This window comes from Staurois parvus, unplaced genomic scaffold (assembly GCF_062004578.1).
Source record: "Staurois parvus isolate SC_StPar_1 unplaced genomic scaffold, SC_StPar_1.0 ptg001514l, whole genome shotgun sequence".
NCBI lineage: Eukaryota > Metazoa > Chordata > Amphibia > Anura > Ranidae > Staurois > Staurois parvus.
This window is the reverse complement of record NW_028319310.1, coordinates 22,568-94,656: the sequence shown is the minus strand read 5'-3', so window position 1 is coordinate 94,656 and position 72,089 is coordinate 22,568.

Here is a 72,089-nt window from a genome sequence, read left to right as displayed (position 1 = left end):
TTCAACAGGACAATGATCCCAAGCATACCTCCAAGTCCACTAGAGCATGGTTGCAGAGGAAAGGCTGGAACATTTTGGAGTGGCCATCGCAGTCACCAGACTTAAATCCGATTGAGAACCTCTGGTGGGACTTAAAGAAAGCAGTTGCAGTGCGCAAGCCTAAGAATGTGACTGAACTGGAGGCCTTTGCCCATGAAGAATGGGCGAAGATACCCGTAGATCGCTGCAAGACACTTGTGTCAAGCTATGCTTCACGTTTAAAAGCTGTTATAACTGTAAAAGGATGCTGTACTAAGTACTAAGATTGAATGTCACTTGGGGGTTGAATAAAACTGATAATGCTGTGAGCACAGAAAAGACATTTGTGGTTATTTCATTATAACTGTTATGTTATATTTGTCTGACCTACAAGTGCCTCTTTAATGTAAATGTAAGCAAGATGACTGAATGATCAAAAGCAATGTCAAACTGGCCAAAACACTCAATTTCAGTGGGGGTTGAATAATTTTGGCCACAACTGTAGTAGGTTAGTAATGCGAGAGGAGACTGAAGGGGTGAGGTGAGGGGTAGAAAGATAGATTTGTGTGTCATCAGCATAGAGATGGTACTTAAAGCAGTGGGAGTTTATCAAGTGACCAAGGGAGGAGGTGTAGATGGAGAAGAGAAGGGGTCCAAGGACAGAACTTTGAGGGACCTCTACAGTAAGAGGGAGTGAAGAGGAGGAGGCAGCAGCGTTATAGGTAACGCTGAAGGAGCACTGCGATATGTAGGAGAAGAACCAGGAGAGAGCAGAGTCTCTGAGGCCAAGAGAGTGGAGTTTTCTGAGGAGGAGGGGATGGTCAACAGTATCAAAAGCCACAGAGAGGTCAAGTAGTAAGAGTATGGAGTAGTGGCCATTGGCTGGGATGAGTACGGAGTAGTGGCCATTGGTTGGGATGAGTATGGAGTAGTGGCCATTGGTTGGGATGAGTACGAAGTAGTGGCCATTGGTTGGGATGAGTACGGAGTATTGGCCATTGCTTTTACCTGTTAGTAGATCATTAGTGAGTCTTAGTAGGGCAGTTTCAGTGGAGTGTAGTGAGCGAAAGCCAGACTGTAAAGGGTCAAGAAGGTTGTTGTCGGTGAGGTGGGAGCTCAGGCGATTGTAGACTAAGTGTTCTAGGAGTTTAGAGGTAAATGGCAGCAGGGAGATGGGTCTTAAGTTGTTCAGGTTGGTGGGGTCCAGTGAGGGCTTTTTGAGTATGGGAGTGATGTGTACATATAATCAATATATGAATCATACAGAAAACACAATGAATAATTAAGCTGCAGATGGCAGTAAGTTCACACTCACCAATGATGCTGCCTTTAGGGGTTGCAAAGGGATGCAAGTTTTAGTCCACAACATGTGCTCCAATGGCTGGTTTCTTCTCTCAGTTTCTAAGATGGAGTCTGAGCTCCCAAGATGCATATCTTTTCCTTTTTTGTAAAATGATGGGAATTTTTTTTTAACTCTATCTAAACAGTTCCTAGCTTCTGTAAAACAGTACATTTATTACTAGTGCCATCTAGTGGCCAATTGTAATAATGTTGGCAGGCCAACTTAATTAATTTTCCTGCTGGAGGCAGAACATATCCTCTGTGGCTAGTAGAACACCCACAGCCCACCTTCCAGGTGGTCCCACCCAGATCACACCCACTTTCAGCATTTTCCTGCTCAGATCTTGCCCACTTTCTGGGTGGTTCTGCTCACATCATGCCCACTTTCTGGGTGGTCTTGTCTAGATCACACCCACCTTCTGTGTGGCCTCATCCCTAATTATGTGGGGACCTCCCATTTGTCCTCCGTTAATAACATTGTTTGAGTTACTGGACATGCTCAGTAGCTCAAATAAGGGAAATGCTGTGATCCCAGGACACATATTCATTAGGACAGAGCACTAGGGGACCGACGAAACTGTGAACTGAGGACACAATCCAAAACACAGATCCATCAGGACAAAGCACCTAGATGGGGGACCGGTGAAGCTGTGATCTCGGGACACAACCCGGGACACAGCCTCATCAGAAAAGAGCACCTAGATGTGGGATTGTTGAAGCTGTGATCTCAAGACACAACTCAGGACCCAGCTTCATCAGGACAGAGCACCTAGATGTGGGACCAATGAAGCTGTGATCGTCGGACACAACTTGGGACACAGCTTCATCAGGACAGAGCACCTAGATGTGGGACCATTGAAGATGTGATCCCAGGACACAGTGTCTTCAGGACAGAACACCTAGATCTGGGGCAAATGAAGCTGTGATCCCAGGACACAACCTGGGACACAGCTTCATCAGGAAGAGCACCTACATGTGGGGCCAATGAACTTGTGATCTCCGGACACAGCTTGGGACACAGCTTCATCAGGACAGATCATCTAGATGTGGGACCAGTGAAGCTGTGATCTCAGGACCCAACCCAGGACAAAGCTTCATCGGGACAGAACACCTATATGTGGGACCATTGAAACTGTGATCCTAGGACACAACCCAGGACACAGCTTCTTCAGGACAGAACACCTAGGTCTGGGGCAAATGACGCTGTGATCCCAGGACACAACCTGGGACACAGCTTCATCAGGAGAGAGCACCTAGGTGTAGGACCAATGAAGCTGTGATATCAGGACACAACCCAGGACACAGCTTCATCAGGACAGAACACCTAGATGTGGGACCATTGAAACTGTGATCCTAGGACACAACCCAGGACACAGTGTCTTCAGGACAGAACACCTAGATCTGGGGAAATGAAGCTGTGACCCCAGGACACAACCTAGACAAAGCTTCATCAGGACAGAGCACCCTTCATGTGGGACCAATGAAGTTATGATCTCCGGACACAGCTTGGGACACAGCTTCAACAGGACAGATCACCTAGATGTGGGACCAGTGAAGCTGTGATCTCAGGACACAACCCAGGACTTAGCTTCATCAGGACAGAACACCTAGATCTGGGACAAATGAAGCTGTGATCCCATGACACAACTTGGGACACAGCTTCATCAGGAGAGAGCACCTAGATGTGGGACCAATGAAGCTGCGATATTAGGACACAACCCAGGACATGGCTTTATCAGGACAGAACACCTATATGTGGGACCATTGAGTCTGTGATCCCAGGACACAACCTGGTACACAGCTTCATCAGGAGAGAGCACCTAGATGTGGGACCATTGAAGCGGTGACCCCAGGACTCAACCTAGACAAAGCTTCATCAGGACAGAGCACCTACATGTGGGTCCAATGAAGTTATGATCTCCGGACACAGCGTCATTAGGACAGAGCACCTAGATGTGCGACCAATGAAGTTGTGATCTCAGGACACAACCCGGGACACACCTTCATCAGGACAGAGCACCTAGATGTGGGACCATTGAAGCTGTTATCCCAGGACACAACCCAGGACATAGCTTCATCAGGAAAGAGCACCTAGATGTGGGACCAATGAAGCTGTGATCTATATGGGCAGCACAAATAGTTAGCACTTCCACCTGGCAGTACTCGGGTCGTTAGTTTGAATCCCAACCATGGCAGCACCTGCCTGGAGTTTGCATGTTCTCACTGTGCCTGCATGGGTTGCTTCCGGGTACTCCGGTTTCCTCCCACACTCCAAAAGACATGCTGGTAGGTTATTTAGCTCCTCTCTAAATTGTCCCTAGTATGTGTATGTATGAATGTGAGTTAGGGACCTTAGATTGTACACCTCTGGAGGGTTAGGGACCTTAGATTGTACACCCCTTGAGGGTTAGGGACCTTAGATTGTACGCCCCTTGAGGGTTAGGGCCCTTAGATTTTACGCCCCTTGAGGGTTAGGGACCTTAGATTGTAAGCCCCTTGAGGGTTAGGGACCTTAGATTGTACGCCCCTTGAGGGTTAGGGACCTTAGATTGTACGCCCCTTGAGGGTTAGGGCCCTTAGATTGTACGCCCCTTGAGGGTTAGGGACCTTAGATTGTAAGCCCCTTGAGGGTTAGGGCCCTTAGATTGTACGCCCCTTGAGGGTTAGGGACCTTAGATTGTACGCCCCTTGAGGGTTAGGGACCTTAGATTGTACACCCCTTGAGGGTTAGGGACTGATGTGAATGTACAATATATACTGTATATAAAGTGTTGCGTAAATTGACTGCGCTATATAAGCACCTGTAATAAATAAAATAATTATATATCGATGCAATGCACATGTGCGACAGTTGGGCATTAAAGACTACTTTTCTTGCCACTGCATGAGTTACTGGTTGGCAAGAGGTTGAGACAGGAGGACTGGAAAAAAAACACCCTTTATGTGCTGCATGAAAAACACACCTATGTTATACCCATGCGTCCTCCGGAGGTGAAAATCAATATTTAATTAACCGATATTTAATATTTGATGAATGATCGAATACACAAACAGTTCATGAATGGTGCACCCTCTAATGGTGAAAACACACATTGCATATTCTGTGAATGAATGAGCAACTATTAAAGATGTGTAGTGGAAATTCCCTGAATGTGTGACTTGTACCCTCTAGTGGTGAAAACATATAATGCATAGTCTCTGCAGTAGACCGGAGTTTCTCAACTTTTTTTCAGTTGTGGCACCCTTTAAAAGTAAGCAGAATCTCAAGGTACCCTGGTCTAAAATTTCAACACAGAGTCAGAGACCCCCCCCATCATCTCAGAGTCCCCCTTATACATGATAGCACCCCCATCGGATTACTTCCATAACAGAGTACCCCCATTGCACCAGTGTCTCCCCATCACATCAGATTTCCCCATCTCCTCCCTGGATCACAGAGTCCTCTCATTTATCTCTGACCCAGGGCAAACTGGGTCTTGTGGTCGCAGCACCCCAAGGGAACCCAAAGGATACCCTGGTTGAGAAACACTGCCGTAGACCCTATAAACATATCCGTTATAAAATCTGAAGCCATTAAAAATTCAAGTTTTTGCAAACCTCTGACATGAAATATGAACAAAGCATACCCCTCTACAGTGTGCGCTTGTCTCAATTCAGAGCACTAAGTGTAATTTCTGTCTGCTGCCTTGTTCCTCTGCTGTCAGCATGATAACCTCTGAACATATGAACAAAGCATACCCCTCTACAGTGTGCGCTTGTCTCAGTTCAGAGCACTAAATGTAATTTCTGTCTGCTGCCTTGTTCCTCTGCTGTCAGCATGATAACCTCTGAACATATGAACAAAGCATACCCCTCTACAGTGTGCGCTTGTCTCAGTTCAGAGCACTAAATGTAATTTCTGTCTGCTGCCTTGTTCCTCTGCTGTCAGCATGATAACCTCTGAACATATGAACAAAGCATACCCCTCTACAGTGTGCGCTTGTCTCAATTCAGAGCACTAAGTGTAATTTCTGTCTGCTGCCTTGTTCCTCTGCTGTCAGCATGAATTACTTCTGATACGTTTTCCTGACACCCAGAGAAAAATGGTGACAGGGGAGGGAGCTCCAGCAGATTGACAGCCTCAACTCTGTTGCTGTGAGCTGTGTGGAGGGGGGCGTGTTTCTTCCCTCCAATCAGCTCTCAGAGCTCTTCTCATTGACTGCATCTTCAGCTCCCTGTCCCCCTACTTTCTGAAACCTCAGACAAGCTGTAATAATTCTGAACCTTGCTGTCAAAACTAGGCTGGCTATGAAAGAAAGTAGTCAAACCTGGTAGGCCACGATAGCTAACGGCACTGAATGTGTTTGTATTAAAAAAAGGTATAATTATTATAAAACATGCGAATAAAGCACGCATAAGTCATACCGTGCAACCATGAAATATCAAGTGGTCCTAACTAAATCCAAATGGGACAGCCCTGCAACCTCCAATCTGAAAATGGTTCTGAAAACCGTACGCAATGCACAATTCTTGGAGCGAAGCAGCCATATGAGATTCCAACGTGTTTCGGTTGTTTAGGCCTTCATCGTGGCTCTGTGTAGTCCCCTACACTATACAGATCAAACTACTAAAACTGCTTGTTGTCCTTTGCAGCTGAGCCGTCAGAAGTAGGGAGCGCCAAGTACAGGTAATGACTGCGTTTTAGGCATTCTGCCATTTTATTTACTGATCTAAATGCAGCTTGATGTTTTTAATGGACGCATAAACTAGTGCTGCATATAGATCAGTAAAAAAAAGGCAAAAAAACCCCCACAAAAATCTGCATTGATGGTCAACATGCATATATGTGTATACGCACAAATACGCATGTACACCACAATCCTTGAGATACTTTTTAGGCGCGTGTACACGTACGCTCATGTACTGTACAGTACATCCTTGCGTTTTTATGTAGGAACTTTCTGCCAGGAAGACCTGATGTTCATACATCAGTCCTGTGTGCAAGAACCCTAAAAGCACAAGCAAAAACAATGGTGCAATAGGGAGAGCCAATAGTGTAGTATAGCCATTCCTAACCAGCGCTCTTCAGAAGCCTAGGGATCCTCCAGAGGTCACTAGGGGTTCCCTGTGCTGTGGTTAATTGATGTCCTGACTGGTGGTGCCTTCATAGTTCCAGGGTCAATGCCACTTGGCAGAGCCAGGGGTATGATTGCAAGGATGGGTTTCTGTCCACTACTTTTAAAGGGAGATTCTTACCACCAGATTAAAGGATATTTTCCTAATGAACCCCATGGACTAATCTTATTAGGGGTTCCCTGAGATTGGAAAATTATATCAAGAGTTCCTCTTTGGTAAAAGAGTTGAGAAATGCTAGTTCCATGGAACCCTAAGGTTTCTCCAGAGGTTGCTAGGAGTTCCTTGAGCTGTGGCTAACTGACTTCCCATCTGATGGTGCCTTTACAGTTCCAGGGCCAACGCCACTTAGAAGAGCCAGGGGTATGATTGCAAGGATGTCCTTCCTGCCACCACTGTTCAGGGGAGATTCTTACCACCACCAAAGTAAGGGGTATTTTCCCAATGAACCCCATGGACTAATCTTACTAGGGGTTCCCTGAGATTGGAAAATTATATCAAGGGTTCCTCTTGGGGTAAAAATGTAGAGAAATGCTGGTGTAGTAGGCTAAAATTAATTAATTGTAGTAAATTTCCATAAAATGCACTCACAACTTGTAGCAAAAAAAAAGTTGGGAAATGCTGGTTCCATGGAGCCCTAGGGATCCTCCAGAGCTTGCTAGGAGTTCCTTGAACTTTGGCTAACCGACCTCCCATCTGATGGTGCCTTCAAAGTTCCAGGGCCAACTCCACTTGGCAGAGCCAGAGGTATGATTGCAAGGATGGCATTCTGGCCACCACTTTTAAGGGGAGATTCTTACCACCACCAGGGTAAGGGTGTCAGGAAAGGACTCACAGCTGGTGGTGCTGGGGCTCATCCGCCGTGTGGGCTGCAGTACTTGTCAACGGGTGCTTTCAGCAGCCAGGATCTCACCCCTGCAATCAAGCCATCAACTGAGGCTGATTGTAGGAGGTGTATTTAAGCAGTACCAGGCCTGCAATCAGTGCCTTGGGGTTTTCCCATGAGCCCCTGTATCTGCATCCTGTTGTCTACCTGCCTGATTCCCCTGCTTGACTCTGACTCTGATAGAATTCCGCCTGCACAGACCTCGGCTATTCCTGCCCATTCTCCTGCCTGCTCCTTTTGTACATTATCCGCCCAATTGATCCTGACCCGGCCTGCCTGACCATTCTACTTCTCCAGCTCTGTCTACGCCTGTGTTCCTGAGCATCTAGTTATTAGTTTAAGCTTTGGTTTTTGGTTGCACGGTGCGTTTCTGTGTATTGGTGTAAGCTCTTAATAAATTATTTTACTACATCATTCCTGCAGTCTGCTATTCCCTGTGTCAGTCCACACATCTCTGGTCATATCCGGATCCTTGACAAACGGAGTATTTTACCAATGAACCCCATGGACTAATCCTACTAGGGGTTCCCTGAGATTGGAAAATTATATCAAGGGTTCATCTTGGGTAAAAAGGTTGAGAAATTCTAGTTCCATGGAACCCTAAAGTTCCTCCAGAGGTTGCTAGGAATTCCTTGAGCTGTGGTTAACTGACATCCTGACTGATGGTGCCTTCATAGTTCCAGGTCCAATACCACTTGGCAGAGTAAGGGGTATGATTGCAAGGATGGCATTCTGGCCACCACTTTTAAGGGGACATTCTTACCACCATCAGAGTAAGGGGTATTTTCCCAATGAACCCCATTAATCATACTAGGGGGTTCCCTGAAACCGGAAAATTATTCCAAGGGTTCCTCTTAGGTAAAAAGGTTGAGAAATATTGGTTCTGTGGAACCCTAGGGTTCCTCCAGAGGTAGCAAGGTATTCCTTGAGCTGTGGTTAACTGACCTCCCATCCGATGGTGCCTTCGTAGTTTCAGGGCCAATGCCACTTGGCAATGCCAGTGGTATGTTTGCAAGGATGTCATTCTGGCCATCACTGTAAGAGGGACATTCTTCCCTCTTACTACCACCAGAGTAAAGAGTATTTTCCCAATTAACCCCATTGAATAATCTTACTAAGGGTTCCCTGAGACCTGAAACGTATTTCAAGGGTTCCTCTGGGGTATTAAGGTGGACAAATGCTGGTATAGTAGGTTAAAATTAATTAATTGTAGTAAATCTCCATAAAATGCACTCACAACTTGTAGCATAAAAAAAAGTTGAGGAATGCTGGTTCCATGGAACCCTAGGGTTCCTGCAGAGGTTGCTAGGAGTTCCTTGAGCTGTGACTAACTGATTTCCCATCTGATGGTGCCTTCATAGTTCTATGGTCAACGCCACTTGGCAGAGCCAGCGGTATGATTGCAAGGATGTCCTTCTGGCCACCACTGTTCAGGGGAGATTCTTACCACCACCAGAGTAAGGGGTATTTTCCTAATGAACCCCATGGACTAATCTTACTAGGGGTTCCCTGAGAAAATTATTTCAAGGGTTCCTGTTGGATAAAAAGGTTGAGAAATGCCAGTTCTGTGGAACCCTAGGGTTCCTTCAGAGATTGTTAGGGCTTCCTTGAGCTGTGGCTAAAATACCTCCCTTCCGATGGTGCCTTAATAGTTCCAGGTCCAATGCTACTCGTATGTTTGCAAGGGTGTCATTTTGGCCATCACTGTAAGGGGGCATTCTCCCCACTTACCACCACCAATGTAGGCTATATTTTCACAATGAACCCCAATGGACTAATCTTACTGGGGGGGTCCCTGGGACCCAAAAATTATTCCAAGGGTTGCTCTTGGGTAAAAAGGTTGAGAAATGCTGGTGTAGTAGGTTAAAATGAATGAGGTTTAGTAAATCCCCATAAAATGTACTCACAACTCGCAGCAATGTGTGGAGCAGAAGAGTGGTGTGCAGCGTGACCGGTCCCGTACAGAAGTCTCCCAGTCCTATCCCAGGGAATGATGATTCTCTTCAAGCATAGAAAGGAAACACCCTGCCTTGAGGATGTCAGCTCCGGTTCCGTTCCAGCAGAGTCCCGCTCTCAGGGATGACATCAATCGCAGTATGCAAGTAGGAACGCATTTCAGAGAAATCCTCTCCTTCCTTCGTCAGCCTGCCTAAGGGACTACCTATGATGCTTAAACACCGATCCGCCATAACATTCTGACCACTGATGACGGGTTACGTGAATAACATTGATTATCGTGTGACAATGGCATCTGAGAGTGGGTGGGATATATGAGGCAGCAATTGAACATGTTGTCCCTGAAGTTGTGGTGTTGAAAGCAGAAAAAGCAGGCAAGCTTAAGGATTTGAGGGACGTTGAGAAAGGTCATATTGTATTGTCCAGAGGACTGGGCCAGAGCAACTTCAAAATTGCAGCTCTTGTGAGATGTTCCTAGTCTTCAGTGGTCAGGGCTGACCAAAAGTGGTCCAAGGAAGGAGAACTGGTGAACCGACAACAGGGTCATGGGTGGTCAAGGCTCATTGATGCACCTGGGGAATGAAGGCTGTCCTGTGTAGTCTGATCCAATAGAAGCTACTGTAGGTCAAATTGCTGACAAAGTGGATGCTAATTCTGATAAAAAGGTGTCGGAACACACAGGGCATTGCAGTTTGTTGTCTATGTAGCCACAGACTGGTCAGGGTGTCCTTGCTGACCCATGTCCACAGCCAAAAGCACCTAAATGAGCATCGGAACTGGAACACAGAGCAATGGAAGAAGGTGGCCTGGTCTGATGAATTCAGGAATGGTTTGAGGAACTCAAGGAGTTTGAAGTGTTGACTTGACCTCCAAATTCTCCAGATCTCAATCCAAACAGGCATCTGTGGGATGTGCTAGAAAAACATGGAGGCCTCACCTTGCAACTTACAGGACTTAAAGGATCTGCTACTGACTGTTTGGTGTCAGATACCACAGAGGTAAAAGACTTTACAAAATGTAGCGCTTAATATCTGATATCAACATATAGATAAAAGAGAATCCTCAAAAGAAAAAAAATCCTTAAAGCGATGGTAAGGTTCTCCAGATATCACATTTCGAGAAAAGGTGATAGATGTCACAAAAAGAAAAGGTCCTCCACCGACACCATGCACAGCCTCTTACCAGAAGGCAAGACCACACAGCATTTGAAATCAATCACATGGAACAGCAGGGCCAGAAAGCTTTGCCACCTGGAGGCACCTCCACAGCTTGCACCACAAAGGTTGTACTTCAAAGTAGTAGTCTTGCAAACACGAAAAAGAGAGTATGGAACCATGGGCTGCCTCACCAAAAGAAAACTCTTATCAAGTACACCCAGTAGGCCAACCTGTGGAATCCTGGGAGCTTGCAAACTGAGATGAGTTGCCAACATATCAAACAATTCAGCCCGAAAAAAGAGTAATCCCACGCTGGTCTGGTGGCTCAGGCAGAGGCTTCAATCTTGCAGCCACCATGTAATTGCCAGCTGCAGTGCTTCAAGTTTCCCGCACAGGGCATTGCAGTTCGTTGTCTATGGGTCTACGTAGTCACAGACTGATCAGGGTGTACTTTCTGACCCATGTCCACGGCCAAAAACACCTACAATGGGCACATGAGCATCGGAACTGGAACATGGAGCAATGGAGGAAGGTGGCCTGGTCTGATGAATTCAGTAACAGTTTGAGGAACTCAAGGAGTTTGAGGTGTTGACTTGACCTCCAAATTCTCCAGATCTCAATCCAAACGAGCATCTGTGGGATGTGCTAGAAAAACAAGTCCGATCTATGAAGTCCTCACCTTGCAACTTACAGGACTTAAAGGATCTGCTACTGATTGGTGCCACAAGGTACCATCAGAGGTCTAGTGGAGTCCATTGTACCGTGTCTTGGGCACTTGGAACAGCAGCTCAATAAACAACCAGTCCCAGGATCTATGAAGATGTGCCACCAGAGGACAGCTTCTGTTCTTGGACGTAGCGTTGCTTACGCCATACTGTAGGACGGTTCCAGCCACCTGCATTGGATCTATGCTTCCATGTCACGTTGAGGAAGCCTTCCCTGCACTTTCCCTTCTCATCTGGAACTTCTCCCTATGCTCATTGCTGTCCCTCACAAGTGGGTTCCCGTCTCTGTCCAATAATTGCCAAAAGATGTGCCAAAGTGATGTGGGTTCCCCTATTTAAACTTTTCCCTCATTCAAAATGGCGGTCAAATCTCTCGAGAGTTCTGCGTCCAATCAGACAACTTTTCTTCTCAAGGCTCTGTACGGGATCTCTAAGGGACCAATTCCCTCGTGGTCTACGCAAGGCACAAGTCCACCCGCAGGTGAAAAGATTAATTGCACCGGCTTACAGGGACAACTTGCCTAAAAGGGCAAAGGGTGGTCTCAGTACCACATCAGTAACGCACCTCCTGTATTAGAGCGCCCCCACTCTGGATGAAGCCAGTAACACACCTCCTGTATTAGAGCGCCCCACTCTGGATGAAGCCAGTAACACACCTCCTGTATTAGAGCGCCCCACTCTGGATGAAGCCAGTAACACCCCTCCTGTATTAGAGCTCCCCCGCTCTGTATGAAGCCAGTAACACACCTCTTGTATTAGAGCGCCCCCACTCTGGAGGAAGCCAGTAACACCCCTCCTGTATTAGAGCGCCACCACTCTGGATGAAGCCGGTAACACCCCTCCTGTATTAGAGCTCCCCCGCTCTGTATGAAGCCAGTAACGCCCCTCCTGTATTAGAGCGCCCCCACTCTGGATGAAGCCGGTAACACACCTCCTGTATTAGAGTGCCCCCACTCTGGATGAAGCCGGTAACACCCCTCCTGTATTAGAGCGCCCCACTCTGGATGAAGCCGGTAACACACCTCCTGTATTAGAGTGCCCCCACTCTGGATGAAGCCGGTAACACCCCTCCTGTATTAGAGCGCCCCCACTCTGGATGAAGCCGGTAACACCCCTCCTGTATTAGAGCGCCCCCACTCTGGATGAAGCCGGTAACACCCCTCCTGTATTAGAGCGCCCCCGCTCTGGATGAAGCCAGTAACACACCTCCTGTATTAGAGCGCCCCCGGTCTGGATGAAGCCAGTAACACCCCTCCTGTATTAGAGCGCCCCACTCTGGATGAAGCCGGTAACGCACCTCCTGTATTAGAGTGCCCCCACTCTGGATGAAGCCAGTAACACCCCTCCTGTATTAGAGCGCCCCCACTCTGCATGAAGCCAGTAACACCCCTCCTGTATTAGAGCGCCCCCACTCTGGATGAAGCCAGTAACACCTCCTGTATTAGAGCGCCCCCACTCTGGATGAAGCCAGTAACACCCCTCCTGTATTAGAGCGCCCCCACTCTGGATGAAGCCGGTAACACCCCTCCTGTATTAGAGCGCCCCCGCTCTGGATGAAGCAAGTAACACCCCTCCTGTATTAGAGCGCCCCCACTCTGGATGAAGCCAGTAACACCCCTCCTGTATTAGAGCGCCCCCACTCTGGATGAAGCCAGTAACACGCCTCCTGTATTAGAGCGCCCCCACTCTGGATGAAGCCGGTAACACGCCTCCTGTATTAGAGCGCCCCCACTCTGGATGAAGCCAGTAACACTCCTCCTGTATTGGAGCGCCCCACTCTGAATGAAGCCGGTAACACCCCTCCTGTATTAGAGCGCCCCCACTCTGGATGAAGCCAGTAACACCCCTCCTGTATTAGAGCGCCCCCACTCTGGATGAAGCCGGTAACACCCCTCCTGTATTAGAGCACCCCCGCTCTGGATGAAGCCAGTAACACCCCTCCTGTATTAGAGCGCCCCCACTCTGGATGAAGCCAGTAACACCCCTCCTGTATTAGAGCGCCCCCACTCTGGATGAAGCAAGTAACACGCTTCCTGTATTAGAGCGCCCCACTCTGGATGAAGCCAGTAAGACCCCTCCTGTATTAGAGCGCCCCCACTCAGGATGAAGCCAGTAACACACCTCCTGTATTAGAGTGCCCCCACTCTGGATGAAGCCAGTAACACCCCTCCTGTATTAGAGCGCCCCCTCTCTGGATAAAGCCAGTAACACCCCTCCTGTATTAGAGCTCCCCCGCTCTGTATGAAGCCAGTAACACACCTCTTGTATTAGAGCACCCCCACTCTGGATGAAGCCAGTAACACACCTCCTGTATTAGAGTGCCCCCACTCTGGATGAAGCCAGTAACACCCCTCCTGTATTAGAGCGCCCCCACTCTGGATGAAGCCAGTAACACCCCTCCTGTATTAGAGCGCCCCCACTCTGGATGAAGCCAGTAACACACCTCCTGTATTAGAGCGCCCCCACTCTGGATGAAGCCAGTAACACACTTTCTGTATTAGAGCGCCCCCACTCTGGATGAAGCCGGTAACACCCCTCCTGTATTAGAGCGCCCCCACTCTGGATGAAGTCAGTAACACTCCTCCTGTATTAGAGCGCCCCACTCTGAATGAAGCCAGTAACACACCTCCTGTATTAGAGCGCCCCCACTCTGGATGAAGCCGGTAACACCCCTCCTGTATTAGAGCGCCCCCACTCTGGATGAAGCCAGTAACACTCCTCCTGTATTAGAGCACCCCCACTCTGGATGAAGCCAGTAACACCTCCTGTATTAGAGCGCCCCCACTCTGGATGATGCCAGTAACACCCCTCCTGTATTAGAGCGCCCCCACTCTGGATGAAGCCGGTAACACTCCTCCTGTATTAGAGCGCCCCCACTCTGGATGAAGCCGGTAACACCGCTCCTGTATTAGAGCCCCCCCACTCTGGATGATGCCAGTAACACCCCTCCTGTATTAGAGCGCCCCCACTCTGGATGAAGCCAGTAACACCCCTCCTGTATTAGAGCACCCCCACTCTGGATGAAGCCAGTAACACCCCTCCTGTATTAGAGCGCCCCCACTCTGGATGAAGCCAGTAACACGCCTCCTGTATTAGAGCGCCCCCACTCTGGATGAAGCCAGTAACACTCCTCCTGTATTAGAGCGCCCCACTCAGGATGAAGCCAGTAACACACCTCCTGTATTAGAGCGCCCCCACTATGGATGTTGCCAGTAACACACCCCCTTTATTAGAGCGCCCCCACTCTGGATGAAGCCAGTAACACACCTCCTGTATTAGAGCGCCCCCGCTCTGGATGAAGCCAGTAACACCTCCTGTATTAGAGCGCCCCCACTCTGGATGAAGCCAGTAACACCCCTCCTGTATTAGAGCGCCCCCACTCTGGATGAAGCCAGTAACACCCCTCCTGTATTAGAGCGCCCCCACTCTGGATGAAGCCGGTAACACCCCTCCTGTATTAGATTGGATTCTTTAATGCCGGCCATACATGGGTTGAAATTCGATTTTTGCTCTGTTAGTGGATCAATGGCACTGGCCGATTTTTGTGGCTCCTCCCCTTTTCGGTGATCGGGCATGTTTGAAAATTTGTGAAAAAATACCGATTTTCGACTCAATGATGGTCAAATTGTACGATCGTTTCTCCGAAAAGAATATGCGCATGAGCCGTGACCTGGAAGGAACAAAAGTTTCGCCTGTTATATGGGGTGAACTTTATGACTTGGTTGGGCGATTTTCGAAATCATTGATGGCACCAAAAATTGGGGATTACCGAGCGAACAACGTTTTCAATTTTCAGACAAAAAATCGTTTGTGATTCGACCCGTGTATGGCCTGCATAATTGAATATGATTGTACCAAGATATCTGAAACCAAACCACCATGAAAGTTTTGTCTTCGGAGCAGGGGCGGGACTCATGGGGCCCCCGGGCAATAGGGGATCATGGGGCCCCTGTGTCCTTGCCCAAACTCAAAAAAGGTACCAGGGGCATCTCATGGGGCCCCCTACTGACCCCAGGCTCTCGGGCAGTGCCCAAGTTTCCAAATGGTCAGTCCGCCCCTGTTTCAGAGCATTTACGAACCCTGACCATACCCAAAGGGAGAAATTTTATTTTAACCACCTAATCACTGGGACAGGAAATTATAGAAAATCTTTCCATTGGGGACACAGGAAGAAACATTTTTAGAGGAGCATTCTGTCCGACGTTCAGATTGTTCTCATTTTCTGGGTGGTCACCAGGCCAGGAAGTGAGAAGATCTTCCCAGCAGGGGCACAGATGGCAATTAAAACCTCACAGAGGATGTCACCCTTCTGCACTCAGTGATTGACAGGACATGGACTTTAATAAATTAAAAATGTAAAAATGCTAAATGTAGTAACTAACGGCAACCAGTAACAATCCATCCATCCCCAGTCTTGCTGCAGAAAAGGGAGCAACTGCAACGACCCAGCAGGAGTAAAGTACTACTTTTTTCGCCAGCAGGTGGCAGCATTTCCTCAAATATGAAGCAGATGACAGCCTAAAAAGGAAAAAAAAAATGTCCAAAGAAATTACAGAGTATTAAATTATGCTGTTAACGGATAGAAAGTAGATTAAAATGTAACCTTTCAAAACATAGTATTTTTTTTTCTTTCTAGCAAGAAGGTCCTCCAAATTAAGGGCTTTTGTTTTATTTATAAAATAAACAATATGTATTAAAATATTTATAAAACATAAATGTAAAAAATATTTTTTGCAATAAATAAATTATATATATATAGATAGATAGATAGATAGATAGATAGATAGATAGATATAATTAATTTAGTTATTGCAAAAATAATATTTTATTTAAATAAATTTAAATAAAATATTATTTTTGCAATAAATAATTATATATATATATATATATATATATATATATATATATATATATAAAATTAATTTATTTATTGCAAAAATAATATTTTATTTAAATTTATGTTTTATAAATATTTTAATACCTATTGTTTATTTATATATATATATATATATATACACAACATTTTTTTTATAAATTATAATATTTTGAAAACATAAATCTAGAAAAAATATTTATAAAACATAAATTTAAATAAACTGTTTTTGCAAAAAAAAAATAATTATATATATATATATATATATATTTATATATATATATATATTTATTTATTGAAATATATTTTTAAATATATTGAATGTGGCCAAAATTGTAGTATTTCAAATATATGGCAATATATTTGGGAAGAATATTTTTAAAATATATTTCAAATATATTTTTCTTCCATATGGGACGTCCTTCTATTTCCACTTCCAGTGTTCTTCCATATTAATGAGGGGATGGCGGTGAACTTTGCCTGTTCCGGCTTTAATAAATTCCTTCCTCCTCTGACTCTTCTTGGGCCCTTCTATTCCCGGGAGGTGGAGGGTGCCGCTAACAATAGCATTGTGTTTACCAGCAGCCGTTAGAAAGTCTTTATCGCCGCGCCTGCCGGAGAATGAACACATTCATATCCGCTGTTTTCACGCGCAAAGTTCAAGGTGCTGGAGGCGGAGTATTTGAAGGAAATTTCCATGAATGTATGATCTGATTAGTGTAATCCATCTCCAGACCCACATGGAAGAAAAATATATTTGAAATATATTTTAAAAATATTCTTCTCAAATATATTGACATATATTTGAAATACTACAATTTTGGCCGTATTCAATATATTTCAAAATATATTTACACTGTATGTTGAAATGCGTTTTGATTACAAAATATATGAAAAATATTTTTTTAAAAATACGTTTTCAAATATGCTGTATGTCTTTGAAAATACAAATCTTCATTTTTGGAATGTATTTACAAATATTTGTAAGAATATATGTTAAAAAGACTTTTTTATCTGTAAAATGGAATACTTTTTATACTTTTTTATCTGTAAAATAAATCTGAAGAATATATTTTTAAAAAATCTATTTTTAAAAATCAATTTTTTAAAATATATTCTTCAGATTTTTTTTTAACAGATAAAAAAGTCATTTTAACATATATTTTTGCATATATTTGTAAAAGTATTCCAAAAATGTAGAGTTGTATTTTTAAAGACGTACAGTATAGTTGAAAATGTCTTTTTAAAAATATTTTTCACATATTTTGTAATAAAAATGCATTTCAGCGTACAGTATATATCAGGGGCGGACTGACCATTCGCGCACTCGGGCACTGCCCGAGGGCCCGGGGTCAGTAGGGGGCCCCATGAAATGCCCCTGGTACCTTTTTTATAGGCTTTTTTGAGTGTGAGCAAGGACACAGGGGCCCCATGATCCCCTATAGCCCGGGGGCCCCATGAGTTGTCAATCCGCCCCTGGTATATATATATATATATATATATATATATATATATATATATATATATATATATATATATATATACACACACATATATATATACTGTATATATATATATATTTATTTATTTTAATTTATTGAAATACATTTTTAAATATATTGAATATGGCCAGAATTGTAGTATTTTAAATATATATTAATATATTTGGGAAAAATGTTTTTAAAATATATTTTAAATATATTTTTCTTCCATATGGGGAGGCAGTATTGCATTGCGTTCATCTCCCTACACTTTGGGGGCCACTTGCTTTTAGCCCCCTCCCAGCTTTTTTTGGGAACCACTTAAAGTCTAGTTTGAGTATGAGCAAAAACCAAAGGCATGGATCTCCCGGCTGATATACCCACTTCCTCACTGGAGCTGTCCCCGAAAAGTTCATTTGCACACCAATCTAGTGCCATTTCTCTTCCAGGTTGTCATTCAACCCTACTTCCTGTCAACCCAGGGTGTCATAGCTCCGCCCCCCATCCTGGGCTCATAGGAGAACACTGCATGGAGCTATCTACATCCTTTAGGATCCACCTACCTTCTCCTAAAAAGGACCTGTGATGTCACCAGACTGATCTGAGACTTGCTTGGACTGCCACCTGCTGGCTGAAAGTGGGTAACCATTACTTATTCAAATGAAATATTCCATATTTAATTAATAAGAAATTATATTATATTATTTGAATAATTTCATTGTTAACCATTTTCAACCAGCAGATGGCGCTCCAAGCAAGCCTCAGATGTTCCCTGCATGTTAATAAGGGTCTAAGCGGCTCATCTCCCTCTCCACCTCTGCTTGGAGATGGCCGCATCTTAACGTCAATCTGATCGTTCTGGGCAAAGAATACGATTTTCTTAGGGTTCCTTTAGAGCAGTGGTCTCCAAACTGCGGGCCGGGGGTGAGATGGGGCCCTTTGTTTGTCCTTAACTGACCCTTGGGGTACAATGGCTCCCACTGACACCAATAACAGGATACCATTCCTCTCACTGACACCAATGATAGGGACCCATTCTTTTCACTGACACCAATAACAGGGCACCATTCCTCTCACTGACACCAATGATGGGGCCCCATTCCTCTCACTGACACCAATGACGGGGCACCATTCCTCTCACTGACACCAATAACAGGACACCATTCCTCTCACTGATACCAATGATGGGGCCCCATTCCTCTCACTGACACCAATGATGGGGACCCATTCTTCTCACTGACACCAATAACAGGGCACCAGTCCTCTCACTGATACCAATGATGGTGCCCCATTCTTCTCACTGACACCAATAACAGGGCACCATTCCTCTCACTGACACCAATGACCGGGCACCATTCCTCTCACTGACATCAATAACGGCACCATTCCTCTCACTGACACCAATAACAGGGCACCATTTCTTCTACTGACACCAATAATAGGGCACCATTCCTCCCACTGACACCAATGATGGGGTACTATTCCTTCCACTTACACCAATGATGGGGCACCATTCCTCCCACTGACACCAATAACAGGGCATCATTCCTCCCACTGACACCAATAACAGGGCATCATTCCTCCCACTGACACCAATACCAGGGCACCATTCCTCCCACTAACACCAATGATGGGGTACTATTCCTTCCACTTACACCAATGATAGGGCACCATTCCTCCCACTAACACCAATAAGAGGGCAGCATTCCTCCAACTGACACCAATGATGGGGCACCATTCTTCTCACTGACACCAATGACGGGGCACCATTCCTCTCACTGATACCAATGAGGGGGCCCCATTCTTCTCACTGACACCAATAACAGGGCACCATTCCTCTCACTGACACCAATGATGGGGCACCATTCCTCTCACTGACATCAATAACAGGGCACCATTCCTCTCACTGACACCAATAACAGGGCACCATTCCTCCCACTGACACCAATAACAGGGCACCATTCCTCCCACTAACACCAATAAGAGGGCAGCATTCCTCCAACTGACACCAATGATGGGGCACCATTCCTCTCACTGACACCAATAACAGGGCACCATTCCTCCAACTGACACCAATAACAAGGCAGCATTCCTCCAACTGACACCAATAACAGGGCAGCATTCCTCCCACTGACACCAATGATGAAGTACGATTTGTCAAGGCAGCTTGACCACTTAGTGTTTTTTTGGAGTTTCTATGCAATAGTGGGATGGTTACAAAACATGGGGCTAATCTGGTGATATGGTACTTCTGTACCACAACAGATCCCCAAGGGACCAGGGGACTGGTCCTTTGCCTTTTCACGAGACCATGGGTATTGGTCCCTTGCCTTCCAATTGGACCAGGAGATTTGTCCCCTGCCTTCCTACGGTCTCAGGGGATCAGTCCTTTGCCTTCCCAAGAGACTAGGAGATCAGTTCCTTGTCTTTCCAAGAGTCCATATGGATCAGTCCCTTGACTCCTCATGGGATCAGGGAATCAGTCCCTTGCCTGTCCAAGAAACCAGGGGATCAGTCCCTTGCCTTCTCAAGAGACTAGAGGATCAGTCCTCACCAAGGGGTTGGTTCTTTGTCTTCCCAAGATACCAGATAATTAGTCCCTTGCCTTCCTAAGGGGCCCATCTAGTGGTATGGTGCTTCTGTATTACCAAATGAGCTCCAAAGGACTAGGCGACTGGTCCTTTCCATTTTCAAGGTACCAGGGGATCTGTCTATTGCCATTGCAAGGTACCAGGGGATCTGTCCATTGCCTTCCCAAGGTACTAGGAGATTGGTCCTTTGCTTGACAATGGAGCAGGGGTCAGTCAATTTTCTTTTCAAGAGGCCAGGGAATGGTCCCTTGCCTTTCCAAGGGAACAAGGGATTGGTCCTTTGTCTTCCAGAGATACCAAAGAGTTACCCTCTTGCCTTTCTAAGGGGCCCATCTAGTGCTATGGTGCTTCTGTATCACCAATTGAGCTCCAAGGGACCAGGGGACTGGTCCTTTGCAAATTCAAGGTGCCAGGGAATTGATCCATTGCCTTCCCAAGGTACCAGGAAATTGGTCCTTTGCTTGACAAGGGACCAGGGTACCTGTCACTGGTCTTCCTAATGGACCAAGGGGATCTGTCCCTTGCCTTCCCAAATGACCAGGGGACCTGTCTGTTGTCTTCCCAAGGTACTAGGAGATTGGTCCTTTGCTTGAGATGGGACCAATGTACCTGTCCCTTGTCTTCCCAATGGACCAGGAGATCTGTCAGTTGTCTTCCCAAGATACCAGAGAGTTACCCCCTTGCCTTTCTAAGGGGCCCATCTAGTGGCATGGTGCTTCTGTATCACCAAATGAGCTCCAAGGGACCAGGGGACTGGTCCTTTGCAAATTCAAGGTGCCAGGGGATTGATCCATTGCCTTCCCAAGGTAACAGGATATTGGTCCTTTTGCTTGACAAGGGACCAAGGTATCTGTCTCTTGTCTTCACAATGGATCAAGGGATCTGTCCCTTGCCTTCCCAAGGTACCAGGAGATTGGAGCTTTGCTTGACAAGGGACCAGGGAATCTGTCCATCACCTTCCCAAGATACCAGAGAGTTAGCCCCTTGCCTTTCTAAGGGGCCCATCTAGTGGTGTGGTGCTTCTGTATCACCAAATGAGCTTCAAGGGACCAGGGGACTGGTCCTTTGCAATGTCAAGGTACCAGGAGATCGATCCACTGACTTCCTAAGGTGCCAGGAGATTGGTCCTATGCTTGACAAAGGACCAGGGTACCTGTCACTGGTCTTCCTAATGGACCAAGGGGATCTGTCCCTTGCCTTCCCAAATGACCAGGGGATCTGTCTGTTGTCTTCCCAAGGTACTAGGAGATTGGTCCTTTGCTTGAGATGGGACCAACGTACCTGTCCCTTGTCTTCCCAATGGACCAGGAGATCTGTCAGTTGTCTTCCCAAGATACCAGAGAGTTACCCCCTTGCCTTTCTAAGGGGCCCATCTAGTGGCATGGTGCTTCTGTATCACCAAATGAGCTCCAAGGGACCAGGGGACTGGTCCTTTGCAAATTCAAGGTGCCAGGGGATTGATCCATTGCCTTCCCAAGGTAACAGGATATTGGTCCTTTGCTTGACAAGGGACCAAGGTATCTGTCTCTTGTCTTCACAGTGGATCAAGGGATCTGTCCCTTGCCTTCCCAAGGTACCAGGAGATTGGAGCTTTGCTTGACAAGGGAATCTGTCCATCACCTTCCCAAGATAACAGAGAGTTAGCCCCTTGCCTTTCTAAGGGGCCCATCTAGTGGTGTGGTGCTTCTGTATCACCAAATGAGCTTCAAGGGACCAGGGGACTGGTCCTTTGCAATGTCAAGGTACCAGGAGATCGATCCACTGACTTCCTAAGGTGCCAGGAGATTGGTCCTATGCTTGACAAGGGGCCAGGGTACCTGTCACTGGTCTTCCTAATAGACCAAGGGGATCTGTCCCTTGCCTTCCCAAATGACCAGGGGATCTGTCTGTTGTCTTCCCAAGGTACCAGGAGATTGGTCCTTTGCTTGAGATGGGACCAACGTACCTGTCCCTTGTCTTCCCAATGGACCAGGAGATCTGTCAGTTGTCTTCCCAAGATACCAGAGAGTTAGCCCCTTGCCTTTCTAAGGGGCCCATCTAGTGGTATGGTGCTTCTGTATCACCAAATGAGCTTCAAGGGACCAGGGGACTGGTCCTTTGCAATGTCAAGGTACCAGGAGATCGATCCATTGCTGTCCCAAGGTTCCAGGAGATTGGTCCTTTGCTTGACAAGGGACCAGGGTACCTGTCACTGGTCTTCCTAATGAACCAAGATATCAGTCCCTTGCCTTCCCAAGGGACCAGGGAATCTGTCCCTTGCCTTCCCAAAAGACCAGGGAATCTGTCTGTTGTCTTCCCAAGGTACCAGGAGATTGGTCCTTTGCTTGACATGGGACCAAGGTACCTGTTCCCTGTCTTCCCAATGGACCAGGAGATCTGTCCATTGTCTTCCCAAGATACCAGAGAGTTACCTCTTGCCTTTCTAAGGGGCCCATCTAGTGGTATGGTGCTTCTGTATCACCAAATGAGCTCCAAGGGACCAGGGGACTGGTCCTTTGCAATGTCAAGGTACCAGGAGATCGATCCACTGACTTCCTAAGGTGCCAGGAGATTGGTCCTTTGCTTGACAAGGGACCAGGGTACCTGTCACTGGTCTTCCTAATGGACCAATAGATCAGTCCCTTGCCTTCCCAAGGGACCAGGGAATCTGTCCCTTGCCTTCCCAAAAGACCAGGGGATCTGTCTGTTGTCTTCCCAAGGTACCAGGAGATTTATCCTTTGCTTGACATGGGACCAAGGTACTTGTCTTCCCAATGGACCAGGAGATCTGTCCGTTGTCTTCCCAAGATACCAGAGAGTTAGCCCCTTGCCTTTCTAAGTGGCCCATCTAGTGGTATGGTGCTTCTGTATCACCAAATGACCTCCAAGGGACCAGGGGACTGGTCCTTTGCAATGTCAAGGTACCAGGAGATCGATCCATTGCCTTCCTAAGGTACCAGGAGATTGGTCCTTTGCTTGACAAGGGACCAGGGTACCTGTCACTGGTCTTCCTAATGGACCAAAGGATCAGTCCCTTGCCTTTCCAAGGGACCAGGGAATCTGTCCCTTGCCTTCCCAAGGGACCAGGGGATCTGTCTGTTGTCTTCCCAAGGTACCAGGAGATTGGTCCTTTGCTTGACATGGTACCTGTCCCCTGTCTTCCCAATGGACCAGGAGATCTATCCATTGTCTTCCCAAGATACCAGAGAGTTAGCCCCCTGCCTTTCTAAGGGCCCCATCTAGTGGTATGATGCTTCTGTATCACCAAATGAGCTCCAAGGGACCAGGGGACTGGTCCTTTGCAATGGAGTTTCGGGTTCCGGAGAACTTCCCACACTTTCTACCAATCATCTTCCATGTGTCACTGTTCCTGCCAACTCCTAGTGGCGAGATTCAAGAAAATGTCCCTGGTCATTGGTCAGCTCTTGGCCGCAGGGCACATTAGCCCGGTAGGTCAGCGGCCGGTCAGTGTGATCATCCGGCGTGGTTCTGGTCCCACATCCGGCATGACATCATATCATTTGATAGATGAATTGTGTCTGCAGGAAGTCTGCCCGGAGTTTCTGCGAGAATTACTCGATCGCTTCAGCAGCCCCGGATTATTCATCTTCACTTTCACTTATCCCCCCCCGCCCCCCACCCCCCTCACCCTCCATCACCAGGCCACAGGCATGCTCTGAGAGACCCTGGAGAGGGGCCATCACACCACAATAACCCCTTGTCTGCCAGAATGTTCACCCAAAGGCCAGCAAAGGGTTAACGGGGATGGCAGCCCATATCAGAGATCGTCCTTCAGTCCTGCTAATAATCCTCCATCGGAATATTCACATTTTTTTTTTTCCAGACATTATTGTGAAATGTATTTTACATTATTTTATGGGGATTGGACGACTTTATAGTCTGGTTGTTCCATTTGTTTCCATTATCAGCTGCAGGATAAGATTTGGGGGACCTTGAGACTGATTCTGGCATGCTAAAGTGGCCCATCAACAGATATTGTTAAAATATTTTTTCATATATTTTGTAATATATAAAAAACGCATTTCAGCATACAGTATATATATATTGAATACGGCCAAAATTGTAGTATTTCAAATATATGTCAATATATTTGGGAAGAATATTTTTGGGAACAAATATATGTTAAAATGACTATTTATATGTTAAAAAAAATCTGAAGAATATATTTTAATAAAACATTTTTTTTAAAATATTTTTCATATATTTTGTAATATATAAAAATGCATTTCAACATACAGTATATATATATTTATTACAGGTACTTGTATAGCGATGTCAATTTACGCAGCGCTTTACATATATATTGTACGTTCACATCAGTCCCTAACCCTCAAGGGGCGTACAATCTAGGGTCCCTAACCCTCAAGGGGCGTACAATCTAAGGTCCCTAACCCTCAAGGGGAGTACAGTCTAGGGTCCCTAACCCTCAAGGGGCGTACAATCTAAGGTCCCTAACCCTCAAGGGGCGTACAATCTAAGGTCCCTAACCCTCAAGGGGCATACAATCTGAGGACCCCGACCCTCAAGGGGCGTACAATCTAAGGTCCCTAACCCTCAAGGGGCGTACAATCTAGGGTCCCTAACCCTCAAGGGGCGTACAATCTAAGGTCCCTAACCCTCAAGGGGCGTACAATCTAAGGTCCCTAACCCTCAAGGGGCGTACATTCTAAGGTCCCTAACCGTCAAGGGGCGTACAATCTAAGGTCCCTAACCCTCAAGGGGCGTACAATCTAAGATCCCTAACCCTCAAGGGGCGTACAATCTAAGGTCCCTAACCCTCAAGGGGCGTACAATCTAAGGTCCCTAACCCTCAAGGGGCGTACAATCTAGGGTCCCTAACCCTCAAAGGGCGTACAATCTAGGGTCCCTAACCCTCAAAGGGCGTACAATCTAGGGTCCCTAACCCTTAAAGAACGTACAATCTAGGGTCCCTAACCCTCAAGGGGAGTACAATCTAAGGTCCCTAACCCTCAAGGGGAGTACAGTCTAGGGTCCCTAACCCTCAAGGGGCGTACAATCTAAGGTCCCTAACCCTCAAGGGGCGTACAATCTAAGGTCCCCGACCCTCAAGGGGCGTACAATCTAAGGTCCCTAACCCTCAAGAGGCATACAATCTAAGGTCCCTAACCCTCAAGGGGTGTACAATTTAAGGTCCCTAATAGAGATGAGCGAATCGAACTTGGCGAAGTGGAATTCGTTTCGAATACGCATCAAATTCGCATCGAATCCGAATTTTAGCAAACTTCGGATGCACGAATCGAATTTTCCCCGATCAGCCGGCAAAAGTGTCACTGCAGAGAGCTCCGCTATTTCTGACAGTTCTCTGACAGTTCTGACAGTTCATTTACAGCGGTTGAAACATTGTATCTATTTGTTTCCATTTAGGATACAGATGTTTTTATTCGGAAATAAATAGATACAATGTTTCAACCGCTGTACATGTGAAGGAACTGTCAGAGAACTGTCAGAAATAGCGGAGCTCTCTGCAGATACACTTTTTGCTGTACTGGAATTCTTCTTCTTTTCATTCTTCTTCTTCTTTTCATTCTTCTTCTGCTTCTTTTCATTCTTCTTTTCATTCTTCTTCTTCTTCTTTTCATTCTTCTTCTTCTTCTTTTCATGCTTCTTCTTCTTCTTTTCATTCTTCTTCTTCTTTTCATTCTTCTTCTTCTTCTTTTCATTCTTCTTTTCATTCTTCTTCTTCTTCTTTTCATTCTTCTTCTTCTTCTTTTCATTCTTCTTTTCATTCTTCTTCTTCTTCTTTTCATTCTTCTTCTTTTCATTCTTCTTCTTCTTCTTTTCATTCTTCTTTTCATTCTTCTTCTTCTTCTTTTCATTCTTCTTCTTTTCATTCTTCTTTTCATTCTTCTTCTTCTTTTCATTCTTCTTCTTCTTCTTTTCATTCTTCTTCTTCTTCTTTTCATTCTTCTTTTCATTCTTCTTCTTTTCATTTTTCTTCTTCTTCTTTTCATTCTTCTTCTTCTTCTTTTCATTCTTCTTCTTCTTCTTTTCATTCTTCTTTTCATTCTTCTTCTTCTTCTTCTTCTTCTTCTTTTCATTCTTCTTTTCATTCTTCTTCTTCTTCTTTTCATTCTTCTTCTTCTTCTTTTCATGCTTCTTCTTCTTCTTTTCATTCTTCTTCTTCTTTTCATTCTTCTTCTTCTTCTTTTCATTCTTCTTCTTCTTCTTTTCATTCTTCTTCTTCTTTTCATTCTTCTTTTCATTCTTCTTCTTCTTCTTTTCATTCTTCTTCTTCTTCTTTTCATTCTTCTTTTCATTCTTCTTCTTTTCATTCTTCTTCTTCTTTTCATTCTTCTTTTCATTTCTCTTCTTTTCATTCTTCTTCTTCTTCTTTTCATTCTTCTTTTCATTCTTCTTCTTTTCATTCTTCTTCTTCTTCTTTTCATTCTTCTTTTCATTCTTCTTCTTCTTCTTTTCATTCTTCTTCTTCTTCTTTTCATTCTTCTTTTCATTCTTCTTCTTCTTCTTCTTCGTCGTGCCCCGTGACTGCCCAAATGAGTGAAGTGTGCGGTGATTCTAAGATCGACGGCACTCATCTGCATGTCATACTGACTGACAGTATTATTTCTCTTCCCCAGCAGACTCCAAGGGCATTTAAATTAAAGGTACAGTGTTCTGCACTAATATAAAGGCTCTCTGAAGCCTAGAAACCCTTTAAATAAGTTAAATTTGCGGGGAATAAATTCGCATCGAATCGAATTTCTCCCGCAAATTCGGCGAATCAGCTGAATCGAATTTTTGAATAATTCGCTCATCTCTAGTCCCTAACCCTCAAGGGATGTACAATCTAAGGTCCCTAACCCTCAAGGGGTGTACAATCTAAGGTCCCTAACCCTCAAGGGGTGTACAATTTAAGGTCCCTAACCCTCAAGGGGTGTACAATTTAAGGTCCCTAACCCTCAAGGGGCGTACCATCTAAGGTCCCTAACTCAAATTCATATACATACACATACTAGGGCCAATTTAGACAGGAGCCAATCAACCTACCAGCATGTCTTTGGAGTGTGGGAGGAAACCGGAGTACCCAGAGGAAACGCACGCAGACACAGCGAGAACATGCAAACTCCAGGCAGGTGGTGTTGTGGCTAGGATATATATATATATATATATATATATATATATATATATTTTTTTTTTTTTTTTCTTAATATAAATTGAATATGGCCAAACTGGTAGTATTTCAAATATATGTCAATATATTTGGGAAGAATATTTTTGGGAACAAAATGACTATGTTAAAATGACTAAGAATATATTTTCAATAAATATATATTTTTTACATTTTTATATATATACAGTATATATATAGCCGAGAATGTGTGTATATATATATATATATTGAATACATCCAAAATTGTAGTATTTCAAATATATGTCAATATATTTGGGAAGAATATTTTTAAAATGTATTTGTCTTCCATGTGGGATCTAACGCTTGGCCTGCAGCTGTATATTGTGTCCATTTATATAATGGTCTAATAGCAGAGGGGTGATGTCTGGTTTTTCGCAGTGGACGATGTTCCCCAAGAAGGGGTTAACACTGCCACCAATCCGGTACCAAAACTGTGAGCGATCCGGTGACTCAGATTCCGCCGCTTCCTCTCCATTTTTCGGACAATGTATTTGCAGGCTGTGACCACGCAGCGAGGAATTCTGGGGAGGGGAGAGGACGCCGGATCGCAGTTGGTGAATGAATTTAGCAGACAGGAATCTTATCTGCTCCGGAGCAGGGGGCGGGGCAGAGCAGGGTGGGGCAGGGCAGGGCGGGGCGCTATTTTTGCTCTGGCCAACAGCGAATTCTGATTATTAATAAATCCGGCTCAGTCCCTAACCCTCAAGGGGCGTACAATCTAAGGTCCTTAACCCTCAAGGGGCGTACAATCTAAGGTCCTTAACCCTCAAGGGGCGTACAATCTAAGGTCCCTAACCCTCAAGGGGCGTACAATCTAAGGTCCCTAACCCTCAAGGGGCGTACAATCTAAGGTCCCTGACCCTCAAGGGGCGTACAATCTAAGGTCCCTAACCCTCAAGGGGCGTACAATCTAAGGTCCCTAACCCTCAAGGGGTGTACAATCTAAGGTCCCTAACCCTCAAGGGGCGTACAATCTAAGGTCCCTAACCCTCAAGGTGCTTACAATCTAAGGTCCCTAACCCTCAAGGGGTGTACAATCTAAGGTCCCTAACCCTCAAGGGGCGTACAATCTAAGGTCCCTAACCCTCAAGGGGTGTACAATCTAAGGTCCCTAACCCTCAAGGGGTGTACAATCTAAGGACCCTAACCCTCAAGGAGTGTACAATCTAAGGTCCCTAACCCTCAAGGGGTGTACAATCTAAGGTCCCTAACCCTCAAGGGGTGTACAATCTAAGGACCGCGACCCTCAAGGGGCGTACAATCTAAGGTCCCTAACCCTCAAGGGGCGTACAATCTAGGGTCTTCTTCCCTAGGAACTCAGCACAGGGATGGTGGGAATCCCTCATAATGGGCACAGCAGGGGTACAGACTCAGGAACTCAGCACAGGGATGGTGGGAACCCCTCATAATGGGCACAGCGGGTGTACAGACCCAGGAACTCAGCACAGGGATGGTGGGAACCCCTAATAATGGACACAGCGGGTGTACAGACCCGGGAATGCAGCACAGGGATGGTGGGAACCCCTCATAATGGGCAATGTGGGCATACAGACACGGGAACTCAGCACAGGGATGGTGGAAACCCTCATAATGGGCACAGCAGGTGTACAGACCCAGGAACTCAGCACAGGGATGGTGGGAATCCCTCATAATGGGCACAGCAGGTGTACAGACCCGGGAACTCAGCACAGGGATGGTGGGAACCCCTTATAATGGGCACAACGGGTGTACAGACCTGGGAACTCAGCACAGGGATGGTGGGAACCCCTCATAATGAGCACAGTGGGTGTACAGACCCGGGAACTCAGCACAGGGATGGTGGGAACCCCTCATAATGGGCACAACAGGTGTACAGACCTGGGAACTCAGCACAGGGATGGTGGGAACCCCTCATAATGAGCACAGTGGGTGTAAAGACCAGGGAACTCAGCACAGGGATGGTGGGAACCCCTTATAATGGGCACAGCAGGTGTACAGTGAATGTTCTATGAAGACACAGTCAGGCCGGCAGCTGAGGGAAGGGATCGGGGACCTGAGAGGGGAACTGCCGAACTCTCTGATGACTCCCGGACAGCTGGCTGGGGATAAAGAATCCATTAAGAACCGGAAATTTGCACCCCCCTCCTCCCCCCTCCCCCGCTTCATGGCGGATGAGGCATTGCTAGAGGCTCCTTCACATTCTACAGCTGCTCATCGCATGCAGATAAAAACGATCCAATCATCCCATACATGGAGGATCTCAGGTACCAGATTCTATCTCAAGTAAAGGAAACCAGGAGAAAAAAATACCGCTCACCTGGCTGTCTCTGGCCTCAGTACTTACCGAGACGCTGACCCAGAACCAGGGGCGGACTGACAACTCACGGGGCCCCCAGGCACTAGGGGATCATGGGCAGGGGCGGACTGACAACTCACGGGGCCCCCAGGCACTAGGGGATCATGGGCAGGGGCGGACTGACAACTCACGGGGCCCCCGGGCACTAGGGGATCATGGGCAGGGGCGGACTGACAACTCACGGGGCCCCCGGGCACTAGGGGATCATGGGCAGGGGCGGACTGACCATTTGGAAACTCGGGGTCAGTAGGGGGCCCCATGAGATGCCCCTGGTACCTTTTTCATAGGCTTTTTTGAGTTTGGGCAAGGACACAGGGGCCCCATGATCCCCTATTGCACGGGGGCCCCATGAGTTGTCAGTCCACCCCTGATCATGGGGCCCCTGTGTCCTTGCCCAAATTTTCAATTTGAATTCCTTTGAAAACGAATAAAGGAAACAAAACGAATTTCGTTACGAACGCAATGAAACGAAACGAGTCGCTTGACGAATCAAAACGATGCAAATGTTTTGGTTCTGCGCCTGTCCAGCTTGCAGTGGGTGTGGCCTCTCTGGTAAGTCGATGGGAGGGGAGGTATTTGGGCGGAGCCTTTACACAGCTGCTCAAAACGCGTTCATTTTTTAATTTTTTTTTGCATAGGGCAGAATGACTTCCGCTTCTTCCAGGCCAATCAGCTCCGAGATATAAACGGAAGAACCAATCCGCCTTCCCGACAATGCCTTGCCGTCCAATCAGCGCCCTCATCTACCGGAGGGACTCATCATTGCCCCCTGGCAGCAAGGCTCAACATCACAAGTGTGACTCGTACACCTGTAGTGCCCCTAGTGTTCAGCGGTGACACCATTCCATAGGGGACACAATGGTCCCGCAGCACCTGCACTGGGGGGGGATGAGATCCTATGAGGACAGGAAACAGCAATCCTCCATTGTGTGCGACTTCCTCTGTGAGCTGCATGAGTCAGCCGGCCAGTCGCAGCGTGACGACCCGACATCCCAACAGCTGCGGGGGATTCGTCTATGGGGGGGCACTGCGGTAACAACCGGCGGGAGATTTTCATCCTCTAAAAGAGGAGATTTAGGGCCGGATCACACCATGGAAACGCCGTCCACATGCGTTCTGGATGCAATTCTGCATGCGCGTTTTCGGTGCGTTCCGGGGCGTTTTTGATGCGTTTTTGGTGCATTCTGGTGCATTTTTGATGCATTTTTGGTGCATTCTGGTGCGTTTTTAATGCATTTTTTGTGCGTTCTGGTGCGTTTTTAATGCGTTTTTGGTGGGTTCTGGTGCATTTTTTATGCATTTTTTGTGCGTTCCAGTGCATTTTTGTTGCATTTTTGGTGGTTTCTTGTGCATTTTTTATGCATTTTTAGTGCGTTTCGGTGCGTTTTTGGTGTGTTCTGGTGCATTGTTATGCATTTTTTGTGTGTTCCGGTGTGTTGTTGATGCCTTTTTAATGTTCTGGTGCATTTATACATTTTTGGTGCATTCCAGTGCGTTTTTGGTGTGTTCTGGTGCATTTTTATGCATTTTAGTGAGCGTTCCAGTGCGTTTTTTATGTGTTCTGGTGCATTTTTTATGCATTTTTTGTGTGTTCCGGTGTGTTTTTGATGCATTTTTTGGTATTCTAGTGCATTTTTTATGCATTTTTTGGTGCGTTTTTGATGCATTTTTGCTGTGTTCTGGTGCATTTTTTATGCATTTTTTTGAGCGTCCCAGTGTGTTTTTGATGCATTTTTGATGCATTCTGGTGCGTTTTTGATGCATTTCTGGTGTTCTGGTGCGTTTTTAATGCATTTTTTGTGCATTCTGGTGCGTTTTTAATGCGTTTTGGTGTGTTCTGGTGCATTTTTTGTGCGTTCCAGTGCAATTTTGATGCGTTGTTGGTGTTTTCTTGTGCATTTTGTATGCATTTTTTGTGTGTTCCGGGGTGTTTTTGATGCGTTTTTGGTGTTCTGGTACATTTTTTATGCATTTTTAGTGCGTTTCGGTGTGTTCTGGTGCATTTTTATGCTTTTTTTGTGTGTTCTGGTGCGTTGTTGATGCGTTTTTAATGTTCTGGTGCATTTATACATTTTTGGTGCATTCCAGTGCGTTTTTGGTGTGTTCTGGTGCATTTTTATGCATTTTAGTGAGCGTTCCAGTGCGTTTTTTATGTGCTCTGGTGCATTTTTTATGCATTTTTTGTGTGTTCCGGTGCGTTTTTGATGCGTTTTTGGTATTCTAGTGCATTTTTTATGCATTTTTGGTGCGTTTTTGATGCATTTTTGCTGTGTTCTGGTGCATTTTTGATGCATTTTTTGAGCGTTCCAGTGCATTTTTGATGCGTTTTTGATGTGTTCCGGTTCGTTTTTGATGCGTTATACCGCATACCAGTACAGTTCTGTGCAGGGAAAATGCCGCCTGTTCTACTTTTTTTTCTGCATCCGGAACGCACTGGAACTACAAGCGCTGATGTGAACTATGACATTGACCACCATGTCACCTATTTCTGTGCATTTTGGATGCAGAAAAAAAAGCAACTGAAACGCATGGAGTGTGAACCAGCACTCAGTATCTGAAGTGTTGGATGGAGGGCCGATCACACCATAGAAAGGCAGTGCAGATGTGTCCTGGATGTGTTTCTGCATGTGCGGTTTTACGTGTTTTTGGAACATTTTTGATGCTTTCTGGTTCATTTTTACCCTCTTTTTCTCTTCAATTTAAATAGGTACATGTGCATTCCAATTCGTTTTTGGTGCGTTCCGGTGTATTTTTAACGCTCAGAGATGGGTAGGGGGTGGATACAAGGGATGGTGCTCAGAGGTGGGTAGGGGGTAGATCCAAGGGATGGTGCTCAGAGGTGGGTAGGGGGTAGAACCAAGGGATGGAGCTCGGAGGTAGATAGAGGTAGAACCAAGGGATGGTGCTCAGAGGTGGGTAGGGGGTAGATCCAAGGGATGGTGCTTGGAGGTGGGTAGGGGGGTAGAACCAAGGGATGGTGCTCAGAGGTGGGTAGGGGGTAGAACCAAGGGATGGTGCTCAGAGGTGGGTAGGGGGTAGAACCAAGGGATTTTGCTTGGAGGTGGGTAGGGGGAAGAACCAAGGGATGGAGCTCGGAGGTAGATAGAGGTAGAACCAAGGGATGGTGCTTGGAGGTGGATAGAGGTAGAACCAAGGGATGGTGCTTGGAGGTGGGTAGGGGGTAGAACCAACAGATGGTGCTCAGAGGTGGGTAGAGGTAGAACCAAGGGATGGTGCTCGGAGGTGGGTATGGGGTAGATCCAAGGGATGGTGCTTGGAGGTGGGTAGAGGTAGAACCAAGGGATGGTGCTCGGAGGTGGGTAGAGGTAGAACCAAGGGACGGTGCTCGGAGGTAGGTAGGGGGTAGATCCAAGGGATGGTGCTCAGAAGTGGGTAGGGGGTAGAACCAAGGGATGGTGCTCGGAGGTGGGTAGGGGGTAGAACCAAGGGACAGTCCTCGGAGGTGGGTAGGGGGTAGCTCCAAGGGATGGTGCTCGGAGGTGGGTATGGGGTAGAACCAAGGGATGGTGCTCGGAGGTGGGTAGGGGGTAGAACCAAGGGATGGTGCTCGGAGGTGGGTAGGGGGTAGAACCAAGGGATGGTGCTCGGAGGTGGGTACGGGGTAGAACCAAGGGATGGTGCTCGGAGGTGGGTAGGGGGTAGAACCAAGGGATGGTGCTCGGAGGTGGGTAGGGGGTAGAACCAAGGGATGGTGCTCGGAGGTGGGTAGGGGGTAGAACCAAGGGATGGTGCTCGGAGGTGGGTAGGGGGTAGAACCAAGGGATGGTGCTCGGAGGTGGGTAGAGGTAGAACCAAGGGATGGTGGTCGGAGGTGGGTAGGGGGTAGATCCAAGGGATGGTGCTTGGAGGTGGGTAGGGGGGTAGAACCAAGGGATGGTGCTCAGAGGTGGGTAGGGGGTAGAACCAAGGGATGGTGCTCGGAGGTGGGTAGGGGGAAGAACCAAGGGATGGTGCTCGGAGGTAGATAGAGGTAGAACCAAGGGATGGTGCTTGGAGGTGGATAGAGGTAGAACCAAGGGATGGTGCTTGGAGGTGGATAGAGGTAGAACCAAAGGATGGTGCTTGGAGGTGGGTAGGGGGTAGAACCAACAGATGGTGCTCAGAGGTGGGTAGAGGTAGAACCAAGGGATGTTGCTCGGAGGTGGGTAGGGGGTAGAACCAAGGGATGGTGCTCGGAGGTGGGTAGGGGGTAGAACCAAGGGATGGTGTTCGGAGGTGGGTAGGGGGTAGAACCAAGGGATGGTGCTCGGAGGTGGGTAGGGGGTAGAACCAAGGGATGGTGCTCGGAGGTGGGTAGAGGTAGAACCAAGGGATGGTGCTCGGAGGTGGGTAGGGGGTAGAACCAAGGGATGGTGCTCGGAGGTGGGTAGGGGGTAGAACCAAGGGATGGTGCTCGGAGGTGGGTAGGGGGTAGAACCAAGGGATGGTGTTCGGAGGTGGGTGGGGGGTAGAACCAAGGGATGGTGCTCGGAGGTGGGTAGGGGGTAGAACCAAGGGATGGTGCTCGGAGGTGGGTAGAGGGTAGAACCAAGGGATGGTGCTTGGGGGTGGGTAGGGGGTAGAACCAAGGGATAGTTCTCAGAGGTGGGTAGAGGTAGATCCAAGGGATGGTGCTTGAAGGTGGGTAGAGGAAGATCCAAGGGATGGTGCTTGGAGGTGGATAGAGGTAGAACCAAGGGATGGTGCTAAGAGGTGGGTAGGGGGTAGAACCAAGGGATGGTGCTCAGAGGTGGGTAGGGGGCGGAGATAACATAAGTTCATCTCAAACATTGGGCGTTCATGTGTCCTGCGCTATTTGCCCGCCGCGCCCCACAATGTTCTGTGCATTACCGGTGCATTGTGATTGGCCAAAGCAATGCACCAGGCCACAGGCCAGGTGCAATGCTTTGCCTGATCACAGCACAATTGGGCGGAGCTAGTGGTGATGTCGCCGCTAGCTCTGCCCAATTGTTTGTTTCTGACCAGCAAATGTCAGATGAAGCGATCGCTCGTCGGGTACAGACAGATCTGCGGGCGGCGTTTTTTTTAATTTATTTTGGCGCGCCGGCGTCATCATGACAATGCTGGACGCCATGATTAATGATGGATTACATCGATGGAACAATTTTTTTGTCTTTTTTTTTTCGTCAAAGACTGTCTACTACCATTTTTTACACTTTTTTTTGTGACTAAGTACCATGTACCCCATACTCATTCACATGGGGGGGGGCGGGATCTGGGGCGCCCTTGTTAAAGGGGCTTCCAGATTCCAATAAGTCATCCCCAGCAGACCCCCACAACCACAGGCCAGGGTTCTGGGGAAGAGGCCCTCCTGCCCCAAAGCACCGCCCCATATTGAGGGCATGTCACCTGGTAAGGTTCGGGGGGGGGCGCTCGCTCATCCCCCCTTTCCTGACCTGCCAGGCTGCATGCTCAGATAAGGGTCTGGTATACATTTTGGGGGGGTCCCACGCCATTTTTTTTATTTTAGCTTGGGGGTTCCCCTCAAAATCCATACTATATCCAGAGGGCCGCATGACTTAGTGAATTGTCTCCTGGGTTCAACGTTCGCGGTTGAACTTTCGTTAGGCTCGAATGTTCGATTGTGAACCGAACGGGGGGGGGGTTCGGCCCATCACTAGAACGCATGTAGTGTGATCAGCCCTAAAATGCATGTCAGTTGGGAGCTATACAAACAGCAATAAAAAGTGGTCCACCTTTTGGGTGGCTTGGCAGTTTGTCCTTCAAGACTCAATTTTTCCACCACTGGGCACCACCATCTTATCTCTTGTAGAGCATGGAGAAGATGGTGTGAAAAACAGCCACAGCCCACATGTATAAGACATTCTAATTCCAAAAGAATGACAGTTCCAAGTAAATAAAGGACAGTTGGGAACTATGCAGACAGCAATAAAAAGTGGACAAAGGTCGAACTTTTGGGAGGCTTGCCAGTTTGTCCTTCAAGACTCAATTCTTCCACCGCTGGGCACCACCATCTTTTCTCTTGTAGAGCATGGAGAAGGTGATGCAAAAGTCACCCAATAACAAGTTGACAAAGGTCTTAACTCTTCCACTCTCTACTCAAAAACAAAAAAAGAGGTTTTGGCTGGAGTTGGGCAGTCTGTCCTTCAAGGCCCAATTCTTTCACCATTGGGCACCACCATCTTGGTGATTGGGGATTCCATCGTCCATGACTAAGCATGATGCCATCTCTTTAAAAATATGCAATAGAGCAAGGAGATGGTGATATGGAAGTCAACCACAGGACACCTATCAATGATATTCGAATTGTGAAAGAAGAAAACTCCCTTGAAATGAAAGACAGTTGGAAGCTATGTAGATGGTCAAAAAAATGCCAACAGAGGTTCTAACTTTTCCATTCTTTACCCAAAATCAAAAAGAAGATTTGGCTTTGACTGGTATTGGGCATCCTGGCTTTCAAGACCCAGTTTTTCCACCACTGACCACCACCATCTTTTAATGATGTTAAAATCATCCACAGCCCACATGTCAGACATTCAGATTCCGAAAGGACAGTCCCTTGAAATGAAGAACAGTTGGGAGCTAAGAAGACAGCAATGAAAAGTTGACAATGTTTCTAATGCTGCAACCCTACCCAAAGCCAAGAAGAAGTTTTGGCTGATGTTGGACTTCAAAAGCAAGACAAGAAAAGGAGAAAACTTGGTATTTGCCAGTGAGGTCCCTCAAAGTCTTCACATGTTGTGGTATCTCCACAATATGAATTGCGGGGGGAGGGTTGGAGAATCTGTGGGCCGGGATTCCATCTTTCATCACTAAGAATGATGCCACCTCTTTGGAAGACGCTGAAAAAAAAGTCCTGACTGAGAGGAATATGGCCCCGTTTTTCTCCTCATTGAACATCAGTGTTGGGTATTGAGTGGAGGCTTCAAGAAGAAAGCCAGGCCAAGAAGAGGGAAGGATGATGGAGATCTTGAAGGTCAAGTCAACTTCACACTTGGGTGAATAGCATATTAGGAACTTTGCTGCAATAAGGGCCCTCAAAGTCTTTACATTTTGCAGTACATCGACAATAAGAATTACAGGGGGGATCTGTGGGCCGGAATTCCATCGTCCATGATTAAACATGATGCCATCTCTTTAAAAGACGCTGTAGAGCAAAGAGGAGGTGACCGGAAAGCCAACCACAGGACATCTGTAAAAGATATTCAGATTGCGAAAGAAGGAAACTCCCTTGAAATGAAAGACAGTTGGAAGCTATGCAGATGGTCAAAAAAATGCCAACAGAGGTTCTAACTCTTCTATTCTTTACCCAGAACCAAAAAAAAGTTTTGGCTTTGACTTGTATTGGGCATCCTAGCTTTCAAGACCCAGTTTTTCCACCATTGACCACCACCATCTTTTAATGATGTTAAAGTCATCCACGGCTAACATGTCAGACATTCAGATTCGAAAGAAGGACAGTGCTTTGAAATGAACAACAGTTGGGAGCTAAGAAGACAGCAATAAACTGTTGACAATGTTTCTAATGCTGCAACCTTACCCAAAGCCAAGAAGAAGTTTTGGCTGATGTTGGACTTCAAAAGAAAGACAAGAAAAGGAGAAAACTTTCATAGTTTCCAGTGAGGTTCCTCAATGTCTTCACATGTTGTAGTATTTCCAAAATAGGAATTGCCGGGGGGGGGGGGGGGGTGGTTGGAGGATCTGTGGGTGCTGGGATTCCATCTTACATGACTAAGAATGATGCCACCTCTTTGGAGGACGCTGAAAAAAAAGTCCTGACTGAGAGGAATATGGCCCCGTTTTTCTCCTTATTGAACATCAGCGTTGGGTATTGAGTGGAGGCCTCAAGAAGGAAGCCAGGCCAAGAAGAGGGAAGGATGATGGAGGTCTCAAAGGTGAAGTCAGCTTCACACTTGGGTGAATAGCATATTAGGAACTTTGCTGCAATAAGGGCCCTCAAAGTCTTTACATGTTGGGGTACATCGACAATAAGAATTACGGGGGGGATCTGTGGGCCGGAAATTCCATCATCCATGATTAAACATGATGCCCTCTCTTTAAAATATGCTGTAGAGCAAGGAGAAGGTGATATGAAAGTCAACCACAGGACACCTGTTAAAGATCTTCAGATTGCGAAAGAAGGAAACTCCACTGAAATGAAAGATAGTTGGAAGCTATGCAGATGATAAAAAAAAAAATGCCCACGGAGGTTCTAACTCTTCCATTCTTTACCCAAAATCAAAAATACATTTTGGTTTTTGACTGGTATTGGGCAGTCTAGCTTTCAAGACCCAGTTTTCCCCCCATTGATCACCACCACCTTTTAATGATGTGAAAGCCATCCACAGCCCACATGTCAAAGATCCAGATTCCACAAGAAGGACAGTCCCTTGAAATGAAGAACAGTTAGGAGCTAAGAAGACAGCAATACAAATTTGACAATGTTTCTAATGCTGCAACCCTACCCAAAGCCAAGAAGAAGTTTTGGCTGATGTTGGACTTCAAAAGCAAGACAAGAAAAGGAGAAAACTTTGTTAGTTGCCAGTGAGGTCCCTCAAAGTCTTTACATGTTGCGGTACATCGACAATAAGAATTACGGGGGGGATCTGTGGGCCGGGATTCCATTGTCCATGGTTAAACATGATGCCATCTCTTTAAAAAACACTCTACAGTGTAGAGCAAGGAGAAGGTGATATGAAAGTCAACCACAGGACACCTGTTAAAGATCTTCAGATTGCGAAAGAAGGAAACTCCACTGAAATGAAAGACAGTTGGAAGCTATGCAGATGATCAAAAAAAATGCCAAGAAGAGTGAAGGATGATGGAGATCTTGAAGGTGAAGTCAGCTTCACACTTGGCTGAATAGCATATTAGGAACTTTGCTGCAATAAGGGCCCTCAAAGTGTTTACATGTTGGCAGATGGTCAAAAAAAAATGTCAACGGAGGTTCTAACGCTACCATTCTTTACCCAAAACTTTCCAGTGAGGACCCTCAAAGTCTTTACATCTCTCCACAATATGAATTGCGGGGGGTTGGAGGATCTGTGGGCCAGGGTTCCATTGTCCATGACTAAGAATGATGCCACCTCTTTGAAGGATGCTGAAAAAAAAAGTCCTGACTGAGAGGACAATGGCCCCGTTTTTCTCCTCATTGAACGGCAGCGTTGGGTCTTGAGTGGAGGCCTCAAGAAGAAAGCCAGGCCAAGAAGAGGGAGGGATGGTGGAGATCTCGAAGGTGAAGTCAGCTTCACACTTGGCTGAATAGCTTATTAGGAACTTTGCTCTGGGAGTAAAACACAACAAGCTTTATGAACACAACAGACGCTGAACAGAGCCAAGAAAGAGATGTATCACTGAAAATATACTCAGGCAGGTACCTCCATTTTTAACCCTTTTGCTAATTTTCTTCCTTGCGTAGAAATACAGCCTGCTTAAGAGCGCACACTCCTCCAGACAGACACCCACCCATCAGGGCATTTTACTATTCGTGTAACTCCTCCCACTGCTTGCGTCACGGCTGCGATGTGTTCAAGAAGCTATGTACAGCCCCTTCCCACCAGCCACGATCTGCCTGCATTGTATAGAGAAGCACAGAGACCCCGTGATGACATCACTGAATCTAAAATAAGGTATGTCATAAACATAGAAAGGCTTTAGGTTACATTTTCATTAATATGTTGATGAGGAGGAGCCAGGAGGAGGAGCCAGGATAGGCAAAATGTAAGCAGAAGAAACGTCAGCCGGTGGTGCAGCATTAAAGTGAACACGATGTTTTGTCCCGGGCAATGCAAAGGTTCGCATTAAGAGACGATAGCTGTGGCTATGACTGGCAAAAACAATTCTGACCCCTTCCATCCGCAGCTCGCAATGTTTCCTAAGAAGGAGTCACGCTTTAATAGCTGCCTCTGCTCATTACCCCGCCATTATTTGTATCGGATGTATCGGATGTATGCGATGTATACATTATCCAGCAACATATGCTAGTGATTCTCTCCTGCAGTATTTGCCTCGTTCTTCCTCTGTTTACTTCACATCATAAATGATATTTTCTTTCCTTGGCCGGCTCCCAGCGTTTCTCTAGCGTGCTGCAAAAATCGCATAAACACCACACATCCTGTATCACATTCCCGGAGAAACGGTCCTCACATATCCCAAAGTTTATCATCCTTTAAATGTATCTTGAAATCTCAGCATGAGACAGCCTAAGGTGGCATCCTGAGCCTATCCAAGCTCCCCATAGGTTCTTCTAAACATGCCCATAGATGAGCCACACCCATTTCTTTACATCCTGCCCCCTAGGACCCTTATCACATCCTGTATCACATTCCCGGAGAAAAGGTCCTTACATATCCCAAAGTTTCTCATCCTTTAAATGTATCTTGAAATCTCAGCATGAGACAGCCTAAGGTGGCATCCTGAGCCTATCCAAGCTCTGCATATGTTCTTCTAAACATGCCTATAGCTGAAACACACCCATTTCTTCATGCCCTGCCCCCTAGGATCCTTATCACATCCTGTATCACATTCCCAGAGAAAATGTCCTTACATATCCCAAAGTTTCTCATCCTTGAAATGTATCTTGAAATCTCAGTGTGGGACATACTAAGGTGGAATCCTGAGCCTATCCAAGCCCTGCATAGGTTCTTCTAAACATGTCTCTAGCTGAGCTACACCCATTTCTTCATGCCCTGCCCCCTAGGATCCTTATCACATCCTGTACACATTCCCGAGAACATGTTCTGAGATATCCCAGAGTTTCTTATCCTTTCAATGTATCTTGAAATCTCAGTGTGGGACAGCCTAAGGTGGCATCCTGAGCCTATCCAAGCTCTGCATATATTCTTCTAAACATGCCTATAGCTGAGCCACACCCATTTCTTCACATCCTGCCCCCTAGGATACCTATCATATTCTGTGTCACATTTCCACAGAAAATGTCCTTAGATATCCCAAAGCTTCTCATCCTTTAAATGTATCTTGAAATCTCAGCATGAGACAGGCTTAGGTCTCATCCTGTGCCTATCCAAGCTCCCCACAGGTTCTTCTAAACATGTCTATAGAGCTGAGCTACACCCATTTCTTCATGCTCTGCCCCCTAGGATCCTGTATCACTTTACCGGAGAAATGGTCCTTACATATCCCAAAGTTTCTCATCCTTGAAATGTATCTTGAAATCTCAGCATGGGACAGCCTTAGGTTGCATCCTGAGCCTACCCAAGCTCCCCGTAGGTTCTTCTAAACATGTCTATAGCTGAGCCAAACCCATATCTTAACACCCTGCCCCCTAGGATCCTTATCACAGCCTGTATCACATTCCCGAGAACATGTTCTGAGATATCCCAGAGTTTCTCATCCTTTTAATGTATCTTGAAATCTCAGCATGGGGCAGCCTAAGGTGGCATCCTGAGCCTGTCCAAGATCTAAAATACAGGAGTATTCCTAGATTGTAAGCTCAAAAGAGCAGGGCCCTCGATCCCCTCATGTTATGCATTGTATTGGTATTGTTCTGTCACATGTTCTGTCCCCCTTTGTAATGTACAGCGCTGAGCGAACTATTGGCGCTTTATAAATACTGTATAATAATAATAATAATAATCTCAGCATGGGACAGCCTGAAACGGCATCCTGAGCCTAGCCAAGCCCTGCATATATTCTTCTAAACATGCCTATAGCTGAGCAGCACCCATATCTTCACACCCTGCCCCCTAGGATCCTTATCACATCCTGTATCACATTCCCGGAGAAAAGGTCCTCACATATCCCAAAGTTTCTCACTCATCCTTTATATGTATCTTGAAATCTCAGCATGGGACAGCCTAAGGTGGCATCCTGAGCCTACCCAAGCTCTGCATAGGTTCTTCTAAACATGTCTATAGCTGAGCCACACCCATTTCTTCATGCCCTGCCCCCTAGGATACTTAACACATCCTGTACACATTCCTGGAGAAAATGTTCTTAGATATCCCAAAATTTCTCATCCTTTAAATGTATCTTGAAATCTCAGCATGGGACAGTCTAAGGTGGAATCCTGAGCCTATCCAAGCTCTGCATATGTTCTTCTAAACATGCCTACAGCTAGGCCATGCCCATATCTTAACACCCTGCCCCCTAGGATCCTTATCACATCCTGTATCACATTCCCGAGAACATGTTCTTAGATATCCCAGAGTTTCTCATCCTTTAAATGTATCTTGAAATCTCAGTGTGGGACAGCTTAAGGTGGCATCCTGAGCCTATCCAAGCCCTGCATATATTCTTCTAAACATGCCTATAGCTGAGCCGCACCCATATCTTCACACCCTGCCCCCTAGGATCCTTATCACATGCTGTATCACATTCCCAGAGAAAATGTTCTTAGATATCCCAGAGTTTCTCATCCTTTAAATGTATCTTGAAATCTCAGTGTGGGACAGCTTAAGGTGGCATCCTGAGCCTATCCAAGCCCTGCATATATTCTTCTAAACATGTCTTTAGCTGAACCACATCCATTTCTTTATGCCCTGCCCCCTAGGATCCTTATCACATCCTGTATCACATTCCAGGAGAAAATGTTCTTAGATATCCCAAAGTTTCTCATCCTTTATATATATCTTTAAATCTCAGCATGGGACAGCCTAAGGTGGCATCCTGAGCCTACCCAAGCTCCCCACAGGTTCTTCTAAATGTGTCTATAGCTGAACCACACCCATTTCTTTATGCCCTGCCCCCTAGGATCCTTATCACATGCTGTATCACATTCCCGGAGAAAATGTTCTTAGATATCCCAGAGTTTCTCATCCTTTCAATGTATCTTGAAATCACAGTGAGTGACAGCCTAAGGTGGCATCCTGAGCCTATCCAAGCCCTGTATATATTCTTCTAAACATGCCTATAGCTGGGCCGCACCCATTTCTTCTTGCCCTGCCCCCTAGGATCCTTATCACATCCTAAATCACATTTCCGGAGGAAATGTCCTTAGATATCCCAAAGTTTTTCATCCTTTAAATGTATCTTGACATTTCATTTGGGGACAGCCTAAGGTGGGTCCTGAGCCTATCCAAGCTCTGCATAGGTTCTTCTAAACATGCATATTGCTGAGCCACACCCATTTCTTCTTGCCCTGCCCCCTAGGATCTTTAAAATCAGGAAATAGAGACAGCATGAAGGTTGTCAGTACTCTACCCAACAGTAAAGAGCAAGGTGGTGGTTTAATGGGACAAGAACTCTGAAATTCCAACCCCACTTTTTTACCCTCCCCTTGCCGCTTTTTTATGTCACCATTTTTAAAAATCTAGCATTTGCACAGATCTCTGCCAGGTCTTGGGCAGAGTCCTGTGGCACGTCTGTGCACATGTTGGGATACTTGGACAGGCTCACATTTGTCACTAGTTTCGGGTAGCTGGGAGATGCCAGAAACTCATAGCATCTGCGTGCACGAGAATTCCTGCTCATTTTGGTATTTACATAACTCCCACTGCTTGCATCAGGGCTGAGGGCTCTTTAGAGGAGTACTGAGGCAGGATGCTGTGATGTTTTTAGGAAGCTATGTATGGCCCCCTGCCAGCCCCTCCCACCAGTCACGTACTGCCTGTGTTGCATAGAGAACCACAGGGACCCAGTGCTGAGTTCTAAAACAAAGCATGTAATGAAAACAGAAAGATTTTACTTAATAATTAATTTATTAATAGCTAAATCCAACTTCAGCTTTAAATTATAGGCCAACTGCAGCCATTTTTAATTTGATTAAATTAGATTGGTGAAGGGTTCAAGCCTCTGTCAGGTTTTTATTTGGATAGGAAGTGATGAGGACACAGACAACAAAAAACATCTTAAAACTCCTGACAATGTTTTTATTTCCATCCGATCCTTCTTTACCCAGAAATTACCCCTCCCCCATTTCTTATCTTGGTGTCACTGAGACAGGAAGTAAGGGCAAATCTCTCTAACGGGGTCACAGAATGAATAAAAGACCTGGAAAAAATGTTAACTTATCCCTACTCTAGCCAAAACTAGGCTTTTAAATTCTAGGCTTGTGTAGCAATGTTTTATTTACTTTTTGTAACAAATGTGGAATTTTCTTTTAAAGGCCTGTCAAGTACAAAAGTGCAATTACCCAGAAATCCTTGCCTCTTATTTTGGAGAGGGTTATTTTTATAGGCTCGTAAGAAACATAACGAAGCGTTCACTGACCTCCATCAGCTAATCCCATTGAGAATCTGACTAATCAACCAACAAAATGTTCATTCAACGCCCACAAAACAAGCTTTCTGCACAGCGCCGCGAGCGCACTCCGCCGCGTCCCGCTACTTAACAAAACTATTTATTATGGAATAAAAGTCTCCTATAAAAGTCATTATTGCAGTGACCGTTCCCATAGTGTACAGACAAAAAGGTTGCGTTCGCTGATCCTGACGCATCACGACTACGCAAGATTCTGTATAGATAAAGAGCGATCCCGACGACCTCTCCGGCATCTGACTATTAATGGCACACTATGTCAAGGCCCTCATTGTGTTCTAGCCTGTATAGAAATGTCATTGTATGCAGAAAGATGGCATGTAAATGAGCTGATGACTCATCCAATCAACAATGTGTATTAAAAAACAAAACAAAATAATATATAAATACATATATATATATATACACACACATTTTTATTTATTTATTTGTATATAAAAAATATATACTGTATATATGATTCATATATTGATTGTAGATATTATATATATATATATATATATATATTATGGAATACGTAGGATCAATATAGAGAGTATAAAAAAATATGTATTTATATGCATGCAGAAAGAACAAAATAATATGCAGAGAACTCCAATCAACAATATATATTTAAAAAAATAAAATAATAATAATTTAAAAAAATCAAAGAAAAAAAAAATAAAAAAAATATATATATATAGCATAGCTGATTGCATAGCTTTAGGTCTGACTCAATAGGGGTCATTTCAGGCCTCTGCAATGAGACCACTGCTTCCCCACAGGGAGCATAGGTCCTGTTCTACAGCAAGCTGACAGTGGACAGACTTTTCTACTCTCTGGTTGCTTTCCTAGGGTAGGCGAATTTTGGCCATCCTAGGATAGGTGAACTTTGGCCATCCTAGGGTAGGTGAACTTTAGCCCCCTAGGGTAGGTGAACTTTGGTCATCCAAGGGAAGGCGAACATTGGTCATCCAAGGACAAGTGAACTTTGGTTATCCAAGGGTAGGCGAACTTTGGCCATCCAAGGGTAGATGAACTTTGGCCATCCTAAGGTAGGCAAACTTTGGCCATCCAAGGGTAGTTGAACTTTGGCCATCCAAGGGTAGATGAACTTTGGCCATCCAAGGGTAGATGAACTTTGGTGGCCATCCTAAGGTAGGCGAAGTTTGGTCATCCAAAGGAAGGCGAACATTGGTCATCCAAGGACAAGTGAACTTTGGTTATCCAAGGGTAGGCGAACTTTGGCCATCCAAGGGTAGATGAACTTTGGCCATCCCTAAGGTAGGCGAACTTTGGCCATCCAAGGGTAGGTGAACTTTGGCCATCCAAGGGTAGATGAACTTTGGCCATCCTAGGGTAGATGAACTTTGGTGGCCATGCTAAGGTAGGCGAACTTTGGCCATCCAAGGAAAGCGAACATTGGTCATCCAAGGACAAGTGAACTTTGGTTATCCAAGGGTAGGTGAACTTTGGCCATCCAAGGGTAGATGAACTTTGGCCATCCTAAGGTAGGCGAACTTTGGCCATCCAAGGGTAGGTGAACTTTGGCCATCCAAGGGTAGATGAACTTTGGTGGCCATCCTAAGGTAGGCGAACTTTGGCCATCCAAGGGAAGGCGAACATTGGTCATCCAAGGACAAGTGAACTTTGGTTATCCAAGGGTAGGCGAACTTTGGCCATCCTAAGGTAGGCGAACTTTGGCCATCCAAGGGTAGGTGAACTTTGGCCATCCAAGGGTAGATGAACTTTGGCCATCCAAGGGTAGATGAACTTTGGTGGCCATCCTAAGGTAGGCGAACTTTGACCATCCAAGGGTAGGTGAACTTTGGTCATCCAAGGACAAATGAACTTTGGCCATCCAAGGGTAGGTGAACTTTGGCCATCCAAGGGTAGGCAAACTTTAGTCATCCAAGGACAAGCAAACTTTGGTCATCCAACGGTAGGCAAACATTGGCCATCCAAGAGTAGGTATCACGTACCTGGTGAAGACTGGAATGTTATGGAGGCCTCTCTTGCACCTTATGCCCAACACTCCTGAAGTTGGAGACAGAGAATGTGAGAGCAAAGAGTGGCATGAGTGCTGGAGTAGCTGGCTGTTGGTGTCTACTCTGTAGGTGGGTAGAGCTGGTAGTCGTAGTCCTCAGAATGGGACGCAGGAACAGCTTGGCACCAGAGCAGAAGATGAAGAAGGACCAGGAGACAGGCAGCATACAGCAGTCAGCAGCGACCAGGCAGCAAGGGACTGAATTGGCAGGCAGAACAAGTCCAGGAGGCAGGTCAAGGTCAGTAACAGCTGGGCAAAATGGTGCAGAAACAGTAGGCAAGTACAGTAAACAGGCCGAGGTCAGAGTAATCAGGTGAATGGAGTTTAAGCAGGAGCAGAAGCGAAGTCCAAGGGCAAGCCGGTCATACACGGGTAAGCAGGTACAGTGGATCAGGTCACAGGAACAAGTTGAAGACCATTCAGCAACTGCTCATAATGACAGACCAGTTTAAATAGGCCATTGTGTGCCAAGTGCGCACGCTAATTGGAATGCTCACGAGCCTATTTGCATGTGCCCATGCATGCACAAATGTGCGCGCGATGCACTGGAACAAAACATCTTTTGCTTTTTCACTTAGAAGTATGAACACGTGAGCAATGCATACGAATACGAGAAGTCTGTACTGGGTTTCTGGTGCTAGGAATATGTTTTCCCTTACAGTAGGCAAACTTTTGCAGTCCAAAGGTAGGTGAACTTTGACCATTCAAATGTGGATGAACTTTGGTCATCCAAGGGTAGGTGAACTTTGGTCATCCAAGGGTAGGTGAACTTTGGTCATCCAAGAGTAGGTGAACTTTGGTCATCCAAGGGTAGGTGAACTTTGGTTATCCAAGGGTAAGTGAACTTTGGTTATCCAAGGGTAGGTGAACGTTGGTCATCCAAGGGTAGGTCAACATTGGTCATCCAAGGGTAGGTCAACATTGGTCATCCAAGGGTAGGTGAACTTTGGTCATCCAAGGGTAGGTGAACGTTGGTCATGCAAGGGTAGGTCAACGTTGGTCATCCAAGGGTCGGTGAACTTTGGTCATCCAAGGGTAGGTGAACTTTGGTCATCCAAGGGTAGGTGAACTTTGGTCATCCAGAGACAAGTGAACTTTGGTCACCCAAAGGTAGGTGAACTTTGGTCATCTAAGAGTAGGTGAACTTTGGCCATCCAAGTGTAGCTGAACTTTGGTCATCCAAGGGTCGGTGAACGTTGGTCATCCAAGGGTAGGTGAACTTTGGTCATCCAAGGGTAGGTGAACTTTGGTCATCCAAGGGTCGGTGAACTTTGGTCATCCAAGGGTAGGTGAACTTTGGTCATCCAAGGGTCGGTGAACTTTGGTCATCCAAGGGTCGGTGAACTTTGGTCATCCAAGGGTAGGTGAACGTTGGTCATCCAAGGGTAGGTCAACATTGGTCATCCAAGGGTAGGTGAACGTTGGTCATCCAAGGGTAGGTCAATGTTGGTCATCCAAGGGTCGGTGAACTTTGGTCATCCAAGGGTAGATGAACTTTGGTCATCCAAGGGTAGGTGAACGTTGGTCATCCAAGGGTAGGTGAACTTTGGTTATCCAAGGGTAGGTGAACTTTGGTCATCCAGAGACAAGTGAACTTTGGTCATCCAATGGTAGGTGAACTTTGGTTATCCAAGGGTAGGTGAACTTTGGTCATCCAGAGACAAGTGAACTTTGGTCATTCAAGGGTAGGCAAACTTTGGCCATTTAAGGATAGGAACATTTTGACCATCCAAAGGCACGTGAACTTTGGCCATCCAAGGGTAGGCAAACTTTGTCCATCCAGCTGTGGTGAAACTACAAATCCCATCATCCCACCACGGCTTTCAGAGTCTTGTAATGCCTCATAGGACTTGTAGTTCCTCCACAGCCGGAGGGCTCCAGATTGGCCACCCCTGGAGGGTTCAGTTGAGATTTAATCAGAACTGGGAATTCAGATGTAGAGTTCCCTGAGAGATATAAGACTCCGTAGGTGATAGAGAGCTGATATCCACTGAAGTGTCTCTTTTGGTGGCCCTGTTGGATCATACATGAAATATACATTAAGTGGCCCTTGCAGTGAGGATCAATGGCTCCAGGCTCATTTGTCTGGACACATACTCCAAGACATCAGTCATGGTCAGGCTAAGCCCCGTCTGTGGTACAACGGACTCCCCCATGTCTGTTCCAGCAACAGCTTGATTCCTAACAGCTGCAAGACCCCCAGACCAGTCCAGGAGATGGGCCGCAGGAGCAGCCGTCACCTACATCCCCCCTCTGGCTCGAATTATCTCCTATAACACAAGTGCTTAGAGGGAATGTTAATAAGATGGGTTTTTTCAAGCAGATCGTATTCCTCTGTCCACTCTGGGCTTTGCGCGGCATATGGTGGCTCACAATTGTCTCGTGATTTATATATCGATTGCTTTTTTCTATCCATTTACAGATCAATAGCAGCTGAGACGACCCGCACATCTGTCCTCCTCCAGAGTGACACTGTCAGTTTATGTCATCAAATATATTTTATAACCTTAAAAATACAAATAGAAAAAATAAAAAATAAATAACATTAAAAAATAAAAATAAAGTAAAAAAAAAATCTAAATCAAAACTAAAACCTGAAAAAAAAATAAAAATAAATAATAAATGAATATATATATATTGCTGTCACTGGCACCAATGCTGGGGGCTAGTGTTGCTGCCACTGACACCAATGATGGGGTTTATTATTGCTGCCACTGACACCTATACTGGGGATTATCATTGCTACCGTAGACACATATTAGAGGTTATTATTGCAGTCACTGACACCAATGCTATGGGTTTTATCATATCCACTGACACCATTGCTGGTGGTTATTATTGCGGCCACTGACACCAGTTATAGAGCTTATTATGCCACTGACACCAATGCTGGAGGTTATTGTTATAATTTCATCCACTGACACCATTGCTGGTGGTTATTATTGCGGCCACTGAGACCAGTTGTAGAGCTTATTATGCCACTGACACCAATGCTGGAGGTTATTATTATAATTTCATCCACTGACACCAGTGCTAGGGGTTATTATTGCTCCCTTTGACACCATTGCTGGGAGCAGGGGCAGACTGACAACTCAAGGGGCCCCCGGGCAATAGGGGATCATGGGGCCCCTGTGTCCTTGCCCACACTCAAACCACACCCAAAAAAGCCTATTAAAGGTACCAGGGGAATCTCATGGGGCCCCCCTACTGACCCTGGGCCCTCGGCAGTGCCCGAGCACTCGAATGGTCAGTCCGCCCCTGGCTGGGAGTTTTTATTGCAGCCACTGACCACTGACACCAATGCTGGGGACTGTTATTGTTCCCACTGACATCAATGTTGTGGGTTATTATTGCATCCATTGAGACCAATGATGGAGCTTATTATTGCTGATACTGACACCAGTGCTGGGTTTATTATTACAACCACTGACACCAATGCTGGGGGTTTTATTACATCCACTGACACCAATGCTGGGGGTTTTATTACATCCACTGACACCATTGCTGGTGTTTATTATTGCGGCCACTGACTCAAGTTATGGAGCTTATTATTGATGCCACTGACACCAATGGTGGAGGTTATTATTATAATTTAATCCACTGACACCAGTGCTATGGGTTATTATTGCTCCCTTTGACAACATTGCTGGGAGATATTATTGCAGCCACTGACACCAATGCTGGGGGCTATTATTGTTCCCACTGACATCAATGTTGTGTGTTATTATTGCATCCACTGAGACCAATGATGGAGCTTATTATTGCTGATACTGACACCAGTGCTGTGGGCTATTATTGCAGTCACTGACAGTAAAGCTGGGGTTTATTATTACATCTACTGACACCAATGTTGGGGCTTATTATTGCTGTCACCAATGCCAACGCTGGGGGTTATCATTGCGGTCCCTGACACCAATGCTTGGGGTTGGTATTACTGCCACTGACACCAATGCTGGGGGTTGGTATTACTGCCACTGACACCAGTGCTGGGGGTTGGTATTACTGCCACTGACACCAATGCTGGGGGTTGGTATTACTGCCACTGACACCAATGCTGGGGGTTGGTATTACTGCCACTGACACCAATGCTGGGGGTTGGTATTACTGCCACTGACACCAGTGCTGGGAGTTGGTATTACTGCCACTGACACCAATGCTGGGGGTTGGTATTACTGTCACTGACACCAGTGCTGGGGGTTGGTATTACTGCCACTGACACCAGTGCTGGGGGTTGGTATTACTGCCACTGACACCAGTGCTGGGGTTTGGTATTACTGCCACTGACACCAATGCTGGGGGTTGGTATTACTGTCACTGACAACAGTGCTGGGAGTTGGTATTACTGCCACTGACACCAATGCTGGGGGTTGGTATTACTGCCACTGACACCAATGCTGGGGGTTGGTATTACTGCCACTGACACCAGTGCTGGGGGTTGGTATTACTGCCACTGACACCAATGCTGGGGGTTGGTATTACTGCCACTGACACCAATGCTGGGGGTTGGTATTACTGCCACTGACACCAATGCTGGGGGTTTATATTACTGCCACTGACACCAATGCTGTTGCTTATCTTTCTCCCACTTCCTCTTCAGTGTCCATTGTGGTACACTGCAAAAAATGCAGCAGGATTGAACCTTTTGGGCTCATTTTGGATAGGCCGCCTATTTTGACGCAATCACCTTAACACACGAAAACGCGTCGCCACCGCGCAGCCCTCTCAAAGCCTTAAATGCCACACTTGGGGGCCACTGCTAGAGTTCCCCTTTAACTCCACTACGCTTCCGGATTTTGATTCAATCAGTCGCCCTGAACGCTGCGCTGCAATTCCATCTCTTCTGATCCGTCACCGTTAATCGGCACTCGGCCAGCGCCGAAATCTGGATAACGCATTAGAGCGCGGGACGGCAAAACAATGACTGATTCTCGGAGCATCACCCCCCCCCCCAGGAACTCTACAGAAAATACAATCAAACGTCCCTGGTATTTTTAGATCTTTCAAAGCTTTTCCTCATTGTTCCCATACAAGGAGCTGCAGTGGGGAGTGAGGTCATCGCGGTGAAGTCATCTCCTTGGCGGGGGGGAGGGAGGTCTGTGCGGTTTTCATACAATCCACCAGCATATCTCTACTCCCTGCCTGCTGGCTGCCCAAAGGAAACAAAGCACTTAATTGTCTGGACGGGTTCCAAATTCCTGCTGATACAGAAAGACGGCTTGAGCCTTCAGTCCTTAAAGGAGCAGGCCGTCCCTGATCCTGCAAACCGTCCCTGATCCTGCAGGCCGTCCCTGAACCCGCAGGCCGTCCCTGAACCCGCAGGCCGTCCCTGAACCCGCAAACCATCCCTGATCCCGCAAACCGTCCCTGATCCTGCAGGCCATCCCTGAACCCGCAGGCTGTCCCTGAACCCGCAGGCCGTCCCTGATCCCCCAAACCGTCCCTGATCCCGCAGGCCGTCCCTGATCCCGCAGGCCGTCCCTGATCCCGTAGGCCGTCCCTGAACCCGCAGGCCGTCCCTGAACCCGCAGGCCGTCCCTGATCCCGCAGGCCGTCCCTGAACCCACACGTCGTCCCTGATCCCGCAGGTCATCCCTGATCCCACAGGCCGTCCCTGATCCCGCAGGCCGTCCCTGATCCATCTCCATTGTGGGAGGACGAAGGAAATCTCTGCAGATTACAGCAGAGAAATTGTGGATTTCACGACCGAACACAGTGCTGGATTGACAGGAGTGATTGAGTGAACGGCAAGCTTTGCATAGAGGATTGGAACCCCTGGGGTGTTTTTACTTCCATAGTTAGTCTGGCTGAAAAAAGACAAAAGTCCATCTAGTGCATCCATAAAACTCAGACCTCCCTCATCACATCAGACCTCCCTCATCACATCAGACCTCCCTCATCACATCAGACCTCCCACATCACATCAAACCTCCCTCATCACATCAGACCTCCCTCATCACATCAAACCTCCCTCATCACATCAGACCTCCCTCATCACATCAGACCTCCCACATCACATCAAACCTCCCTCATCACATCAGACCTCCCTCATCACATCAGACCTCCCTCATCACATCAGACCTTCCTCATCACATCAGACCTCCATCATCACATCAGAGGTCCCGCATCATGTCAGAGTTCTTCAATGACATCATTGTCCTACCTTCACATCAGAGCCTCCCATTACTTAAGAGCCCTCCATGACATTAGAGCCCCGATTCACATCAGAGTCCGCAACACCACATTAGAGCACCTCTTTGAATTAGAAACCCCCATTACAGCAGAGGTCCCCAAAATTGTCAGAGGTCCCCCATTATATCAGAGACTCCCTATGCATCAGAGGCTCCACTCCACGTCAAAGGCCCTCCTTCACAATATGGGCTCCCCTTTACATCAAACGTTCGCTCCTTAGATCACAGTCCTCCCTGCACATCAGATGTCCTCCTTCATATCAGAGGTCCTCCTTAACAACAGACGTCCCCATAACATCTTAGCCCCCCCATCACATCAGAAGCCCCCCTCCACATCAGAGGTCCTCCTTCACATCAGAGTCCCCATTCATGTCAGAAGTCCCCCTTCACATCAGAGCCCCCCCTAACATCAGGGGTCCCCATAACATCATATATATATATATATATATTCATTGAAATATATTTTGAAATATATTGAAATATACTGAATACGGCCAAAATTGTAGCGTTTCAAATATATGTCAATATATTTGAGAAGAATATTTGTAAAATGTATTTCAAATATACTTTTCTTCCATGTGGGATTTTAGAAGGGTTCAGCAGAGGAGGGGTTAATTCCGCCAGCCGGTACGCCAGATCGGCGGTAACACGATAAGCCCTGATAGGTGTTTGGAAACGAGAAACATTTTTAAGATCAAGGCGGAGGAGCGATCGGCGACATCAAGTTTGGAGTCTTTATTTTACCCTAAAAGGGAAATGGCGTTGTCTCGGAGCCAGAGACTCCTGCAGTAAAGAAATCCAGGATTTGGCCGCCGCTTCGTCTGCCGTGATTGTATGGAGTGGTTGTCCTGAGCCGTATATGAAATATGGATTTATAACAAGACGGGATTTAGATATGGACATATATGGGGGGGGGGGGGGGTAAAAACAGCCTAGAATGTATCAATGAATCTAATGCATCAAATGTACCAATGTATCGAATGTATAGAATGTATCAAATGTATAGAATGTATAGAGTGTATCAAATGCATCAACATATCATATGTATCGAATGTATAGAATGCATCGAATGTATCAAATGTATCAGTGTATCGAACAGGGGCGGACTGACCATTGGGGAACTCGGACACTGCCCGAGGGCCCGGGGTGAGTAGGGGGCCCCATGAGATGCCCCTGGTACCTTTTTCATAGGCTTTTTTCAGTTTGGGCAAGGACACAGGGGCCCCATGATCCCCTATTGCCCCGTGAGTTGTCAATCCGCCCCTGGTGATGGTTGGGGGTGGGGGGGGGGGTTAAGCTGGCCATATACGTGTAGATTTTTGGAGAATATTCATAATAAAAGTCGCACAAAAAATCTTTGAACGTTCAATGAATGGATGAATGTCGTTCAAAAATGACATTCGATTTTAAAAGGAATGTCATTTCTGAATGAAAACCGCATACACCGAAAAATGTGTTCAATCGAGAAAGGTTTTCCTTCCTGATCCTTCGATTGTTCCTGTCACTGCTGTCGAAAACAAACAGTAATTTGACCCCCACTAATGATTAGAAAATGAAACGAATATTCTTGAAACGAAAATTCTCGAACGAAAATCTATACGTGTATGGCCAGCTTTAGAGGGAGGGTTAGTGTTGGGGTTAGAGGGAGGGTTAGTGTTGGGGTTATAGGGAGGGTTAGTGTTGGGGTTACAGGGAGGATTAGTGTTGGGGTTACAGGGAGGGATAGTGTTGGGGTTACAGGGAGGGTTAGTGTTGGGGAGACAGGGAGGAATAGTGTTGGGGTTACAGGAAGGATTAGTCTTGGGGTTACAGGGAGGGTTAGTGTTGGGGTTACAGGGAGGGTTAGTGTTGGGGTTACAGGGAGGGATAGTGTTGGGGTTAGAGGAAGGATTAGTCTTGGGGTTACAGGGAGGGATAGTGTTGGGGTTATAGGGAAGGTTAGTGTTGGGGTTAGAGGGAGGGTTAATGTTGGGGTTACAGGGAGGGATAGTGTTGGGGTTAGAAGGAGGGTTAGTGTTGGGGTTACAGGGAGGGTTAGTGTTGGGGTTACAGGGAGGATTAGTGTTGGGGTTAGAGGGAGGGTTAGTGTTGGGGTTACAGGGAGGGATAGTGTTGGGGTTACAGGGAGGGTTAGTGTTGGGGTTACAGGGAGGAAAAGTGTTGGGGTTACAGGGAGGGATAGTGTTGGGGTTAGAGGGAGGGTTAATGTTGGGGTTACAGGGAGGGTTAGTGTTGGGGTTACAGGGAGGATTAGTGTTGGGGTTACAGGGAGGGATAGTGTTGGGGTTACAGGGAAGGTTAGTGTTGGGGTTACAGGGAGGAATAGTGTTGGGGTTACAGGGAGGGATAGTGTTGGGGTTACAGGAAGGATTAGTCTTGGGGTTACAGGGAGGGATAGTGTTGGGGTTACAGGGAGGGATAGTGTTGGGGTTATAGGGAAGGTTAGTGTTGGGGTTACAGGGAGGGTTAATGTTGGGGTTACAGGGAGGGATAGTGTTGGGGTTAGAGGGAGGGTTAGTGTTGGGGTTACAGGGAGGGTTAGTGTTGGGGTTACAGGGAGGATTAGTGTTGGGGTTAGAGGGAGGGATAGTGTTGGGGTTACAGGGAGGGATAGTGTTGGGGTTACAGGGAGGGATAGTGTTGGGGTTAAAGGGAGGGTTAGTGTTGGGGTTACAGGGAGGAATAGTGTTGGGGTTACAGGGAGGGATAGTGTTGGGGTTAGAGGGAGGGTTAGTGTTGGGGTTACAGGGAGGGTTAGTGTTGGGGTTACAGGGAGGATTAGTGTTGGGGTTACAGGGAGGGATAGTGTTGGGGTTACAGGGAGGGTTAGTGTTGGGGTTACAGGGAGGAATAGTTTTTTGGGGTTACAGGGAGGGATAGTGTTGGGGTTACAGGAAGAATTAGTCTTGGGGTTACAGGGAGGGATAGTGTTGGGGTTACAGGGAGGGATAGTGTTGGGGTTATAGGGAAGGTCAGTGTTGGGGTTACAGGGAGGGATAGTGTTGGGGTTATAGGGAAGGTTAGTGTTGGGGTTACAGGGAGGGTTAATGTTGGGGTTACAGGGAGGGATAGTGTTGGGGTTACAGGGAGGGTTAGTGTTGGGGTTACAGGGAGGGTTAGTGTTGGGGTTACAGGGAGGATTAGTGTTGGGGTTAGAGGGAGGGTTAGTGTTGGGGTTACAGGGAGGGATAGTGTTGGGGTTACAGGGAGGGATAGTGTTGGGGTTACAGGGAGGGATAGTGTTGGGGTTACAGGAAGGATTAGTCTTGGGGTTACAGGGAGGGATAGTGTTGGGGTTAGAGGGAGGGTTAGTATTGGGGTTACAGGGAGGGATAGTGTTGGGGTTACAGGGAGGGATAGTCTTGGGGTTACAGGGAAGGTTAGTGTTGGGGTTACAGGGAGGGATAGTGTTGGGGTTACAGGAAGGATTAGTCTTGGGGTTACAGGGAGGGATAGTGTTGGGGTTACAGGAAGGATTAGTCTTGGGGTTACAGGGAGGGATAGTGTTGGGGTTACAGGGAGGGATAGTGTTGGGGTTACAGGGAGAGTTAGTATTGGGGTTACAGGGAGGGTTAGTGTTGGGGTTACAGGGAGGGATAGTCTTGGGGTTACAGGGAAGGTTAGTGTTGGGGTTACAGGGAGGGATAGTGTTGGGGTTACAGGAAGGATTAGTCTTGGGGTTACAGGGAGGGATAGTGTTGGGGTTACAGGGAGGGATAGTGTTGGGGTTACAGGGAGGGTTAGTATTGGGGTTACAGGGAGGGTTAGTGTTGGGGTTACAGGGAGAGTTAGTATTGGGGTTACAGGGAAGGTTAGTGTTGGGGTTACAGGGAGGGCTAGTGTTGGGGTTACAGGGAAGGTTAGTGTTGGGGTTACAGGTAGGATTAGTGTTGGGGTTACAGAGAGGGATAGTGTTGGGGTTACAGGGAGGGTTAGTGTTGGGGTTACAGGGAAGGTTAGTGTTGGGGTTACAGGGAGGGTTAGTATTGGGGTTACAGGGAAGGTTAGTGTTGGGGTTACAGGGAGGGTTAGTGTTGGGGTTACAGGGAAGGTTAGTGTTCGGGTTACAGGGAGGGATAGTGTTGGGGTTACAGGGAGGGTTAGTGTTGGGGTTACAGGGAGGGACAGTGTTGGGGTTATAGGGAGGGATAGTGTTGGGGTTACAGGGAAGGTTAGTGTTGGGGTTACATGAAGGGACAGTGTTGGGGTTACAGGGAGGGACAGTGTTGGGGTTACAGGGAGGATTAGTGTTGGGGTTACATGAAGGGACAGTGTTGGGGTTACAGGGAGGATTAGTGTTGGGGTTACAGGGAGGGTTAGTGTTGGGGTTACAGGGAAGGTTAGTGTTGGGGTTACAGGGAGGATTAGTGTTGGGGTTACAGAGAGGGATAGTGTTGGGGTTACAGGGAAGGTTAGTGTTGGGGTTACAGGGAGGATTAGTGTTGGGGTTACAGAGAGGGTTAGTGTTGGGGTTACAGGGAAGGTTGGTGTTGGGGTTACAGGGAGGATTAGTGTTGGGGTTACAGAGAGGGACAGTGTTGGGGTTACAGGGAGGATTAGTGTTGGGGTTACAGGGAGGGTTAGTGTTGGGGTTACAGGGAGGATTAGTGTTGGGGTTACAGGGAGGGTTAGTGTTGGGGTTACAGGGAGGGTTAGTGTTGGGGTTACAGGGAGGGATAGTGTTGGGGTTACAGGGAGGATTAGTGTTGGGGTTACAGAGAGGGACAGTGTTGGGGTTACAGGGAGGATTAGTGTTGGGGTTACAGGGAGGGTTAGTGTTGGGGTTACAGGGAGGATTAGTGTTGGGGTTGCAGGGAGGGTTAGTGTTAGGGTTACAGGGAGGATTAGTGTTGGGGTTACAGGGAGGGTTAGTGTTGGGGTTACAGGGAGGATTAGTGTTGGGGTTGCAGGGAGGATTAGTGTTGGGGTTACAGGGAGGGTTAGTGTTGGGGTTACAGGGAGGATTAGTGTTGGGGTTACAGAGAGGGATAGTGTTGGGGTTACAGGGAGGATTAGTGTTGGGGTTACAGGGAAGGTTAGTGTTGGGGTTATAGGGAGGGATATTGTAAGGGGGCCATGACACTTACTGAGGGTTTTTGCGGCCCCTATACTTTCCGGAGGTAATTGTGGGCTCTGAGATGTTTGGGGAGTTGAGAATCCACATACATACAATACAAGGGAAGTGCTAAGCAAACATCCAGGAGTTCAAATTAATTGACCAATAAAATGAATTCATAGCAGAATAAAGGCAACACAATTTGGGGGTCAAACACATTTCCCCTTCATCAAGTAAAAAGTCACAAATATACAAACAATAATACACATAAATAATAATGAATAGTAAAGGTCTTAGGGGACATAACCATTTCCATGTAATATCTAGGGGGTGTCATTATCACACTGACACCAATGCTGGGGGTATTTTTCCTGCCGTTGACATTGTACCCCTTTTTTTTGGCCACGCCCAGAATCACGCAGCGAGTGACGCACTTTGCGCATTGCATTTTTCATCTCAGCCCTCTGCAGGAAAAAAATTGGGGGTACCTGTTCCTGTGACAACTACGACACAAAGAAGGGAATTTCTTCAATTTGGGGAGATTTCCGATCACTTCCTGTTGGGTCCCTAGGACAGGAAGTGAAGGGACATCTCTCTGCTGAGTCACCTGACATGGTTTTTAACCCTTCATTACTATATCCAGAAGAAAACACATTTCTGATTTTATTCTGCTGGCAGGTCCACATCAAACACCTTTTAGGATCCTAAGCTGTTTCAATCGATTCCTCTGCATGGCGGACATGTTTTGCATGTGACAGGTTCTCTTGAGTCAACCTTCTAAATGTCTGAGCTGCCGAGGATCATAATCGGCCCCCTTGGCGTCAGAGAGTCTTCCACCCCCCTGTACACATGGCACGTTCTGGGCGATGAAGTCCAAGGCTCGCTCTGTGTTCCGAGAGGCTGTTACAGACTTGGACGAGCTGACCGAATTCCCGTCCGCCAGGCACTTAGCAGCCAGTAGTACATTTGCTCTCTTGGGCTGGAAATCTGGACCGTCACTCTGTTGATGACAAATCGCAGAACATGGCAGCGATTCCTCAGGAAATGAAAAGTCGGGAACACACTGGTCCTGTTGTATCATTAACAGCATCTATTATATCCGAATGGTCAATACGTTCCCCGTCATTATGAGGGCAGCGACGGCGCCAAACAACATCTTCAATGTATCACATGCATCAAATATATCAATCAAATGTATCAATGTATCGAATGTATAGAATGTATCAATGTATCGAATGTATAGAATGTATCAATGTATTGAATGTATCAAATGTATCAATGTATCAAATGTGTCAATGTATAGAATTTATCAATGTATAGAATGTATCAATGCATCGAATGTATAAATCTATCGAATGTATCAAATGTGTCAATGTGTCAATGTATAGAATGTATCAAATGTATCAATATATCAAATTTATAGAATGTATCAATGTATCGAATGTATAAATCTATCGAATGTATCAAATGTATCAATATATCGAATTTATAGAATGTATCAATGTATCAAATGTATAAATCTATCGAATGTATCAAATGTATCAATGTATAGAATGTATCAAATGTATCAATATATCGAATTTATAGAATGTATCAATGTATCGAATGTATAAATCTATTGAATGTATCAGAAGTATCAATGTATCAAATGTATAGAATGTATCAAATGTATCAGATGTATAGAATGTATCAAATAAATCAATGTATTGAATGTATCAAATGTATTAAATATATCAATGTATCAAATGTATAGAATGTATCAATCTATCGAATGTATCAAATGTATCAATGTATAGAATGTATCAAATGTATCAATATATCAAAGTTATAGAATGTATCAATGTATCAAATGTATAAATCTATCAAATGTATCGAATGTATAAATCTATTGAATGTATCAAATGTATCAATTTATACAATGTAGCAAATGTATCAATATATCGAATTTATAGAATGTATCAATGTATCAATGTATACATCTATTGAATGTATCAGATGTATCAATGTATCAAATGTATAGAATGTATCAATGTATCAAATGTATAGAATGTATCAAATGTATAGAATGCATTGAATGTATCAGATGTATCAATGTATCTAATGTATAAAATGTATAGAATGTATCAAATGTATCAGATGTATTAAATATATCAATGTATCAAATATATAGAATGCATTGAATGTATCAGATGCAGGGGCAGACTGACCATTCAAGCACTCGGGCACTGCCCGAGGGCCCGGGTCAGTAGGGGGCCCCATGAAATGCGCCTGTTACCTTTTTATAGGCTTTTTTGGGTGTGCTTTGAGTGTGGGCAAGAACACAGGGGCCCCATGATCCACTATTGCCCGGGGGCCCCATGAGTTGTCAGTCCGCCCCTGATCAGATGTGTCAATGTATCTAATGTATCAAATGTATAGAATGCACTGAATGTATCAGATGTATCAAATATATAGAATGTATCAATGTATCTAATGTATAAATCTATAGAATGTATCAAATGTATTAAATATATCAATGTATTGAATCTATCAATGTATCAAATGTATAGAATGCATTGAATGTATCAGATGCAGGGGCGGACTGACCATTTGAGCACTCCGGCACTGCCCGAGGGCCCAGGGTCAGTAGGGGGCCCCATGAAATGCCCCTGTTACCTTTTTATAGGCTTTTTTGGGTGTGCTTTGAGTGTGGGCAAGAATACAGGGGCCCCATGAGTTGTCAGTCCGCCACTGATCAGATGAATCAATGTATCTAATGTATCGAATGTATATAATGTATCAATGTATAGAATGTATCAAATGCATCAACATATCATATGTATTGAATGTATAGAATGCATCGAATGTATCAATGTATCGAATTTTTTAAATGTATCAATGTATCGAACAGGGGCGGACTGACCATTGGGGAACTCGGGCACTGCCCGAGGGCCCGGGGTCAGTAGGGGGCCCCATGAGATGTCCCTGGTACCTTTCATAGGCTTTTTTGGGTGTGGTTTGAGTGTGGATGAGGACACAGGGGCCCCATGATCCCCTATTGCCCGGGGGCCCCATGAGTTGTCAGTCCGCCCCTGGTATCAAACGTAAAATGTATCAGATGTATTAATGTATCGAATGTATCAATGTATCAAATGTATAGAATGCATTGAATGTATCAGATGCATCAATGTATCTAATGTATCAATGTATCATATGTAACAAATGTATCAATGTATCAAATGTATAGAATGTATCAATGTATCAGATGTATTAATGTATAGAATGTATCAATGTATCAGATGTATTTATGTATAGAATGTATCAATGTATCAGATGTATCAAATGTATAGAATGTATCAATGTATCAGATGTATTAATGTATCGAATGTATCAATGTATCAAATGTATAGAATGCATTGAATGTATCAGATGCATCAATGTATCTAATGTATCAATGTATCATATGTAACAAATGTATCAATGTATCAAATGTATAGAATGTATCAATGTATCAGATGTATTAATGTATAGAATGTATCAATGTATCAGATGTATTCATGTATAGAATGTATCAATGTATCAGATGTATTAATGTATAGAATGTATCAATGTACCAGATGTATTTATGTATAGAATGTATCAATGTATCTAATGTATCAGATGTATTAATGTATTGAATGTGTCAAATGTATCAAATGTATCAAATATATGGAATGTATCAAATGTATCAAATGTGTTGAATGTATCAATGAATCGAATGTAAACCCAAACCGGTAAATCATCATGTTGCTGCACACGTTCCTGTAAAGTCATAAGTCATACCTGCTGATCTTACCATCAAAGTATATCCATCACCACTTTTGACAACACTTACACAATTCAGTTGCACGTTGTCACCTCTTGACCTGGGTTCCTGAACTGCACATAATGCAGCCTTGACAGCAGACAGTGTGCTCTAGCACATTCCTCCATAGTCACCACATTAAAATTGTTACATTCATCCTCTGCTGGAGAGTACTCAGGAAGTTCCTACAAGGAATCCCCAGGATGTGCGCAATGCGGGAGAGAAAACCTGTCCAAAGTTAGAGGAAAACAGTATTTTTGCAAATAAAAAATGATCTTGATCCTGTTTTGTATAAAGTGATAAAGTGCTTCCTTACCAACCACTGACATCACCTGGCTCATTCATTTACATGCCAGGGAATCTCTATGGACATACTGGAGCAATGAGGCCAACACTATCCCCGCCCCTCTTTTATATATTTTTTTTATTTTAATGTAAGGACCCCCAACTGTCAGTGTGTCATTGTTCTGGGGCCCCAAGTGTTGATGTGTCATTGTTCTGGGACCCCAAGTGTCAGTGTGCCATTGCTCTGGGACCCCAAGTGTCAGCGTGTCATTGTCCTGGGACCCCAAGTGTCAGTGTGTCATTGTCCTGGGACCCCAAGTGTTAGTGTGTCATTGTTCTGGGACCCCAAGTGTCAGTGTGTCATTGTTCTGGGACCCCCAAGTGTCAGCGTGTCATTGTTCTGGGACCCCAAGTGTCAGTGTGTCATTGTTATAAGACCCCAAGTGTTAGTGTGTCATTGTCCTGGGACCCCAAGTGTCATTGTGACATTGTTCTGGGATCCCAAGTGTCATTGTGACATTGTTCTGGGACCCCAAGTGTCATTGTGACATTGTTCTGGGACCCCAAGTGTCATTGTGACATTGTTCTGGGACCCCAAGTGTCAGTGTGTCATTGTTATAAGACCCCAAGTGTCAGTGTGTCATTGTTATAAGACCCCAAGTGTTAGTGTGTCATTGTCCTGGGACCCCAAGTGTCATTGTGACATTGTTCTGGGACCCCAAGTGTCATTGTGACATTGTTCTGGGACCCCAAGTGTCATTGTGACATTGTTCTGGGACCCCAAGTGTCAGTGTGTCATTGTTATAAGACCCCAAGTGTTAGTGTGTCATTGTTCTGAACCTCCAAGTGTCAGTGTGTCATTGTTCTTGGACCCCCAAGTGTCTGTGTCATTGTTCTTGGACCCTCAAATGTCAGTGTGTCCAGCTCTGAGGAAGAAGGTACGACTTTCCAAACGCGTCAGCTGTACTGAGTGTCTACCCCCATGATGGGATTCGCGCTGGCCTCTTGTCTCTGAAGTCCCTTGGAGGACTTACATGCCTGTTTTTATTCGCGGTTTGTGAGTACCATTCCTTTACTAATACATTTTGGTTACTGAGGTAATGCGCAAGGTTGGTGCGCTTCTTGGTTTTTTCCCTTTGCAGTATTGTTCGGGCTTCCCCAGCCTTATTTTGGAGCTGCACAACCTTTCATGCTCTGGTGGTCGTTTCGTTTGGGTTTGATTTCACCTACTCGCCACCGGCCTGGGTCCTGGAGCGCAGGAGGAATCGTATTTTGTCCATTGTTCTGAACCTCTAAGTGTCAGTGTGTCATTTTTCTGGGACCCCCAAAAGATCAGTATGTCATTGTTCTGGGCCCCACCAGTGTCTGTGGAACATCATTTTCAGTACTCCCGGTATCAAGTGGGCAAATACCTAGGACCCCAAGTATTACCATATCAGTGCATTAAGCCCCCAAAAATTTCTACAGTAAGAAATATATATTTTCTGATGACTTAGGGCTGGAGCTACCCAGGAGTGGGACACATTCAGGCTCTCAATGAGCCCAGCATGGTGGGGATTGCTACTTCTGTGATTGCTTCTCCATGAATCCCTACTTTTGTGATTGCTCTTCCATGGATCCCTACTTCTCTGATTGCTCCTTCTTGGATCCCTACTTCTGTGATTGCTCCTCCATGGACCCCTACTCCTGTGATTGCTCCTCCATGGACCCCTGCTCCTGTGATTGCTCCTCCATGGACCCCTACTTTTGTGGTTGCTCCTCCATGAATCCCTATTTATGTGATTGCTCCTTCATGGATCCCTACTTCTGTGATTGCTCCTCCATGTATCCCAACTTATGTGATTGCTCCTCCATGGACCCCTACTTCTGTGATAGTTCCTCTATGGACCCCTACATCTGTGATTGTTTCTTCATGAATCCCTACTTCTGTGATTGCCCCTTCATGGATCCCTACTTATGTTATTGCTCTTTCATGGACCTGTACTTCTGTGATTGCTCCTCCATGTATCCCTACTTCTGTGGTTGCTCCTCCATGGATACCTAATTATGTGATTGCTCCTCCATGGGCCAATACTTCTGTGATTGCTCCTCCATGGACTCCTACTTCTGTGATAGTTCCTCTATGGATCCCTAATTATGTGATTGCTCCTCCATGGGCCAATACGTCTGTGATTGCTCCTCCATGGATCCCTACTTCTGTGGTTGCTCTTCCATGGATCCCTACTTCTGTGGTTGCTCCTCCATGGGCCAATACTTCTGTGGTTGCTCTTCCATGGGCCCCTACATCTGTGGTTGCTCCTCCATGGATCCCTACTTCTATGATTGCTCTTCCATGGATCCCTACTTCTCTGATTGCTCCTTCTTGGATCCCTACTTCTGTGATTGCTCCTCCATGGACCCCAACTCCTGTGATTGCTCCTCCATGGACCCCTGCTCCTGTGATTGCTCCTCCATGGACCCCTACTTTTGTGGTTGCTCCTCCATGAATCCCTATTTATGTGATTGCTCCTTCATGGATTCCTACTTCTGTGATTGCTCCTCCATGTATCCCAACTTATGTGATTGCTCCTCCATGGACCCCTACTTCTGTGATAGTTCCCCTATGGACCCCTACATCTGTGATTGTTTCTTCATGAATCCCTACTTCTGTGATTGCCCCTTCATGGATCCCTACTTATGTTATTGCTCTTTCATGGACCCGTACTTCTGTGATTGCTCCTCCATGTATCCCTACTTCTGTGGTTGCTCCTCCATGGATACCTAATTATGTGATTGCTCCTCCATGGGCCAATACTTCTGTGATTGCTCCTCCATGGACTCCTACTTCTGTGATAGTTCCTCTATGGATCCCTAATTATGTGATTGCTCCTCCATGGGCCAATACTTCTGTGATTGCTCCTCCATGGATCCCTACTTCTGTGGTTGCTCTTCCATGGATCCCTACTTCTGTGGTTGCTCCTCCATGGGCCAATACTTCTGTGGTTGCTCTTCCATGGGCCCCTACATCTGTGGTTGCTCCTCCATGGATCCCTACTTCTATGATTGCTCCTCCATGGACCCCTACTTCTGTGGTTGCTTCTCCATGGTTCCATTACCCTAATTGTGTCAAAGTTCTTCAGAGGCCTCCTGAGCATGCTTTGGAGAGCGGTGTCCTTGGCCATGGAATGTTGGTGAAGGAGTAACGATCAAAGGATACAGGATACGCGGTGTGTCAGGAGAGGTTCTAATGCCAAGTTTCTTATTATAAACCCTTTCAGGGAAGCAGTAAGTCACTCGGGTGGTCGGTGTGTATATCAGTCAGGTAGTCGGATCACATATCTGTTATGGAAGCTCTATGAATTCTATGGGTACGTTACTTGGTGGGGCCACCTTCCACCTCTATCACGTTTTCTTCTATTCTGGCCGTGTTGACGCCACAAATAGGTTTCTAATATTGGAGAAGGGGGGAGTGTCTGTATTGCTTGTAGCAGCCAATCAGTTCGCAGGGGTCATTTCAGAAAATCAAAGCGTAAAGAAATGCTCCAGCTTAAAGGTCCAGCCTAACAGCTAATGACACCACCGATCCATATATATGCACGGTGGTAAATCTGCCATAAGATTTGTATGTCTATCCATCCAGTTCTGAGATTTACACAGGCCTGCTGCACAATTATTTTTATTATACAGTATATATAAAGCGCCAACAGTTCGCTCAGCGCTGTACATTACAAAGGGAGACAGAACATGCGACAGTACGAAAAAAATACAATGTGATACACGAGGGGATTGAGGGCCCTGCTCTTTCAAGCTTACAATCTAGGAGGGAGGGGATGGTGGCACAGGAGGAGATAGCTGTGGGGGATGGAGTGGTAGGAAGAGTGGAGGAGGTCGGCAATTAGCAGGGGGTGGGGTAGGCTTCCCTGAAGAGGTGGATTTTCAGGGTGCGCCTAAATGAAAGGAGAGTAGGTGATAGTCTGATGGGTTGGGGCAGGGAGTTCCAGAGGATGGGTGACATCCTGGAGAAGTCCTGGAGGCGGGCATGGGAGGAGGAGACCAGGGAACTAGAGAGATGAGGTCTTGTGAGGAGCGGAGTGTGCGTGCTGGGTGGTATTTAGATATTATGTCAGTGATGTAGTTCGGGGCAGTATGGTGGACGGCTTTGCACGTCAGCGTTAGGATTTTGAATTTGATCCGTTGGGCAATCGGAAGCCAGTGGAGGGATTGGCAGAGGGGGGTGGTGGAAACGGAGCGGTTGGTAAGGTGAATGAGTCTGGCAGCCGTATTCAGGATGGACTGAAGCGGGGATAGCCAGCGGCGAGGCAGGCCAGTGAGGAGGGAGTTGCAGTAGTCAAGTCGTGATATGATGAGGGAGTGGATGAGCTGTTTAGTGGTTTCTGGGGTTAGGAACGGGCGTATGTTGGCGATGTTGCGGAGGTGGAGTCTGCACGAGTTTGTTAAAGATTGGACTTGGGGCTGGAAGGATAGGTTGGAGTCCAGAATGACACCAAGTTCTCTGGCCTGCGGGGCAAGTTTGATGGTGGCGTTGGACATGATGGAGAAGTCAATGGGGGGTGGTGTCCGGGCTGGGGGGAAGACAAGAAACTCGGTTTTGGAGAGGTTCAGGTTAAGGAAGTGGAGTGACATCCAGTCTGATATGTCGCTCAGTAGGTGTGTGATTCGGGCGGAGACTGAGGGGGTGAGGTGGGGGGTTGAGAGATAGATTTGTGTGTCGTCGGCATAGAGGTGGTAGTTGAAGCCGTGAGAGTGTATGAGTTGGCCAAGGGAGGAGGTGTAGATGGAGAAGGAAAGGGGCCCGAGGACGGAGCCTTGAAGGACCCCAACAGAGAGGGAGAGTGAGGGGGAGGTGGTAGCATTATAGGTAACGCTGAAAGAGTGTTGTGACAGGTAGGATGAGAGCCAGGAGAGAGCAGAATCTCTGAGGCCGAGGGAGTGTAGTTTTTTGAGGAGGAGGGGGTGGCCAACTGTGTCGAAGGCAGTGGAGAGGTCGAGGAGTAGGAGCACTGAATAGTGGCCATTAGCTTTGGCGGTTAGCAGGTCGTTGGAGAGTTTGAGTAAGGCGGTTTCGGTGGAGTGTAGGGGACGGATGCCGGACTGTAGGGGATCAAGGTGGTAGTTGTTGTTGAGGTGAGAGCTTAGGCGGGTGTAGACTAGGCGCTTGAGGAGTTTGGAAGTGAATGGGAGCAGGGAGATGGGTCTGAGGTTGTTCGGGTCGTTGGGGTCCAGGGAGGGCTTTTTAAGTATGGGGGTGATTTGTGCATGTTTCAGAGGGGAGGGGAAAGTGCCGGAGGAGAGGGAGAGATTAAAGATGTGGGTGAGGGAGCGTAGGATGGAGGGGGAGGGAGGTCCTAGGAGTTGTGAGGGGATAGGGTCGAGGGGGCAGGTGGTGAGGCGGGAGTCAGAAAAGACCTTGGTGACCTCCTCAATATTAGTAAGGTCGAAGGAGTGGAGTGTTGAGGGGGCTTCAGTGTGAGGAATGTTAGGTGGGGTGGAGGTCAGAGCAGTGGTGAGGCTGAGATAGAGGGATGATGAGGGGGTAGCTGAGTGAGGGGGAACGGGGTTGGAGGGAGTTTGAGCAGTGACGAAGTCCCTGCGGGTAATGTCGAGGGGGGATGAGGGGGTAGCTGTGTGAGAGGGGACGGGTTTGGAGGGAGTTTGAGTTGCAGCGATGTCCTTGCAAATTGTGTCAATCTTGTTTTTGAAGTGATTGGCAATCTCAAGGGCGGTGAGTGAGGTGCTGGGTGGAGGTGGGGGTAGAGAGAGTAGAGAGTTGAAGGTGGAGAAGAGTCGGCGAGGATTGGAGGAGAGGGCCTTGATGAGGGTCAGGAAGTAGGCTTGTTTGGCTGCGTGGAGGGAGGAGGTGTAGGTGCAGAAGGCAGATTTGTAGCGGGTGAAGGCTTGTTGGGATTTGGTTTTGCACCATAGTCGCTCCAGGGCACGACTTTGTCGTTTGAGGGTTTTGGTGTGATCAGTCTGCCAGGGCTGGAGCGGTCGGGGTCTGATGTTTCGTGTGGCTAAAGGCGCTAATGAGTCAAGGACGGCTGACAGCGCGTTGTTATAGGCAGTCATAGCCAAGTCGGGGCAGGACAGGGGGAGGATGCTGTCATGGAGTTGATCAGCTGCAGAGTGGAGGGGGGCAGGGTTCAGGTGTGCACAATCTACTGAGCAGACTTTTTGTCTGTTGCAATTAAGCAGCACAGATTGGTCGCCTCCCCTTCCCGGCCTTTGATTGGACAGTGAGAGAGCAGCAATGGATTGGGGGGGGGGGCAACCCTTTGGTCTATAGCAACCCTAAGGCTAAGTTTAGACTTGCTTCTGAAAAGCGATGCACATTTGGATTGACTTTCAGAGACGAGTGGTAAGGAAGGATAGTTTTTGCTGCGGGCATGGCGCAAAGCATGGTGACTGCAGCACGTGTTCAACCCCGTCCGCGGCCTTTGCAGCTTAAGAGGGGCACAAAAGAAACGCGGCTCAGCTGCACATTTTTCATGCGCTTTTTTCTTCAGAAGTACGGCACCATCTCTGTTCAGGGATCATCCTGGTTCACTGTTTACTTCATGGACTGAAATGCCGGCTCAAAAATAACACAAACAGGTCCACTGCAGGCAAAAGAAAGCTGTTCCTGAGTCTGCTTTCCCCCAGTGATCACTCAATTAGACTATACATTGTAACTTTGTAGGAAAAAAAACCTTTCCTGAGGCTGCTTTCCCACAGGGTTCACTAAATCAGACTATACATTGTAACTTTGAGAACGCATGCAGTGTGAACTGGCCCTTAGGGTGATATGGTGGTCAGTGTCATAGGCAGGGGTGGACTGACCATTCGAACACTCGGGCACTGCCCGAGGGCCCGGGGTCAGTAGGGGGCCCCATGAGATGCCCCTGGTACATTTCATTGGCTTTTTCATAGGCTTTATGGAGTTTGGGCAAGGACACAGGGGCCCCATAATCCCCTATTGCCCGGGGGCCCCATGAGTTGTCAGTCCGCCCCTGGTCATAGGTCACATCAGCGCTTGCAGTTCCAGTGCGTTCCGGATGCAGAAAAAAAAGTAGAGCAGGCTGCATTTTTTCTGCACAGAACTGTACTGAAACACGGTAAAACGCATAAAAAATGCACCGAAAAGCGCCAAAACACATCACAAATGCACTGGAACGCACATGTCCCTATTTAAATTGAAGAAAAAGAGAGGGGACAAAAATGAACTGAAATGCAGAAAAAACGCACCGGAACATGTCAAAAAAGTGTCAAAAACACATCAAAAACGCATCTGCACTGCGTATCTATAGTGAGAACCGTCCCTAAGTCAGCGACTACAAATACTGTGGCTGCTGACCAGGGGCGGACTGACAACTCATGGGGCCCCCGGGCAATAAGGGATCGTGGGGCCCCTGTGTCCTTGCCCACACTCAAAAAAAGCCTATTAAAAGGTACCAGGGGCATTTCATGGGGCCCCCTACTGACCCCGGGCCCTCGGGCAGTGCCATTGTGCTCGAATTGTCAGTCCGCTTCTGCTGCTGACTTTTAATATTAGGGCACTTACCTGTCCAGGCATCCAGTGGTGTCCTTACCATGAGCCGATTCTTCAATTGGCTGTCGGGTGATGGCACCGCCATCTTGACTAAGGGAAACCAACCGTGAAGCCTTGTGACATCACCGTTGGTTTACCTACTGCGCATGTGCGAATCGCGCTGCAATTTGTGAATGGGCTGCAGTCCAGAGGGCTGCGGAAAAAAACGAACTGTCAAAACCAGGTACCCGCTCCCCCCCAGAAGGTGCCAAATGTGGCAGCAGAGGGAGAGGGGAAGGAGGCAAAAAAGCGAAGCTTCAACTTTTGGGTGGAACTCCGCTTTAATGTCTGGAGGGTCTATCGATGCTGGCCTACTGCGCATGCGCGAAGCGCGTTGCACTTTGTGAATGGGCTGCAGTCCAGCAGGAAATACCAAACTATCAAAACTAGGTGCCTGCTCCCCCTTCCCCACCAAAAGGTGCCAAATATGAGATCAGAGGGGTGGAGGGGCAGAAAAGCAGAGCTTTCACTTTTCGGTGGAACTCCGCTTTAATGGCTGGAGGGTCTATTGATGCTGGCCTACTGCACATGTGCGAAGTGTGCTGCACTTTGTGAATGGGCTGCAGTCCAGAGGGCTGCAGAAAATACCGAACTGTCAAAACCAAGTACCTGCTCTCCCCCACCCCACCAAAAGGTGCCAAATGTGAGAGCAGAGGGGTGGAGGGGCAGAAAAGCAGAGCTTCCACTTTTGGGAGGAACTCCGCTTGAATGTCTGGAGGGTCTATCGATGCTGGCCTACTGCGCATGCCTGAAGCGCGCTGCACTTTGTGAATGGGCTGCAGTCCAGAACACTGCGGGAAATACCAAGCTGTCAAAACCAGGTACCTGCTCCCCCCTCCCCACCAAAAGGTGCCAAATATGAGATCAAAAGGGTGGAGGGGCAGAAAAGCAGAGCTTCCACTTTTGTGTGGAACTCCACTTTAATGGCTGGAGGGTCTATCGATGCTGGCCTACTGTGGATGCGCGAAGTGCGTGCACTTTGTGAATGGGCTGCAGTCCAGAGCGCTGCAGGAAATATCAAACTATCAAAACCAGGTACCTGCTCCCCCCTCCCCACCAAAAGGTGCCAAATATGAGATCAGAGGGGTGGAGGGGGCTGAAAAGTGGAGCTTTCACTTTTGGGTGGAACTCCACTTTAATGGCTGGAGGGTCTATTGATGCTGGCCTACTGCGCATGCTTGAAGCGCACTGCACTTTGTGAATGGGCTGCAGTCCAGAGCGTTGCGGGAAATACCAAACTTTGGGTGAATCTCCCCTTTAATGGCTCCCCAATGTGGCAAGCAGACACGTGTTTTCCTACACGTCAAAATGCAAGGCAATTGGAGCAAATCGCACCGTTAGAAAAAGCGCAAACAGCCATAAAAAAGGTACATGAGCTACTCTGGCGCGTTTGCAGGCCATTAAAATGAATGGGCGGCCCTATGCGTGTATAGTGTGAAAACGCACAAAAACGCATGTTCACCCGACGTTAGGCCTCAGTTGCCTTTTTATCTTGGCGGAAGTCCATTTAACCCAATCAAAATCAAAATTTTAAATTCAAAATTTCCATCGAATCGTGGAAGCCGTTCCGAATTATAACCCCCCGTAAGGAACAACATGGCTTCCAGGCACGTTTCCCCGAACAACATGTCTTACAAGACTTACTAAACAAAAAGAAAAAAGCACAAGCTGGCCGCCTGGAAAAGCAATTGACTACCTGAAAAGGGGAGACACCTAACTCGCTTGGATTCAGCGAGCTGCGGAAAAAATGATGAGATGTTTGGCGGATTCGGTAATGAACTGCCACCTATCGGAATGCATTTCAACAACGGCCATTTAAAAATTCTTGCTTTCCCTCCTATGAGCTGTTAACGAAGGTCTGGTGCAATGGGGATGGAATGTCGGGCTCCGAACGTCAAAACGCCTCTCCTGAAATACTCGCACATTGTTCTGTATTGGAAAGTGCTGAGTAAGGAGTCTTGTAACACGGGGACGCCGATAAATAGGCCTCATTGTCCTCCCGGCGGATCAGGTTCCAGCACACGCACCGCGCTGCCATAAACATTGGCTGAAAGGATCTGTTTTCCTTCTCTTCTCCGGATAACAGTGGGTACAGTGTACCCTGGAGAGGCCTTGGGGGGGACCCGTCCTCAGTGCCAAGGAGGCCATCTTCTTTAAATGTTTTTCCTCCTTCCTTTGTGTCCAATGCCTGGGATGAAATACACATTGGTACCCTGGCCTCGGGCCTGGGGGGAGGGCGGTGGTGTGGTTTGGGAGCTGTGTCTGGCGTTGGAGGTGGCGCAGTCTGTTTTATGTCCATCTCCGGCTATGGGCAGCTGGTCCAGGTGGCACGTAGACCCCGCACTGTGGTCGTTGGTTGTCTGCAGAAATGGAGGTTGTAGAGAAGTCTTCAAATGTGAGGTCCACACCACGGCGTTCATCATAGGTCCACCAAACACAGTGAAGACCAGACTAGGACTAGTTGTAGCTAAGGGCGAACATCCATGTACCGGCTTCCTATATCTCTCAAAGATGTCCCAACAGTGACCCTTTCCTTCTCTGAGAGAGGGATAGATAGGTAGATATGGGCTACAATCCAGAGGGCTGCAGATAATACCAAACTGTTAACACCAGGTACCTGCTCCCACCTCCCCCCGAAAAGGTGGCAGCAGAGGGGTGGAGGGGGCAGAGAAGCGGAGCTTCCACTTTTGGGTGAAACTGCTTTAATGGCTCCCCAAATGGGCAAGCTGACACGTGTTTTCCTGCACGTCTTCTCCAGATAACAGTGGATACAGTGTACCCTGGAGAGGCCTTGGGGGGGACCAGTCCTCAGTGCCAGGGAGGCCATCTTCTTCAAATGTTTTTCTTCCTTCCTTTGTGTCCATTGCCTGGGATGAAATACACATTGGTACTCTAGCCTCGGGCCTGGGGGGAGGGCGGCGGTGTGGTTTGGGAGCTGTGGCTGGCGTTGGAGATGGCGTGTTGTGTTTTACGTCCATCTCCTACTATGGGCAGCTGGTCCAGGTGGCATGGAGACCCCGCGCTGTGATCGTTGGTTGTCTGCAGAAATGGAGGTTGTAGAGATGTCTTCAAATGTGAGGTCCACACCACGGCGTTCATCATAGGTCCACCAAACACAGTGAAGACCAGACTAGTTGTAGCTAAGGGGGAACATTCATGTACCTGCTTCCTATATCTCTCAAAGATGTCTCTACAGTGACCCTTCCCTTCTCTGAGAGAGGGATAGATAGATAGATAGATAGATAGATAGATAGATAGATAGATAGATAGATAGATAGATAGATAGATAGATAGATAGATAGATAATAGATAGATAGATA